Here is a 56,028-nt window from a genome sequence, read left to right as displayed (position 1 = left end):
GTTTTTATATTCTCAGCTGAAAATGGATAGGCTGAAAAATGGTGGAAGAAAGCCTTGGCCATTTGCCTCATTCCAAGAAATGACATCAGGCTCTCCATCCACTTCCAGGGGGTCAGGACTGCCCTGGGCACCCCTGCTTCTCTGAGATCATAGGTTGTTTCCCTGGGACACTGAGTCCAGAATTTCTTGAGCAGATCTGTGGCCCCATTTCCAGAAGGAAGACTCAAGAAAAGCCCATTGAGTACAGATGCCCATTCTTGAAAGCCAGGAGCAAGTTCTACTTATTTAAGCAGAATATATATATATATATATATATATATATATATATATATATATATATATATATATATGAATAATTTATAATTATTTCCTGTCCAAGCCCGGGGCTGCCTAGGTTAGGAAGAGCTGAGCTGAAATCTGTCATTTAGGCTCCACCCAGCCAAGTAGGGGATCGCCTCCCCTGTCACTCAGGCCTCAGGGTGCAGCCCCTGCCTCCCTCCCTAACCGTCAGGGATGCAGTTCCAGGCTGCACAGACTGTCCAATGAAGAGCGCTGGTCTTGGGAGGTGGACGCTCCAGACCCCCTGGATCTCGCTTTCTGAAGCTGCCATATTTGGTCCGCGCAGCAGCCGGGAGAGGCTCCGCACGGCTCGGCCCTGATCGCTCAGTGGTCTCCACCGACTGCAGTAGCCCACGGAGGACACCGGGACACGCCGGAGGCGGAGAGATGGTGAGTGTGTCCTGCCGGGCTTGCACGATCAGGGCGGCAGCACCGGCTCCCAGCGGCTCGCGATCTGATCTGCCGCAGAGTCCGCGGCAGGCGCCGCCCGGCCTGGTCTCTCGGGCCCTGGGGCTGTGGGCCAGCGGCGGGGACGTCCTGACCCGGCCCTGCGAGGCGGCGTGTCCCCACGGCCCCGAGTGCCCCGCCCTGTGCGGCGACGGCGGGAGGGCCACGGGGGGTCTGCGCGAGAGGGGCGGGGTGTGGGGGGTCGCGCCCCACTCCCCAAGTGGGGCCGGGTTTTCCTGGGCATCTTCCAGGTTCAAGGGCAGCATCGTCTCAATTCCGCGAACTGGCCCCTGAAGCGAACACTTCTCAGGGGGCAGTAAACCCGGCCTCTCGGTATCCCCCACATTGCAGGGCCGCGGAAGCGGGTCGGGTGCACGGGGTCGGCCTTGGAGTGGAAGGGGAGACGGCACTATTACTGCACTCAGACTCCCTTCCCCCCTCCCCTCCTCCCCTCCTCTCCCCTCGGATTGAACCCAGGGGCGGGTAACCACTGGGCCACATCCCCAGCCTTTTCTAATGTTTTATTTAGAGTCAGGGTCTTGCTGAGTTGCTGAGGCTGGCTTTGAACTCTGGATCCTCCTGCCTCAGCCTCCCGAGCTGCTGGGATTACAGGCGTGCACACCACGACGGGCTCTCAGACTGTTCCTTGACATTGTTTTAAAAACCGAAATGCTTATTAAGGAAGGGTGTGACTTTATTTGAGAGAAGTATTGCATTGGTGAAATCCCACTGTAAGGTCTGGAAGCACATCAAGGGTTAGGCAGAAAGAGGATTTTCTTTCTAGGGAGGAGCAAAAAGAATAGAAATTAGGTGGGCGGGGGGGGGGGGGGGAGGACGGAGGGTGGCAACGTCAGATCCTAGGCCAGAGAGCATCACCCTTAGGTCTGCCTGTTTTTGTTTTTGTTTTGTTTTGTTTTGGGGTACCCAGAATTGAACTCAGGGGCACTCGACCACTGAGCCACATCCCCAGCCCTGTTTTGTATTTTATTTAGGGTCTCACTGAGTTGTATTAGCTCCTCGCTTTTGCTGAGGCTGGCTTTGAACTCAGGATCCTCCTGTCTCAGCCTCTTGAGCTGCTGGGATTACAGGCGTGCATCACCGCGCCTGGGTCTTTTTGAAAGGTGACAATAGAGGAAGGTTTGTGTACTGGATGAGGCTTTGTGAGGGTGGGTCAAGGATCACACACCTGGAGGAAGGAGAGAAAGATAATGGAAGTTTACTTAATAAGTGTTTTGTTTCTGCTGATCAGTTCAATCATTTTTAAGGCAAAAAGTGGGAATTTGGAAAGTGTCTGTCTGCCCTTGTCTGTGGTTAAGGGTGGGGGGCACCCTCTAAGTGTAATGGGAAGGGTGTTAGTGTGAACTAGGCTGCTTGTCCAAAATAGAAATTGTTGGGGTCCAAGTCAAAAACCTTTATCTACCAGGATTATATTGCTTGTGTAGAAGCAACCTCTTCAGCCTTTTGTTTTTGCACACACAGACTTGGTCTGGTCAGAGTTTAATATGCCATTTGAGAAGGTCTGTGAGAAGAAGTCTGAGAAAAAGACACTGGGTGTGTGACACTGTATGGGGATGTGTAGTATAATAAAATTTAGTCTTTGTCCAAAGTGTAAGGCACAGAGATTGTAAAACCCTTGAAATTTTCTGAGCAATTTGTGTCTTTGGTTGTTTATCATAAGAAACTTCCAGACAGTGTCTCAGTTTATGCTAATGAGGTGATGCAGGGTACCAGTTTATTCACACGCATGCGCACCACAAACACAGCGGAACGCAATCACATGCTTTGTCCTGTCATCTGCGGTGGGGATAATGGTGTCAGAATTAATTTGTGGGACACCCAGTTGGTGTTGCAGAATTGTTTGGTGATCCGCAGACACCACACTTGGTGTCAGAAGAACTGTCAGCAAAAGACACCGCAGGTCTGAACTTTGAGCCGGAGGGAGCCACGCAGGGCTGCCTGAGCACAGCAAGAGTGGGGCCGGGGCACACTGCTTCGTTGAGTGGCTTCCCTTTTGTTTCCTGTATGGAGTGTTGTTTCTGAAAAATACCAGTTGACTTAAGCATTTCAGAATTTTATTTCATCATTCAAATGGAAGGTGGTGATTTTCTGGGTTGGGACCTGAATGGGTGAAATGATGAGGTCTGAAGAAGCAAGAAGTCTTGAAATAAATTATGTGTTTATATTAAGTTCAAATAAGATCATAAAGGCCCATTGAATCAGCACGCAAGGGAATAAATAGGCCATGATCGCTCCTGATATGTCTCCCTGATCTCAGCAAGCCATGCACCAGAGATAACCGTAGGATGGATTTTTTTTTAAGTTTTTTTTTTTTAAGTTGGACACAATATCTTTATTTTATTTATTTATTTATTTTTATGTGGTGCTGAGAATTGAACCCAGTGCCTCTCGCATGCTAGGCGAGCGCGCTACCACTTGAGCCACATCCCCAGCCCCAAGGATGGATTTTTTGATCGTTCCTTATAGCTTTACCATCTCTTATCATTAGGCATAGTTTTGCTTGGTTTGCCTCTTTTGTTTATGAATGAGTTAATCTTGCCACTAACATACTATTACTTTATGCATGTGTGGGGGCCGTAGCTTGTAGCTTTGCCTTCACGGTTTGCATACAGGGTTGGTAAGGTGGCCATTCAGCCAGTTCACTCAGTTATTCCTCTGCTCTTCTGTGGGCCTTGGGTTGTTTCAGACTTATCTATTTATTTATTTTTGACATTGTTAATAATGTTATTTTTATTTTGTCCCCAAATACTAATGCATCATCAGTTATTTTTTGCAGAATGGGATAAAAACTGTTAATTTGTAGACTGGATAAGTTAAAATTTAGTTGGAGATTGTGTTAGTACATGAATTTATCATTTGACCTTTCATAGATTTGTGTGCTCTGCCAATGCTTGCAATGCTTATGTGGGTGCATCACGTATGATTGTATTTTGCTTCCTGCTCATTAACTTTGGCATTGAATTACTTGTAGATGGCCTTCTCTGCCTCCTCCCCCAGTATAATGGCATTGAGATTTTATTTTCCAATCCAGTTGTTTATAGTTGATCTATAGCCAAATGGTGAGTTTTCTATATTAATCTACTATCATACAAACTTGCTGTAAGCCCTTTTTAATTCCAGGAAATACTCTTCTTTTCTTTCCTTTTTTTTTTCCCCTCTAATTCTTTGGGGTTTTCTATATTTACGAAGTTTGTTAATTTTCATTTTAGATGAAATACTTAAATTTTGTTGAGACTTCCCATGGACACATGTTAGTTAAAAGGACACATTAGTGATTTAAGGATGGGACATGGCTCAGTGGCAGAACACTAGCCCAACATGAGCTTGGTCCTGGGTCAGATCCCAGTCATCTCTCACACACGCACACACACACACACACACACACACACACACGCGAGCGCACGCGTGTGTGTGTGTGTGTGTGTGTGTGTGTGTGAGAAAGAGGGAGAGAGAGAGAGAGAGAGAGATTTCATCTCTAATTCCTCTCAGGTTTTATTTTGTTTTGTTTTGATACCAGGGATGGTTGAATCCTGGGGTGCTTAACCACTGCGTCACATCCCAAGCCTTTTTTTAATTTTATTTAGACACAGGGTCTCACTGAGTTGCTTAGGGCCTCAGTAAGTTGCTGAGGCTGGCCTTGATCTTGTGATTTTTCCTGTCTCAGTCTTCCAAGCCTCTGACATTACAGGCGTGTGCCACTTCACCTGGCCCCCAAGTTTTCCATCTGTGTTTCTGTCATCAAGTTCTACTTGAAATCCATTGTGATGCAAGGACATAACCTATATGATTGGTTAAGGTGTGTTTTGTAGTACAAAACATGGTCTTTATTGGTGAATATTCCTCAGGATCTTGAGAAGATGTGAAACTCTGTAGTTGTTGAATGAAGTATGCTGCAATCTCAAATGTCTCCACTTGATGGATGATGCTGTTGATTTCAACTGTGTCATTACTAAACTTTTTATTTTTATTTTATTTATTTATTTATTTATTTATTTTTGGTACCAGGGATTGAATACAGAGCTGCTTTACCACTGAGCTACATCCCCAGCCCTTTTAATTTTTTTGAGACAAGGTCTCCCTAAATTGCTGAGGACCTCATTAAGATACTAAGGCTTTTCTCAAACCTGTGATCCTCCTGCCTCAGTCTCCCAAGTTGCTGGGATTACAGATGTGTACCTTCATGCCTGGCTACATTTTTGCTTTCTTGATCTGTCAATTATTGATGGAGGTGTTTTGAAGTCTACAGATGTAATTTTGGATCTGTGATCTTCCTTTCAGTTCTCTGTTTTTGCCCATGTGGTTTGTTGCTGTGTTTAGGAGAATACCTTGTAAGGAATTTATGTGTTCTTGAAGAACCAACTGCTTAATCGTTAATTAATCCCTTATTATTTCCTTTGAGGTTCAGCTAAATCTACTTGTTTTTTTGTCTTATTTTAATTCACATTTTATTGACATATAAAAGTAAATATATTTCATACAAAAATGCTTTTTGGAAATACATATACATTGCATGGTGAATATATACACTATCTCATACCTATCATCTTTTTGTGGTGAGATCACATAAAATCTAATTCCTTAGTGACTTCCCAGAGCGCAATGATATAATTTGATAGACCCAGCCTGATTTTCTCTTAAAATTGGGAGCCATCTCCACAAAGCCAGGAAAAGATAATTTCGGTTTTACTCTAAATTACTGCAAATTCTGAACCTGCTTGGAATGCCTGCCCGTGCCTTGAACTCACCCATGCCTGGCTCTCTGACCAGATAGCAGCCCTCTCTGAAATTTTAGTGACGCCTCATCAATCTTGGCCTTCCCTGGCCAGATAATGACCCTCTCTGAGGCTCTAATGACCTTCATAAATTCTGATGTCGGGGCCAGCAAAAATGTAAACTACAATTAGTGTGATGCTCCTCAGAGTTTTGTTATCTGTAACCCCCTTTGTGTAACTTTCTGGGCTATGAAGTTGGGCTGCAGGAAAGCTGCTGCGGCTGCTGTCTTGTTCCCACGGTTTTGGGTGGGAGAGGCAGTCCGGCCGGACGAAATAATAAGCTTGCTTTAATTTGATTTTGATTGGAGTCAGTGGTCTTTTCTTGCATCCTGGTCTAACAATTAACTGCAGTCACCATTTTGTGTAATAGGTGTCTTGAATTTATTTCTTCCTATCCAACTGAAATTTTAACTCCTTTGAACAATGTCTCCTTAAGCCACCCCATTACCATGTTTTTATATAGGAAAAGTTTTCTGATAGAAGAGCACAGATTTGGGGCTGGGGATGTGGCTCAAGCAGTAGTGCGCTTGCTTGGCATGCGTGTGGCCCGGGTTCGATCCTCAGCACCACATACACGCAAGGATGTTGTGTCCACCGAAAACTAAAAAATAAATATTAAAAAAAAAAAAAGAGCCAGTTAAAAAAAAAAGAATTAAAAAAAAAAAAAAGAAAAGAAGAACACAGCTTTGGTCTTGTTTTCCAGTCTGTTCTGCTAGTCTGTCATTTAAGACAGGTGCAGGAAAACACATTCCCAATTGTCATTGATATACTTGGATTAATAAGTACCATATTCGCAACTTCTTTTTTAGTTAATATTGGGTTTTTCTTTTAAGCAACTTTTTCTGCCTTTCGTTTAGTTGCATGGTTGATATAATTCTGCCTCTGTCTTCTATAAGGATATCAAGGATGCTTGTTTTGGAAATGTTCAGTGTTTTCCCAGTGTTAACAAAATCCGTTTACAACTACTCTCAACTCAGTTGAGTGGGCGTGAATTCTTACCTCAACTCCCTGTCCACCTCCAGAGAGGAGCCCCCAGGCCGGCTCATTGTCCTGCTCTCTCAAGATACTTGCTTCCTGTTCCAGAGGCCTGGCTGCCCTCCCCGAGCCCTCAGTCTTGGGAGTGATCACCTGTGTGTCACATCCACATCAGGGTCAGCATCAGAGCCACAGCTCTGAAGGTGACTAAGCCAGTTCTTGCTATGACTTGCTAACCTGCTCTCCAGATGCCACCTTGGGTTGGTACCTCTGCTGTTGTGACCTGTGCTGATCTGTTCATTGCTGCCCCATCTGGGAATTGGGGTCTCACACCACGTGTCACCAGGAAACCACAGAAATTAGCATGTCCTCTCCCTTATTTAATTCTTTATTTAAAATTTTCACCCCCACAAAGTATGTTCCCAAATGAAATATAAAGTCTGTGGTAAGATTTGGTGATAAAAATAATATTAACTATGGGGCTGGGGATGTGGCTCAAGCGGTAGCGTGCTCGCCTGGCATGCGTGTGGCCCGGGTTCGATCCTCAGCACCACATACAAACAAAGATGTTGTGTCCGCCAAAAATAAAAAATAAATAAATAAAAAATTTAAAAAAAGAGAAAAGGGCAGAACATCTCCATTCTTAAAAATAATAATAATATAAACTAACTAATTAGAACAATTTTTTTTTAGAGAGAGAGAGAGAATTCTTTAATATTTATTTTTTAGTTTTTTGTGGACACAACATCTTTATTTTATTTTTATGTGGTGCTGAGGATCGAACCCAGCGCCCCGGGCATGCCAGGCTACCGCTTGAGCCACATCCCCAGCAATATAAACATCCTGAGACTCTTCATCAAGGTTATAACTTGGGCACTCACTTGAGTCTCCAAGTGTCCCCATCCAACTCAGCCCTGACCTGCCCTGGAGATGTCCACACTGTCTTAACCCATTGGCTAATTTTCCTTAATTGCATGCATTTTCAGCGAGCATTTCTCTTTTAGGTTTGCCCCAGTGGATCACTGGGTTCACATTATCTAAGACAGTGGTTTTTAGTGTTTTACTCACATAACAAGAAGGTAATTATTTGAGGTGGTACATATGTGGGATTATTTCACAGTTGCACACTTTAAATATATCCAATTTTATCATATTGGGTTCTTTAATGAAGGACTCCTTGGATCCTTTTATAGACTCACTTGCAACTTCATGGGAAGTGTATACAATATAGTTAGTATCTGCTAACATTTTTTTCATTTGCAACATATAAACAAAGTTTGTCATAATCAATATAAAACCTGTGAATGTATTAAAATGTCAGTGCAGTGGAAAAAATGAGCAAAGAATATTAATAGGTAATTCATAGGAAAAGAACTATAGAAAAGCTGACGTATGTGTATGTAAACATTCACCCGTGATGAAATACAAAAACAAAGGCTGCTTTTTTTCTTTTCCTTTAGTAGTATGGGGATTGAACCCCGAGGCACTCAACCACTAAGTCACATCCCCAGCCCTTTTTGTATCTTATTTAGAGACAGGGTCTCACTGAGTTGATGAGTGCCTTGCCATTGCTGAGGCTGGCTTTGAACTTGAGATCCTCCTGCCTCAGCCTCCTGAGTTGCTGGGAGGTCACTTGGTATTTATAGGCGGGGGCCACTGTGCCCGGCTGGATCTTTTCATATATGGTATTTTAACCTAAATATGCTTTGGGCTGTTCTCATGCATGCATTCATTCAGTTTTACTGTGTATACTAACCCCTTTTTTTGTTTGTTTGTTTTTGTGGCGCTGGGGATTGAACCCAGGGCCTGTGCATGCTAGATTTGCACTCCACCACTGAGATACGCTCTATCATTGATCAATTTTCTGTGTATGTGTGGGCCCCTTCAGTACTGATTTCCTTTCCCATGATCTATTTGTTAATTTTTGTGTTAATAACATAGTGTTGTGGATAGTGTGGGTTCAAGGTCTTTTGTGTATGTAGTCAAGTCATCCACTTTTTGTTCCAGAGATTTTAAACACTTATCATGCCTACCAGATTTGGTAAACCAGTTTTTAACTGTCGATGAAAAGGTGTATTTTGGGGCATTATACAATTTTATAGATATATGTGTGGGAGGTGCCAACTTGATAACAGTGAATTTTTTTGTGGGGGAGAGTACAGGGGGTTGAACCCAGGAGTGCTCTACCAATGAACTACATTCCCATCCCCTTTTTTAAAAATATCTATTTTTTTTAGTTGTAGTTGGACACAGTACCTTTGTTTCACTTATTTATTTTTTATGTGGTGCTGAGAATTGAACCCAGGGTCTTGCCTGTGCGAGGCGAGCACTCTACTGCTGAGCCACAACCTTAGCCCTCCCACTCCTTTAAAAAAAACTTTTTTTTTTTTTTGTCGTGGGTAGACATAGTACATTTAATTATTTATTATTATTTTTTGTTGTGGTGCTGAGGATCAAATCCAGTGCCTCGCGAGTATTGGCAAGCGCTCTACCACTGAGCCACAACCCCAGCCCACGTTCCCACCCCTTTTTATTTTGGGACAGATTCATTCTAAATCGATCAGGCTGTCCTTGAACTTTGGATCTTCCTACCTCAGCTGCCCAAGTTAGCCGGAATCACAGACGTCCACCACCATATCTGGTAGACTTTGAACTCATCTGTTATGGTTTAGATATGAAGGGTCCCCCCAACAAGCCTCACATGTGAGACAATTCAAGAAAGTTCAGAGGTGAAACGATGGGTTTATGAGAGCCTTAACCTGATCAGTGCGCTGACCCGCTGAGTGGATGTGCTGAGTGGTGATCTAGGCAGACAGGGCGTGCTGGAGGAGGGAGGTCACAAAGGGGGCATGCCTTTAGTGCTCACAGTGTCCCTGGCGAGCAGAGCCCGCTCTGCTTCCTTTTTGCCATGTCCTGAGCTGCTCACCTCTGCCTCACCTTGTAGATGATGTCTGCTCACCCAGGCACAGAGCAGTGGAGCTGGCCCTCTCAGACAGACCTCGGAAACCATGAGCCCCAAATAAACTTTTCCTCCTCTTGAAATCATTTTTGTCAGGTCTTTTGGTCACAGAGGCGAAAAAGTTGACTAAACACCACCGTTTCACTTGTTTTACTATCCTTTGATATTCTCCAATAAAAACTATAATGTTTTTCTGTTGGTATCCTGAATTGTCCTTCGTGAGTCCTGTTCAGTATTTAATTCCAGTTGATGTATAATAAACCATATATACAAGTTTCCAAATGTTCTTTCAATGTAGTCAAAAAAAAATGCACCGAATTTCCCAAGTAACAAGTTGTGACAACAGACGATAAATATTAACTACAGACCATCTCTAGATTGATCATCCACAGTGTACTAGGGGGAAGATGAGGTAGGCTGCTTTTGATGAACATATTATTACATTTCAAACATTCAGAGGGACAACTGGAGTTAAACAGGTTATATATTTTTGGCATCAACTGGTTTGGAACACCAAGACCTTCTTTGCAATTAGGATGGTGAGGTCCATCCCAATAGTATTTCCCAAATACCAGCAAGGGTCAAAGTTTATTCTTAAGTATCTCCAAGAATAGGCAGTCTCAGGACGCTTGCTGTTAAGTCTCACACACACTAAATAGCAGTACTTTGTTGTGAGAGGGGCTGACCTCTACAGAGAGCAATTGGAGTGGCCCAGTAGCCCAACAGGTGTTCTGTTCTGATGCTGCTTTACCTGCTAGTTCCATCATAATTGCTGTGTGAGAGATCTGGGGGTGATGGAAGTGCCCAAGTGTGACAATCGAGTGGTGGCATATTGAGAGAACATAATATCATGTGAAATTCTTATGAAATGAGTCTAGATCTCTAGTGCCATGAGTCTTACCCTTCCTCCTGGAAATATATGGGGGATGTTTTAGGAGTCAGTGACGTTTGAGGATATGGCTGTCACTTTCACCCTGGAGGAATGGGTTTTACTGGATCCTTCCCAGAAAAATCTCTACAGAGATGTGATGCAGGAAAACTACAGGAACCTGACCTCGATAGGTAAGTGTGACATTCCCTCTCATAGCCAGTCAGATACCAATTGTTACTTGCTTGTCAATACTGTTCCATGATTTGGGAGTGTGGAAAGGGAACATTCTGGTGAATATACCAGCCTGGTCACATTATACCATGAATCTAGCAAGAATCTATTCTTTTTTTTCTACAATATTGTAATTAGTCATAATGGCTTGTTTTGGTCTGCATTTTAAAAAAACAATGGGAAACTCAAGCCACTGATGATTGCTACAAAAATTCCAGGAGAAATATAAGGTTATTTGCACTCACAAGAGAAAGCAAAGTACATCATGAATCTTAGAGTAACATAAAATTTTAAAAACAAGCAGATGGTACAAATGTGCTCAGCTTCAAATTGATTTAATCTCATTTTTCTCCAAAAATGCATACAGATTGAGCATCCATTATTGGAAATTCTGAGATCCAAAATATTCCAATAGAGGCCACATCTGTATCACTGACATGAGACCACAGTGGTACTCTCCCAGTTTTTAATACACAGACTGTGTTCCACACACAAATTATTAAAAAATGTTTTTATGAAATTATGTTCAGGTTTTGGGTATAAAATGTTAATGAAATAAAAATGAATTTTAGATTTAGATTGGGACCCATCTTGATATCTTATTATGCATATGCAAATACTACAAAATCCAAAACACATTGGGTCCCAAGCGTTTTGCATAAGGAATACTCAACTGTATTTAAATGCGCTATAGATATTCAGTGTTAGCAAAATACTTTGAAGCATTAGTAAGGAACCAAATATCCATATCACTGTTTTGATAACCACTGTACTCAAGCCATCCTCTAGTGTATTCAGTCCATTCATGGTCAACAATTTAGTTACAGAACATAAAACTTCCGGGATATTATTAATAAACTCTTAGTGATGTGCTTCTCATTTTTTTGTAGTGGGCAAGTAGTACAGAGACTCTATAAAGATGACAGTTGGTGTGGTGACCACTTCAGCCCGATTCTACATTCTGTTGTGAACAAGAAAACACCTCCGAGAGTCAAACCAAGTGAGAGCTCTGTGTGTGGAGAAGTGGTCGTGGGTGATTCCCCCCTAAATGTGCCCCTGCCAGCTCACACTGGATACAAAGCACATGCATGTCAGGAACACAGAGAGAATTCATATAAAGATAAGGAATATCCAGAAGCCTCCAGGTATCCCCAGTGCTGTCAGAAGAGGGAAAGGATTCACACTGGGAAGAAGCACCATGAATGTAAGCAACATGAGCAAGACTTCAGTCGTCCCAGTTCCCTTCCATTACATGAAAGAACTCACCCTGGAGAGAAACCCTGCGAATGTGAGCAATGTGGGAAAGCCTACCATAATGCCAGCGCCTTCAGAAAACATGAAGTAACTCACACTGAAAGGAAAGCCTGTGTATGCAAGCAATGTGGGAAAGCCTTCAGTAATTCTGGTTACATTCAAATGCACGAGAGAACCCACACTGGAGAGAAACCCTCTGTATGTAAACACTGTGGGAGAGCCTTTACGTTTCTCAATTCCCTTCAAAGACATGAAAGAACTCACACTAGGGACAAACCCTATATATGTAAGTATTGTGGAAGGGGATTCAGTTCTTCCTGTTACGTCAAAATACACGAAAGAACCCACAGTGGAGAGAAACCTTATATATGTAAACAATGTGGGAAAGCCTACTGTGATCCCAGGTCCTTCAGAAAACATGAAGCAACTCACACTTGAGAGAAACCCTATGTATGTAAGCAATGTGGGAAAGCCTTCATTTCTTCCAGCCACATTGAAAAACATGAAAAAATTCACTCTGGAGAGAAGGCCTATGTCTGTAAGCCATGTGGGAGAGCCCTCACTTTTCCCAGTTCCCTCCACAGGCATGAAAGAATACACAACACAGACAAACCCTATACGTGTAAGCAGTGTGGAAAAGGCTTTCATTCTTCATATTACTTTAAAAGACATGAAAGATCACACAGCAGGGTCAAACACTATGTATGTAAGCAATGTGAGAAAGTCTTTTATGATCCCTGCTCCTTCAGAAGACATGAAAAAACTCACATTGAAAGGAAAGCTTACGTGTGTAAGCAGTGTGGAAAGGCCTTTAGTTCTTCCAGTTACATTCATAAACATGAAAAAACTCACACTGGAGAGAACCCCTATGTATGTAAGCAATGTGGGAGAACTTTTAGTCATTCCATTTCCCTTCAAATACACGAAAGAACTCACACCGGAGAGAAGCCTTATGTATGTGAGCAATGTGGGAGAGCCTTCAGCGAATCCAGTACCTTTCACAGTCATAAAAGAACTCACACTTGGGAGAAACCCTGTGCATGTAAGCAGTGTGGGAAAGCCTTCAGTCAATCCAGTTATGTTCTCGTACACAAAAGATCTCACACTGGAGAGAAACCTTATGTATGTAAGCAGGTGGGAAAGCCTTTAGTTCTTCCAGTTACATTCGAATACATGAAAAAACGCACACTGGAGAGAAACCCTATGTATGTAAGCAGTGTGGAAAAGCCTTTAGTTATTTCAGTTCCCGTAAAATACACGAAAGAAGTCACAGTAGAGAGAAGCCCTCTCAAAGTGGAAAGAAGTCCTATGTATGTAAGTATTGTGGAAAAGCCTTCAGTCGATCCAGTCATGTTCTCAGATATCAGAGAACTCAGGCATGTAGGCAACGGATGTGTGAAAACCTTCCCTCAGTGCAGTCACATCCTTGTATAGGAAAGAAGTCAAACTGGAGAGTGACCCTGAATAAAGAATGTGGGAAGACTTCATCGTCACATGAAGACTAGCAAATGTGAGAATGCAGAGACAAGACCTGGATGGATGGATGGAAAGCCTGTGGGAATGCCTGAGGTCATCTTGGTTCATTGTACACCTAGGAGTGAACACAGCACGAAGAGAAACCTGGGATAGAAGAGGAGTGCAGAAACCTTTTGTCCAACACTGGATCAAAAAACTGTGAATGGGAAAAATAGAAGGAATTTGTCAGTTGTAACAAAGAGTTTGAACATCTTCCTCATGTAGTGGGATCCTATAAATGTCATTAATATGAAAAGCTGCATGCCAGTTAAAATTGTTTAAAATGCTGTGACAAATATACTACCTGAAGGAAATGTGCTGAAAGTCTAAATGTACCGGGTTCATCAGTGACTCATTCTGAAAGGAGATTTCCGCACTATGTATTTCTGATTTTTACTCTTGAAAATAAAACTCAGTCACATACCTCTGCAAGTTTTGTTTAGGCACAGTGTGTTGAGTTTCCCAGGTAGTGCCCTTTTCAATTAAATCAAGTGATGAGTATTTTTCCTTTCATTTTGGCCATGTTGGATCCACAGGCAGATTGAAGCACAGTTCGGATATGCCAGGAAGCTTGATTTCTATGTAGTTTTTAAAATACTTGTGGTTAATGGTACACTAAAAAATGTGTTTTTGTGAGTCGGCATTTTCCTACTGGCTTCTTTTGACAGGTTTACCCTTTTACTCATGTTTGTTCTCTCTCTCTCTCTCTCTCTCTCTCACACACACACACACACACATCATTCTTGGGGACAATTTACAGTTTTTACATGGATTTTATATTTTTTACTTTGATGTATAGTTTGTTCAAACAATATTCTTTTTTTTTTTTTTAAATAACCTCAGTAGGTCCTTTTTAAAAAAAAAAATTCTGTTTTATTTATTTATTACTATGTTGTGCTGAGGATTGAACCCAGTGCCTCACATGTGCGAGATGGGCACTCTGCCACTGAGCCACAGCCCCAGTCCCCATGTTCCAACAACATTCTATATGTGTTTTTTCAAAGAGTTTGCTAAGTGTTTTGTTTTTTGGTTTTTTTTTAATTTTTCTATTTTCACAAAGTCTAAAAGTTTTAAATACAATTATAATAATAATTAAGAACTAATTTATGGAATATATTTACTCATTAGAAAAAAGGTAATTCTTTTTCATAGGAATCACAATTTGCTTAACTGTGAGCTCAAACTTATCATTCCTCACCATCAAATTAATTACAAATATTATCTATATAAACCATCCTTAGCTCAAGGGTCATGCAAAATCAGATGGTCAGAGCTGGCCTCAGACCTTAGTTTGATAACTAAGAAATTTTCACTGGAGCCATGGAGAGTAACAGATCAAAAGAAAGCAAAGAACAGGAACAAGAAATATTATAACTTAACATTTTTTTTTCCTGAAATACATGCATGTGCTTCTTTATTTCACATTTCATTTTATTTGACTTTGCCAAATACATTTTCTTGGAGATAGATTAGAATTACTCAGCAAAAATGAAAAGGAAGAGAAAGAATCTGCTTAGTCTTTGACTTCCAAAATAAAACTTTTTCATTTTTAGTTAGACCAGAATATTGATGTCAATCACAAGTAAGAGAGTCAAACCTTTTTATAATTCCTTAATTTCCTATCAAGAACCAAGTTTTTGGGCTGGGGATATAGCTCAGTTGGTAGAGTGCTTTCCTCGCATGCATAAGGCCCTGGGTTCAATCCCCAGAACCGTATACACGCACACACACACACAATAACCAAGTTTTACTGTCTGATATTCTGATACCTACTGGTACACTAAACTAAAGAGTTTGGCATATTTTTTTCCCCTTGCTTTCAAAAGTTATGTTTTGCTTTCTGCTTTTTTTTAATTGTTTTTTTTTTAGTTGTAGATGGACACAATATCTTTATTTTTTTTTTTTATGTGGTGCTGAGGATCGAACCCAGTGCCTCACACGTGCAAGGCGTGCACTCTACCACTGAGCCCCAACCCCAGCCCCTCTGCTTTTATTTTTAATGGATGCACAGAAACACAAGTGGACATATTAATGGGAAAATATAATATTCCTTACATGTATAGATTGTGTGACGCTTAAGTGAGGTTAAACATGTTTCCTTTCTTTGTGGTGAGACCTTTCAAAATCCTTCCTTCTAACTTTGAACGGTGCAGTGTATAATTGTGATCCATTTCTCTGCAACAGTAAGTACTTCAGTGCTTCTTGTTCTATCTTGAACAACTTTCTCCACACCCCACTCTCCACCCGTGGGTAATCATCATTCTAGTGTCAACCCCTGCTAGGTGAACTTGTTTAGATTCCATGTGAGAGTGAGATCAAGTCACATTTGTCCATCTGCACCTGAGTTTTTTCACTTAACATAATCTCCATTTCCATCCATGTTGTTGCAAATGACAGGATATGTATTCCCCTTCCTCCTCTTTATGGTACTGGAATTCAAATTCAGGATTTGGTAAATGCTCTACCACTGAGCTACATTCTCAGCCCTGATTTTGTTCTTTTTAATGGTTGCATAGTATTCTATCACATATATTTACCACGTTTTCTTTATCCATTCATTAGTTGAAAGACACAAATTGTTTCTGTTTCTCAGTTATTGTGAATGGTACTGTGATGAACATGGGGTACAGATGTTTCATCAAATTCTAATTTCATTTCCTTTGGACATATACCCAGTAATGGAATTACTGGTTCATGTGGTGCAGAGGATCGAAGTTATATATTTTAGTTTAGGAAGTTATATATTTTAGTTTAGGTGTAATCTCCATACTGTTTTCCATAATAGCTGTACTAATTAACTTTTCCACCAAAAGTGACCCTTTCCTCCCCATTCTCACTATTGTTATCTTTATTCTTTTTTATGTCAGTCATTCTTACTGATATATCACTGTGGTTTGGATTAGCATTTCCCTGGTAAATAATAATGTATCTGTCGACCATTGCATCTCATTTTTTGAAAAAGTGAATTTAGATCTATTGTCCATTTTTTGGATTGGGTTATTTGTTTTTTAACTATTAAGTCTTCGAGTCCCTTATATATCCCACCTACCAACCCCTCGACAGATTTGTATGTCGCAGATATTTCCCACTATTCTGTAGGTTGTCGTGTGTCTTGCTGTACAAAGCTTCTTAGTTTTACGTTATCCCATTTGTCTGTATTTGCTTTTGTTTCCTGTGCGTTTGTGGTCTTTCCAAAAACATCCTGGTCCATTCCAGACTTCTGAAGCATTTCCTATATGCTTTCTTCTAGTAATTTCATAGTTTCAGGTCTTACATTTAAGTCTTTTAAACTCACAGGAGTGAGACAGGGTCTGATTTCATTCTTCTGCATATGGCTGTCCAATTTTCCCAGGACCAATTATTGAAAAGAGTATCCTTTATTCACTCTGTGTTCTTAGCCTCTTTGTCACAGTCAGGTGGCTGTAGGTAAGTGGGTTTCACTTCTTGGCTTTCTGGTTTTTTCCATTGATATTTGTGGCTGTTTTTTTTTTTTTTGTGTGTGTGTGTGTGTGTGTGTGGTTCTCTGACCATTTTAAAATTGCTTTATAGCTCTGTGAAGAACGCCGTTGTCATTTTGCTAGGGATTGCATTGAATTTGTAAGTTGCTTTGGGCAGTATGGGTATTGTTAACAATATTTATTCTTCTAATCTAGGAACACAAGATGTCTTCCCACTTTTTTGTGTCTTCCTCAGTTTCTTTCATCTATGTTTTGTAATTCTTATCTTAGAGATCATTCAATTTTTTATTAAATTTATTCCTACATATTTTTTTTCTTGTAGCTATTGTATATGGGATTGCTTTCTTCTGTTTCAGACCATTCACTATTGGCATGTCACAATTCTATACTTTTGCTGTAGATATTGCTGTGTCATGTCTCCATTTCCACTTGTCTCAAAACAACTCTTAATTCTATTTATTTATTTACGTGTTTATTTTTGGGTCAGTACTGAGTATGGAACCCACAGCCGTCACATGACAGACTTTATGACTGCTGCTGAGCTGCCTCCCAGTCTTTAAATTTTTATTTTGAGACCGGGTCCCGTTAAATTGCCCGTGCCAGCCTCAACCTTGCTATCCTCTTGCCTTAGCCTCCTGCTTGCTGAGATTACAGGTAGATGTCACCACATCTGACTTAAATTCCTTCTTGATTTTTTTTTTCTTGATCCACTGGTTATTCAAAAGTAAGTTATTTTCCGTGTATTTGTATAGTGTCCAAAGCTTTCCTTGTTATTGATTTCTAGCATGATTGTGCTCTGAAGAGATGCTCAGTATGATTTCAGCTTTTGATATTCCGTTGGGACTTATTTTGTCATCTGTCACGATCTTTCGGGAGAATGTTCCGGGTGGTGATGAAACAAATGGCTACTCAGAGCCTTTGGAAGGAAGGGTCCCCTGTCGTTAGTTCCGTTGATCTCTGGAGCCGGTGACTCTGCTTTTCTTTGTTCATTTTCTGTCTGGACCCTCCTGTCTGCTGCTGAGAGTGGGATGGGATCGTCCGTAGCTATTACTGTATGGGGGTCTCTCTCTGCCTTTAGAGATGGACGAAATTCTGTCTTATTAGTGCTTGTTTTATATGTTGGATATTCTGATATTGGATGCATATGAATTTAGAATTGCTGTTTCTTCTTGGGGGATTGACCCCTTTGTCACATGCAGTGACCTTCCTGGTCTCTTTTTATTTATCAGTATGGCTACTTCTGCTTTCTTAGGTGTCATATTCCATCCCCTTACTTCAATTCAGTCTGTGTATGTCCTGACAGGGGAAGCAGGTTTCTTGCAGGTAACATGTAGTTGGATCTCCTTTTTTTAATCTGTTCAGTCATTCTGCGTCTAAATTGTAGAATTTAATCCATTTATTTAAGGTAATTATATAGCTTGTTTTGTAATTTTGCAGTAGCTCCTTTCCCCCTCTTGTGATCTTACTTAGTGTCTAAATGAATTGGCATAGTACTATTTCCATTTTTTGGTGGGGGAGGGTACTGGGCATTGAACTGAGGGGCACTCGACCACTGAGCCACACCCCCAGCCCTTTTTCCTATTTTGTATTTTATTGAGAGACGGGGTCCCACTGAGTTGCTTAGTGCCTCGCTTTTGCTGAGGCTGCCTTTGAACTCGCGCTCCTCCTGCCTCAGCCTCCCGAGCTGCTGGGATTATAGGCGTGGGCTACCGTGCCTGGGTTACTGTTTTGATTTGTGCTTATTGTTTTTGGTTTGTCTCTTCCAGATTTTTGTTTCATGGTTACCATGGAGCTTACAGAAAACATCATTTTTTTCAACTGAACCATGCATTTAATATTGGTAGAAATGCAATGGCAAACTGAAATTAAAATAAGTGAAGGAAATACTACAGCATTTTAAGATGGGTACACAGAAATATAAAATTGGAACAGAATCAATGTTTTAAACATGCATTGTTTCCTTTCAATTAGTTGTATTCTCATGTAAAATTACTGAACAATAAATTTTTAAATGAGAGCAACTTAACATGATCGTAAGGATGGGAACCGGAATTAACCAAAGAACAGGGCGAAATGCACTCACAAAGCACTGCAGTGTCTTTTGCATTTACTGAGAAGATACAAGCAAATAGCCCATCATAATTATCGAATCCATGTGTAGATCAGTCAGCTTTTCATGACTGTGACCAAAATACCTGACAGGAACGACTTAGAGAAGGAAGCTCTTGGTTCATGATTCCAGAGGACTCGGTCTGCATGGTTGGCTGGCTCCCAGGCAGGAACAGGGTGGAAGGGCCGGCAGAGGGAAGATGCTCAGCTCAGGGCAGCTGGGATGCAGAGCATGGGTGAGGGAAGGGGACAGAGAGAAGGTACATTTTCCAGGGCTTGCCCCCCTGATCCACTTCTTCCAACCAAGTCCCCTCAGCACCTGAGACTGTGGGGAAAGTTGCAGATCCAAACCATAGCAATATGTTTACAATGGAAGGTGTTTTTATCTTCATGTCAGTTTTGCTTTTCTCAGGTAGAGGGCTTATTTTGATCATATTTGTCCTTCACTCATCATTCCAAAAACTTCATCCTGCTGATGTGAGATGCTCTTTGCCAGGACTACAGCTTTTGTCACATGATACATCTGTCCTTACACCATAACTGGATCTGTGGCTTATCGGTATCACCATTCTCCATAGAATTTCCAACAGGACTGGGTGTTCCTGGAGGGGGGGGTGCTGATTGCATTGTGTAGTCAGACGTTGCCCTCTGAGGGATGCACTGGAGGGGGGGAACACCGTTCTGTCTGTGGTGATCACCAGAGTCCTTACCTAGAGGACAGCACTTTACTGTGGAGAGATGCCTAATTCATAAGATGCACCAGTCTGTCTCCGCAGTTCCAGGATGGGCATTTTTCTCCTTCTGTGAACATGATTGTAAGGATGGGAACGGGAGGGGAGTTCCGTCGTGACATAGTGAATACCTTGTACTATCCAGTGAGAATTGTTTACCAGGTCGGCCTGTTTCCTGTCCGTTGCTAGGACCTTCCTGGTTTGGATTTACATAGTTAGAATGGATTGCCATGTAGTGTTCATAATAATAGTTTTTTTTTCTTTATGCACACACAGTACCCCTTCTCTCTGAACATTCTAAAATGGTACCTCTCTCCTTTGTTGGACTTTGCTCACCATCTCCTAATTAATTATTAGTCCAAACTTCTAGCATATGTAATGCCTCTATGAACTTGATTCTATTCACGCATTCTCTGTTTCAAATTTATTCACTTTTTAGTTTGTTCTTTGAAGTCCTACATGGCAATGTCACCGTGGAGTTGAGGGCTTTCAGACATAATAAGGGTTATATGAATGTTCTAAGATGGGCCCTCAGATTATGGTGAGCATCCTAAGATGTATAGAGGGAGATCATTTTCTCTGCCACGGGAGTGTACAGCACAAAGTTTTACACGTGCAAGCCATGAAAATGGCCTTCACTAGAAATTAGAGTAGCCATCACCTAGATCTTGGCCTTCTCAGGCTCCAGAAGGGTGAGAAATACGTGTCTTCCGAGTTGTTCCTACAACAGGGGAAATCCTAAATACTTTTCATACCTGCAGAAAGGAGCAGTGTGGTATTCTGTTGTGTAAACATATTTGTGGATATTTGAGTGAGTTGACTCCCATTTGGGATTCCCGAGGAATTCTAATACACATCCAGTCAACCAGTTGGGTGTGCGGTGTATTCATATATCTACCCAACTGGACTAAATTATCAAGTTCCCACAATCTCCCCCTCCCTACATACTGGAGAAATTGCTAGAATGACTCACTGAACTCAGGGGAACACTTTACTTACTACTATTTGTTTATGATAAAAATACAACTCAGGAACGGCCAAATGCAAAAAGTTTATAAGGCAAGGTTGGGGGAAGGGGACATATGTGGAGCTTTCGTTTCATTTCCATCTGGTGGTCCTGCCCTCTGATATCCCAACCTCTGTGTGGTCAGCGCCCACAGCCCAGATGCTCTACATAACCCATGGCTGAGGGGTTTTCATGAAGGTTTCCCGTATGTTCTCAGGATTGATTAGCTTACTGGGCTTCGTAGTTAACTGGCTTCCAACCCTGCTCCCTGGACGATGGAGCTCGGCATTCCAACCCTGTTGTCAAGTACAAATGAAAAGAGTTGTTTAAAGTGTCAACCCTGTAGGCTTGCCTTGTTCTTTCTGCTACCAGACCATTCCCGATCCTGAGGCCACACAGGAGTCCCCAGCCAACAGTCATCTCATTAGCATAGAAAACACAAGTCTTTTCACCCCGAAAGATTCAAAGGGTTTTAGATCAGAATCCCTTGGATCGGAATCCCTAGACTTAGACCCAATAGTGCAATATTTGATGTACACTATCAGTGAGCAGGTGGTGTGTCAAGTTGTGGAGAAGAGCAGCAAAGCAAATGGCCCAAAATATCACCACATATCCTATAAGACCATTTCAAACGGGTTGTTAAATTGGTAAGCTAGAACCTCAGGGAGACTCAACTAGGGGCTGGATTGTCCTTTTGTGTGGGATGCGTAGGCATTGTTCTAAAAATGACTGGACAGGTCCGTGGTGGTTGGGTTGCATTTGAGAGATAGTTTCAAGTCATGAGACAGAACACGTCAATCCCCTGACACACAGCCCGTGAGGACAGGTGCGCCTGGGACATTCCTCTTTGTCCTTCAAAATCCCAAAGCTTGAATGCCTCCTCTTCCATGAACCTTGTCAGTTTCACACTCCCTTACTCATAGCGTCTTGTCCTCTTTTACATCCTCATGGGGTGAACAAATGGGTGTTTCGTGGTTATTTGATACAGAAATATTCCATGTGCTGAGAATCAGCAGTGACTAAGCTTCTCATGGTGCAGTTTGGGAAGCTCTCCTGTATCCAGGGATGTGAAAAGGAAGGTACAGGTGTCTACAGGAGCTATGCATAGTCAGGGGCTTGGGAAAGCTTGGTTTGAAGCAGGTGATAATCTGCAGTGGGAAACAGGCGTGAGACCCCTGAGTCCAAGCTGAGGACAGTCTTGGCCTGCAAAGGAAGGGTCCTGAAGTTTCCCTGGGACTTCCTGGGCACTTGCCCTCCCCTGTAGGATCCTCCAGCTGGTGAGAACAACTTGAGGAGGGGGGAGATGATGGAAGCTGGAAAGTACTGGAAAGTACATCTGCATGCAGATGGTCTTCAGGGATTTTGTCCCTTCTGGGGTTGTCACTCTGGTTTTCTTGGAGCTGTTTTCTAGACAGGGTTTTTTTTTTTTTTCTTTTTTGGTGGTGCTGGGGCTTGAACCCAGGACCTTGAGCATGTGAGGCAAGCACTCTACCAACTGAGCTATATCCCCAGCCCCTAGATAGGTTTTCCTTATGGCCTCCATAAATTTGCTGGATTCAACCAATAACGCATACATGAAGGAAATGTGTGAGTATCGGGCTTAGAGAAAGGGTGTGTGAAGTTGACAGTTTCTGTAGTTCAGAATGTTAAAGTGACTCCAGGTGAGCTTGTCTGTCTGAAGGTGGGAGAGTTTTCACACTGTGAGGAGAGGACAGCAGGACATGGTGAGTTCTCAGATTTAAATCTGACAGTTTCCCTTCCTCAGTGCCAGGGAGTGATCCGCTCTGGGGCTCTATCTCAGCAGTCACTTTGGGCCTCCACCTTGGGAATATGTTTAACCTTCTGAACGTGTGTTTTTCCGTGTGAGCTTGGTTGAGGCGGGCAGCCTGTCTGAAGGAGTTCAAACGTTTGCTTTCTTCCAACTTGATTTCTTTGTAGAATATTGCTGCCATATAACTTCAGTCTCTCCATGAATAAAGAATTATATTTCCTTGTTGGCATGTTATTCGTTTCTTGGGTGAAAATTAACAGATTGAGAAAGAAAACAAAAAGGTGCAAGAAAAGCTTGACAATTCACAAATTTCTGGCTTCTGGTAACACAAGGCCCTTCCTTCTATTCCATGTGTCCAGGTGTGGGCAGATAGCCTTCTCTCACGTGGGGGGTTGTCTTCATGGGGCTATGCTCTGGAACGTCACACTTGTCACCCCATTTTCAGGGGGAAGGAACAGGAAGAGCCCACTGGGTACAGTGAGAAGAAAGTGTCAGTTTTGAAAAAACAGTATCAGATTCTGCTGAAATGCAATTTTCCCTAAGGACAGGTCAGGTCCAGGCCTGGGCGGGGAAGGGATGTGGCTCCATTCGGGCAGATAATGGATGTTTTTTGCTGTCGCTCAAGACTCAGGGGGCGGGTCCCGGATCACTAGCCAATCAGAGGCATAGGGGTGGTGTATGCACTGTCCAATCAGGAGCGCAGCTGGGCGGGGATGCGGCTTCTCGCCTGTCCCTTTCGCGATCCTGTTTCTGTAGCCTCGGGACTAGGTCCCCTGCTGTGCTGCCTTGCGAGTCTCGGAGTCTCGGCTGCTCTGTGACGTCCACTAACTGCGAGGACAATGGGAGACCCCGGGAGCCGTGACGTGGTGAGGTTTGGAGGTGGGGCACCCCCGACTGGGAGAGGGTCTGCTCGGAGCCCGCGGGGAGCGGCTGTGGGCGGAGCCTTGGCTCTGCAGGGTGGGGGGCCAGTCTGAAGGCCCTTCGGTCGGTCCGCAGGGTGGTGCTGGGCCTGCATCCGGGACTGAGGCGTCCTGTTCTGTCCTGCAAGGCCAGCTTCTCCGGGCAGCTCAGCCCGCAGCCCGGCTCCTCCCCGAGCTGTGGGGTGACTGTGTGCGTCTTGGTTAGAGCTTGGAAGAGCTGGGAGCGCGGGGTCCCCAGTCCTTCCCTTCCCCTCGGGGTGGTCCTGCTTACCCTGAATTTTCTAAATGTTTGGGAACGGGGGTGCTGACCGTGTGCCTGGTTTTATCTCCAAGGGCTAATACATGATAAATTTTCCAACAGAATGGGAAAGATTTTACTAGTGTGTAAATGGTGGACAAATTCATATGTGGTCGGAAATCTTAATAGGTTTATGAATTTATCTTGTGACTTCTTGGATGCGTATTTTATTGTGTGACTTGCCAACACTTAGAAGGGTCTAATTTATTTATTCTTCTTGCCCATCTAGCAATAAACATCTACTCTGTATGGTTCTGTATTGATCGCCCCTGGTAGGAAGCATTTTTCTTATGCAGTTTTTCATGTATGTGAAATAGTTTATCTTTCTCCTTGTGCTGTATAAGTGTATTTTTGAAATTGAAATTGAATTTTTTATAGTTGCTATATAGAAAAATGATGGATTTTTTACATAGTTACCTATTGTACTACCTTGCTATAATCCCCTATTAAATCCATGAAGTTTTTCTTTGTTTCTTTTTTTTTTTTTTTTTAGGGAATAGGGATTGAACTCAGAGGTGCTTTACCAGGAAGCTACACCCTGAGCTGTTTTTGAGACAGGGTCTTGCTAAGCTGCCAAGACTGTCCTTGGATTTGTGATCCTCCTGCCTCACCCTCCCAAGGTTTACAGATGTGGGTCACCACACAGGGGTCTTTGGAATTTTTTTTTTAAAGAAAACAGTAATCTTGTTTGTGAACAAAGACCTTTTTTGTTTCTTTTTAATTTCAATATCTTGTTTACAATACTGGGAATTGAACCATGGCCCTTGTGTATGCACACCCCAGCCATTTTTAAAATTTGTATTCTGAAATAGGGTCTAAGTTACCCAGGCTGGCCTTCAATTTGCCATCCTCTGCCTCAGCCTCCTCAGTAACTGATATTACAGTTCTGTGATACCATGTCTGGCTCAGTATCTTATTCTTTCTTGCCTTGTGTTTCTTTGCATCTCTTGTTTTTATCTTAAGAGTTTGTTGTTAAGCACTTTTAAATGTTTTATCATTGTTTCATACTTAGGATAATTAGTGCTTGATTTTGGTGGATTATTCTGTTTATTCATTGAAATTACTATCATTGAATGTTTTTTCGTCTTCATTCATAAGCAATGTTTGTGTTATTTTTGCTACTCATAATGTCTAATTTTTGTGTTGTGGAATATGTGTGTCATAGCTTGACTTTTAAAATCTGATTTAAAAAAATTTATTCTTATTAGTTATGCATGACAGTAGAATGCATTTTGACACAATGTACACAAATGGAGCACAACTTCTCATTCCTCTGGCTGTAGAGTCTCATCAGTAGTGTAATCATACATGTATATCAGGTAATAATGTCTGTCTCATTCTACTATCCTTCCCATGCCCACAGCCCCACAGCCCTACCCCTCTTCCCATTCTTGATATTCAGTGACACTCTTTAACCCTCAATGCTCCTTCCTTTTGTGCCACCCATCAGGGTAATGTGACCAAAAACCTGGGCTCCCTCCTTTGGAGCTAGCCAGAGACTGAAACCACCCAATCCTCTGCCTATGGAAGTAGGAGTGAATTTTCACCATAGATTGCCTGTTAATCTTTGTATACCCTCGGGCTTGGGTCCTTTTCTTGCTTTCTCAAGATCCCTGATCACAGCTTGAGAGACCTGCTCTTCCCTCTCTGATCTTTATGTGAGTTATTTGTTTTATGTGAGTTATGATCTTTATGTGAGTTATGATTATGTGAGTGATGATTTTTGCATGTCTTCTCAGTTTTTTGTATGCTGTACACTTACCAGTATTCAACATCAGAAACAGTCCTTTGAAGGTGACCAAAGCAGTTTGCACTATATGCAGGATTTTACATGTTGACCATTTTCTGGGTCTGTTTTTATTTGCCATGACTTGCTAACCTGTTCTCCTGCTGATGGCCAGCATGCATGGAGACCACTGCTTACTGGACGTAAGGGGATCTCATTTTGCAACCTATAGGAATTTGTTTATTGTCATCCAACCAGTGAATTGTGACTCAAATTGCTATGTCACAAGGAAGAAAAACAAAACAAATATTAGTATGTTCTTTCCAAAATTTTTTTAAAGTTTTTCATCATGAAGTATATTCTCGAAAGAATAAATTAAAAGTTTGGTAAGAATAATAATAACAATTTAAGTATCTCGGGAACCTCTGTCAAGATTCATAACTTGGGAACTGGGTATGATGGTACATGCCTGTAATCCCAGTGACTCTGGTGGCTAGACAGGAGGGTCTCAAGTTTGACACCAGTCACAGCAATTTAGCAAGACCTGGTCTCAAAAAAAGGAGGGGGGTGACTGGGGATGTTGCTCAGTGGTAGAGTGCCCCTGGGTTTAATCCCAGTACTGCCCCCCAAAAAATATTCATAACTGTGGTGGTCATTAGAATCTCAGGTAGTCATCCCTGTCTTGTCCCACAGGTGACTACTGTCCTGTGAACCTTTGGCTACATTTCCTATCTTTACTCTGTGTGATTTTTCACTAAACAAGTTCCCTTTAGTTTTTCTCCCTTGGAACCTTCAGTGAGTATTAAAGGAATTCCAAACGGAAGCATTTGGGGTGCTCTCCTTGCCCTCCCTTCCCTTGTCTCACACACACTCATTCCTGAGGTGGGGGCAGACCGTTTCCTCCTCAGGTCCCGTGGTCACTGTGTCAGGCTATTTCAAGGTTCCTCTTCAGTGTTGTCATAAATAGCACAAAGGAACTCAAGCATGGCCAGGCGTGGGCAGGACCACTGGTGGCGCTTGGTAAGTGGTTTGGTGAGTGGTTTGGGCTGTCGTGGCCCACCTGGGCCTCTCCCATTGGCCATGGCTCAGGCAAACTCCATTGAGCAGGGCAGGAGGAGGCCCAGACCCCCGGCTTCCACCTGAGTGTGCATAATAGAGCCAACTTCTGAGCTCTTCTTTTTTTTTTTTTTTTTTTAATTTCTGAACATGAATAAGATGCCTCGCTTTGCCAGTTCCCAGGGTTGTGCAGGTCAAATATCTGAGAGTTACCTCCTTTCATTAAGTATTTCTTCTTTAACAGCCACAGAATAGCTATTCCATGAAGACATAGATCCAATAATTGTTTAACAGCAGATGCTGCTTACCGAATGATCCCTAGCCAGCATTCTTCTAAATGCTTCCTATATTAACTCATTTATTCATCACCAGAATCCGATGGACTAGTTAGGGTTATCCTCCTCTCCACGTAACAGTTGAAAAAAAGTGGAGCAATTTGCTTGAATAGTGGAACAGGGCCTCAGACCCCCAGGTTCCTGGCTCCAGGGCTCATGCCAAACTTGTCTTCTACTTCAGTGGAAAAGATGAAGTGAAATCAGCGTTAGGGTAGAAAGTCGTGGAGACATATGTAATATTCTTTGAGAATGTAGAGGAGGTGGTGCTATGAAAAAATCAAGGAGCTGTGGTTCACATTTTTTTTTTAATATGGAACACTTCACGAATTTGCGTGTCATCCTTGTGCAGGGGCCATGCCAATCTTCTCTGTATCTTTCCAATTCTAGTATATGTGCTGCCAAAGTGAGCACTGTGGTTCACATTTAAGCTCAACATCAGGGTGTGATCAGTTTTAAAGTAATTACTTTTTTTCAGTGTTAAATAAGAGGTGATAGTGGATTTGGGATGAACTTTAGAATGGAAACCAGGAGGGCTCAAAAAATAAGAACGATCTTGTTGAGGTGGAAATGCACAATACATCCTCTAGACATTAGGGAAAAATCAGGGGCTCTGTACATTAAGGTGAAGTTCAAATTACAGGAAGTGGCAGTGGAATGTATCCATTAAGCTTCTTCATGTGTAACTCTTTGCTTATTATGGTCTTCAACTCTTAATTTTATTTGGCAATTTCCTCTACTATGTCTGTGGATTTTTATAGTATTTTACCTTGAGATCTGTACATTTGGGTCATTTTTTAAAGACATGTATTCAATCGTGTTTAGTCTGTGCATTAATTGTGTGTGTGTGTGTGTATGTGTGTGTGTGTTTGTGTGTGTGTTACTAGCAATTGAACCCAGGGATACTGTACCACAGAGCTATATCCCCAGCCCTTCTTATTTTCTATCTTGTGGCAGAGTTGCACTAAGATGTCTAGACTGGGCTTGAATTTACAATCCTCCTGCCTCAGCCTCCCAGATAGCCAGGATTACAGGCGTACAATAAAGTTTTGATTTATAGTACTATAGTAAAGGGGGAGCTTTAACTTGCAAGACAATTCCTTGGCATTACGTACAATATATTTTTTTAAGTGGACACATGCCTTTATTTTTATTTTTATTTATTTTTATGTGGTGCTGAGGATCAAACCCAGGGCCTCACCCACCCTAGGTGAGCGCTGTTACCACTGAGCCACAACTCCAGTCCCTACAATATGCTGTTTAAAAAAAATTTTTTTTAGTTGTAGAAGGACACAATACCTTTATTTTATTTATTTAGTGGTGCTGAGGATCGAACCCAGTATTCCACACATGTGAGGCAAGTGCTATACCACTGAACCACAACCCCAGCCCCAATATGCTTTCTTATTTGATTCCACGAATGGAATCAAACACAGACTAAAGATTTCAGAGTATACACCCTTCATGCCCCACCCCCAATTAAATGCCCCCTACCACTCCCTGGTGGCTGCCTCTTCACTGCTGCCATCTCCCATATATACCACAAGTGTCATGTGGCCCTGCAAAACGCTGGCACTGCAGGCTTCCACAGCTGGCTGAGAGGAGGAGGAGTGGGACGAGGCCAAGGAGTTGTAAGTCTGTCCCCATTTTCCTTTTGTATCACAGGCTTCTTCAAGGGTCTGGTCTTTCCTAAAGTATAATAAATAGCTTTTTAGGGAAAAAAAAAAAAAAACTTAGAAAAGAGAAGGGGCTGGGGCTGGGGTTGTGGCTCAGCGGTAGAGCACTGGCCTAGCACGTGCAAGGTGCTGGATACGAGTCTCAGCACCACATAAAAATAAAAAAATAAAGGTATTGTGTCCAACCCTCAACTAAAAATATATATATATATTTAAAAAATAATTTAAGAAATAAAACTAAAAAATATTAATTTTTAAAAAAGAAAAGAAAGGCGAAGGGACAATTTTGAGTACTCCACAAAGCGGAGCAGTTCAGATTCTCAAAGTCTGTCCAGCAGAGGCGGGGGACAGAGAGGAGAGGCTGGACGAGGCAGGCGTCCTCCAGGCATGTGGCCCACCAGGCTGGAGAGCTGCTGGGGTGGGCAGGTCCGTCTGTCCTCCAGGGAAAAGGCTGCCAAGTTGGGTGTTTGGGTTTTAAAAATCCCTGGTGGAGACCGGGAATCCCGAGGGAATACTTGTGTTTAAGGTATAGAGTGGAAATGGGGAAGGGGAAGGGGAAGGGAAGTTGTTTTCCAAGAGCTTCTCCATAAAATTAAGAATTGGAGACTCTGTTTTAAGTGGTTCTAGGAGTCTAAAGCTGGACCCAGGAGGATGGCCCTGGGGAGCTTCTTGATGCTTTGGGGGCTCCACTCACAGCTGCAGAGTCCAAGCCCCCATCCAGCCAAGGCCGCGCGGAAGCTGCCCTTGGCCTCGGTGTAGAGCTGCTGCCTGGGGAGGGGGGTCTGCAGAGGGGCCCGACCTCTCCTCCTCTCCAGTGCTCCTCCTGCTGCTGCCGAGGAGCCTTGTGCCGCCTGAGGTCACGACGTCCCGCTGGTGCGTGTGGTTTCCCTTCATAGGTATATATGTGTCCCCCCGCCGCTTCCTCTAGGATGGGGGCCCGCGATGCCTCCCTCTCCTTGAAGTGAGGACCGAGTCCCGCGGATGGCAAAGCTGTCTGACGTGGTCCCTGCGTTTTCGTTCCAGTGCATTATGATGAACCCCTTTGTCAGCGACGCTGTCCACTTCCCTGTCATGGTCACAGCCCAGGGGTCCTGCTCCCCCTCGCTCCGCCACCTCCGCTCCTCCTTTTATATTACATGATCGAAAGTGTTTGCTTTTTTTTTTTTTTTTTTTCTTTTGCCTTTCTTAATTTTCATATATTAAAATTTCAGTCCATTTTTTGGCTTATTTTTCTTATGAAGAAAGGATCATGTTCCCCATCCCAATTTATAATTTGGCTGACTAGATGGGAATAAGATACTTGTTTCCAAGTAAACAGTTGGTCCCTTCCTAATGAATTGAGGAGTTGTGGTTCCTGCTCTATGGGAGTCACTGTTTCATTCACAGGTGGTCCACTGAAGACTCTTTTCCTTACCCACCATCTATTGTTAATCTCTGTTCTAGTAGGAGAGTGTCCTGCTGGGCATTGGGCATTGTACATGCCTGTAATCTCAGTTCCTCTGGAGGTTGAGGCAAGAGAATCTCAAGTTCAAAGCCACACTGGGCAATTTAGCCAAACTTTGTCCCAATTTTTTTTTTTTAATATTTTGTTTTTTAGTTGTAGTTGGACACAATACCTTTATTTTATTTATTTTTATGTGGTACAAAGGATCGAACCCAGGGTCTCCCACCTGCTGGGAACGCACTCTACCACTGAGCATCATCCCCAGCCCCCCCAGATTTTTAAAAATAATTTTTTAAGGGCTAGGACTGTACTTCAGTGGCATAGTACACCTTAGATTAATACCCAGTGCAGCTAAAAATAAATAAATAAAAATGTATGTATACGTGAGTGTGATCAGTACTGTAATTTAAAAGTCTTATTGAACCTCATGAAAATAGAATGGACAATAGAGTTGAGGAAGAGCATCAGGAAGGGAGAAGGGGTGTGAAATGAGAAATGAAAATTGGGAAATGAAATTGATCAAATTATGGTATATGTATGTACACATATCACAATAAATTCTATTATTATGTATAATTGTAATGCACCAATAAAATATTTTTTAAAAGTCTTTCAGGGGTTAGGGCTATAGCTCAGTGGCAGAGCACTTGCCTAGCATAAGTGAGGCACTGGGTTCGATCCTCAGCACTGCGTGAAAAATAAATAAATAAATAAATAAATAAAGGCATGCTGTACATCTACAAGTATATAAAAAAAGTTTTTAAAAAGTCTTTCAGTAGGCATATGTATTTGGATATTAGGCAAGCTATTACTTTATAGTTGCTAGGATTTTAAGCATTGGTGGGTAGTTATTATACTTACCAGTTTGGGGAAAGTAGTTTCTGTTGATTAGTCACAGGTGTTTTGGGAATTGTAGAGTTTTACTGATATATGTGAAAGGACACATCTTGGTGATATTGAGCCTTTTCTAAGATTATGTGTCTTTGTTCCCCTTATTTCATTGTCCAATAACATCCATAATGTTTTTCCTTTGCTATAGTGAATTGCTCTTTTTAAATTTTTTTTCCTTCTTTTTGGTGCATTATTATTTTTTTAAATATTTACTTTTTAGTTGTAGTTGGACACAATACCTTTATTTATTTTTTTTACTTATTTTTATGTGGTGCCGAGAATCAAACCCAGGGCCTTGAACGTGCTAGGCGAGCGATCTACCGCTGAGCCACAACCCCAGCCCGTTACTGGTGCTTTATAAACATTTATAACAGTGGGATTTGTTATAATATATTCATATGTGCATACAATAAGACAGCATAGTTTGAACAATTTCAATCCCCAGTACCTCCCCTTTCCCTCTCCTCCCTCCTCCTGATCCCCTTATTCTATTCTTCTGGTCTCCCTTCTGGTTTTTTTTTTTAATTTGTTCTAATTGGTTATGCATGACAGTATAATGCATTTTGACACATTGTACACAAATGGAGCACAATTTCTCATTTCTCTGGTTGTACCTGGTGCAGAGTCACACCAGTAGTGTAAATAAGTAAATAAATATATATATTATATATATAAATATATATATATAATGTATATATATATTTAATATATAAATAATAATGGATATTATTACTATATATATGTATATATATTATAAATATATATATATATGTATATATATTATAAATATATATATATATAGTAATAATATCCATCTCATTCTACCATCCTTCCTATTCCCACAGCCCTACCCTTCCCCCTACTCCCCTCTGCACAATCCAGAGTTCCTTCACTCTTGCCCTATGCATCCCCCATATGAATTGCTCTTAATGAATATTATTTAGTATTGAATTAATAGTGATCTATAAAACATCATGTACAAGCTTCAAAATACTGTCTCAGTGCAATCACAGAGCATGCACTGGATTCCCTAAGGAACAAGTTATGACAAGAGTTGTTAAATTGTATGTTTTACAAGCTTCCTCTGGTTAGTGGGTCAGAATATTGCAAACATTCAATGAGACAATAAGACTTGTCTCAGGAATATGGATTCTATAGGCGAGGATGGTATGATTCCTTTTGTCAATCAGACACGTGTTCTTTCTCATCAGGGCTACTCCAATATATGGAATATGGAAAGGGAACATTTGGGTAAAGATGTCAGGCATGATCACGTTTATGCCATGAATTTAGCTACAATATAGTAATTTTTCTATAATGTTGTAATAATTCATATTCATTTTCTGGGTCTACATTTGGGGAAGAAAAAGGAATATCAAAGCATTGAAGATGTGTACAAAAATTCCAAGGAGAACTGGACACGGTGGCACACGCCTGTCATCCTAGCGGCTTGGGAGGCTGAAGCAGGAGGATCACGAGTTCAAAGCCAGCCTCAGCAAAAGTGAGGTGCTAAGCAACTCAGTGAGACCCTGTCTCTAAGTAAAATACAAAATAGGGCTGGGAGTGTGGCTCAGTGGTTGAGTGTCCCTGAGTTCAATCCCCCATACCCCCCGGAAAAAAAAAATTCAAGGAGAAATCTAAGGTAACTTAAAGGAGAAAGCAATGTCCCTCAAGAATCTTGGAGAAGAGAGGGGTGTGGTGGCACATGCCTATAATCCCAGCAATTTGAAAGGCTTAGGCAGGAAGATCACAAGTTTGAAGCCAGCTTCAGTGACTTAGCAAGACTCTGCCTCAAAAGAAAAAAATCAAAAGGACCGGGGATGTAGCACAGTAGTAAAGCATTTTTGGGTTCAATTCCCAGTACCAAAAAATAAAATAAAATGAAGAATCTTGGAGTAACAGGAAATTGGGAGAAAAAAATGAGACAAATAACCCCAGCTTCAAATGGATTTGATCTCAGAAAACTTTCTCCAAACATGCATTCAAGTTAGTACCCACCCATAACTTCTAAGTTGATACAACATCTTGGCCTCTTTTATTTCCCCTGGAGTCAACAAATTCTTGTTTCATGCTCATTTGAAATGGAAACATTCTAGGTGCTAAGAGTCAGTAGTAATTAAGAACCAAGATGCTGGGCACAGTGGCACAGCTATAATCCCAGTGACTTGAGAGGCTGAGAAAGGAGAATCGCAAGTTGGAGGCCAGCCTCAGCAACTTAGCAAGGCCCTAAGCCACTTAGTGAGACCCTGTCTCAAAATAAAATATAAAAAGGCCTGGGTTTGTGGCTCAGTGTAAAGCACCTCTGGGTTCAATCCCCTGGTACTCCCAAAATAGGAAAAAAGGTATTCTCCCCCCAGATTTTCATGTTCATTTGGGAAGCTCTCCTGTACATGGATGACATAATGGCCAGTTATGTGATAAGGGAGGCCCAGGTGACTATAGGAGTAACATGTTGTTCAGAGACCCAGTCAGGGGATTTTAGAGGCATCCGGAGGTGGTGATGTGTAAAGTGAGACCTGCACCATGTTTAATTGCGATTCAGGTGAGGCGGGCAGGTGTGAGGCTTTTCCAGGTATAAGGAATAGCAAGTACAAAAGTATGAGACAGAAGCATGGCACATGGGGCTGGGGATGTGGCTCAAGCGGTAGCACGCTCACCTGGCATGCGTGCGGCCCGGGTTCGATCCTCAGCACCACATACAAAGAAAAGACGTTGTGTCCGCCAAGAACTGAAAAATAAATATTAAAAAAAAGAAGAAGAAGAATGGCACATGTGGAGATGATGATGTGTTTACTGAGCCCAGTTGGAAGGAGCTGAGGGGGTTCTGAGACATCAAGGCAGAGAGGTGGGAGCACAGTATCATGAGACTATGAAAGCCATTTGAAAAGTTTTTTGTTTTTTTTTTTCTCAGCACAGTTGAAAATCTCATTTCTGCATAAGTGGTCTGATATTCTATTGGGGGAACATTCATGAATATTTGAGTTGATTCCCATATGGCATTTTCATTAACATCTAATGCATATCCCTAGCAGATCATCTTTATTAGTTATTTTAGTTCTGCATCAAGGAGGTGATTGCTGGGTTGCAGGGGAGGCCTCCATCGGCTAGAATACACACTGCCAGTTTAACACAGTGTTTCTACCAGTCAGTTGGCTTTAAGCATGAGCAATATGAGAAGATTCCTGTTGGCAGACACTGTGTAGATTTTTCATTTCCAGTCTGGAGGTTCCAGCCTGTCAGCACCTCTGTGTATTAAACAACCTAGGTTTACCCCATGCCCCATTTCAGGGATTTTTACGTATGTTTCTAATTGATTTACATGATTGATTAGCTCATTGGACCTTCATAATTTTCTCCATCTCTAACCCATCTCTAACCCTACACCTTTGCCCAGAGCTCCAGGGGCTAAGTTCAACTTTACCATCATTTTGTCAATTACAAATGAAAGTAATTTTTAAAAAATATTTTTTAGTTGTAGTTGGACACAATACCTTTATTTCACTTATTTATTTTTTATGTGGTGCTGAGGATCAAACCCAGGCTCTTGCATGTGCGAGGAGAGCGTTCTACTGCTGAACCTCAACCCCAGCCCTGAAAATAATTTTTTAAGTCTACCCTTTAAGCATAACTTGGTTTTTCTGGGTACCAGACCATTCCCAATCCTGAAACTACATAGAAGTCTCCAGTACCAGTGATCTTATCAGCACACACACACACAAAAAAAAAACAGTCTTTTCATTCCAGAGATTCCAAGAGACTTAGAAGTCTGTGGGTCAGAATCTCCAGACTAAGACCCAATAGTGTGTGTCTTCAGTGATCATGTGGTGAAAGGTTATGGAGAATAGCAGCAAAGAAAATGTCCCTACTACTCACTCAGAATACCACCATCTATTCTGTAAGACCGTTTCAAAAGAGTCATTTATGAGGAAGCATGTGAGAGAGACCCAGGGGATTCATCTTTGGGTCTCTTTGAGTTTTTGAATGGGAGAAGTATTCTAAAATGCCTAGGATTTATTCTAAAAATGACTGGATGGATCCATAGTGGTAAAGATGAAATAAAGAGACAATTTTGAAAGAGTAAACAGAACATGTTAACACGTAGGCACAGAGTACCTGGGGACAACCATAACTGTGATCATCAGGGGTCCTCTGAAGCAGACGATAAAGGGGAGAGTTTACATCCATTAGCATTTTCCATATAGGATTGTTCACATGAAAACAATCACTTGATAGCATCTTTTCGTTCTCAAAGGAATCATAATTCCTGCTTTTGAAAGCCAGGATGTCTCAGGATTTTTCTAGTCTATAAATAGTCAAGACAGAATGTTTCCTATTCACAAAATTACATTTGGCATCTCTTTCTCATTTAACTCATTAATGTTGAAGTGAAGCTGGTGAATAACCTGCAGTGGGGAGAAGAGGCCAGTGCTTCTAAGCTGAGGCTGGTCTTGAGCCTGGAAAAAGAGGGCAGTGAACTTCCCCAGGGTGCTTAATGGGAAGCAGCCCCTTCCTGTAGGTGATCTCCAGCTGGTGAGAACAACTGCAATGGGAAAGATGACAGTGAGAGGTGGCAGAGCCTGAAAAGCAGAAGACCCACATGCAGATGGAATTTGGGGCTTTTGTTCTTTCTGAGGTTGTTCCTCTGGTTTCCTTGGGGCTGTTTTCTAGACAGTATTTAGGTTTGGGTATGCATACATTTACTGGAATCTATGTATAACTTGTGTACATGAAGGAAATGTGGGAAGGTCAGGTTTAGAGAAAGACACTTTAGTATCCTCCTGGAGAAATTATTTGTGAACTTTAAAGAGATCTGATTTCTTGAGATCTGAATGTTAAGGTGACTCCAGGTAAGGGTGTCCCTCTAGTGAATATTAAGTCTTTGAAGGAAGAAGAGTTTCCCCACGGCGATGAAGGGACAGAAGGATATAGTGAACTCCCAGATAAAATTCTTAGGTGTGCCTCAGCACCAGGGACTGATCCATTCTTGGGCTCCATTTCTGCCTTCATTCTGGACCTCAAGCTTGGGCATATGTTTCACCTTCTGAATGTGCAGTTTCCCTTGTGAGCCTGAATGAGGCGGGCTGCCCTTTTGAACCAATTCAAATATTTGCTTTTCTTCCAGCTTGATTCCTTTGTAAAATACTACCATAGAACTCCAGCTACTTCATGAAATGAATAAAGAATAACTGAATAAATCCTTTGTTAACATGTTTTTATTTTCTTGGATGAAAATGGATGGATTGTCAGAAAAGGCATGACACACCACCTTGGCCACGATGGTAACTGCCTCATCCCAAACTTCTGAGCTCGGACAGTGTGCGTCCTGCATTAGTCTGAGTTGACTTCCTTCTCTGAGGTGACGGTGTCCCCATGGGACACTCTGAAGCTGCCTGAGCGCACGCACTTGTTACCCCATTTCCAGAGGGTAGAGGAAGAGCCCAGAGTAAAGTCAGTGCCACTTCTGAATAGCCAGGATCAAGTTCTGCTTAAATGCAAGACTCCCTTAGGATAGGTAAGGACCAGGCCTTGGGAGAACCGCGGGCTGGGAAGGGCTGTGGCTTGAGTCCATCATTTGGGATTCAGCCAGGTAGTGGATCCTTCTCTTGTCACTCAGGGCTCAGGGGCGGGTCCTCAGGGGCGGATCCACTAGTCGATCAGAGTCGTGTGGGCGGGGTTTTGTGAACTGTCCAGTCAGAAGCACGGTTTGGGAGAGGCGGCGACCCATACTTCTCGCGATCTTACTTTCTGGAGCCGCCATAGTCGGTATCTTGGGTTAGGAGTCGGAGGAGGCCCCGGGTCCTGGAACGGCTGCGGCTCCGTTACGTCCGCAGATTCCTGCCGGGTGGGCTGCTTAGGGAGGACGCGGGAGCCGGCCATCACAAAATGGTGAGTGTTGTAGGGCGGGTATCTGCCGGAGGGGAGCAGGGTCTCCTTGGAAACGACCGGAGGCAGCTGGGGTGACCCAGGCCTCCCAGGCCTCCCGGCCGCCGCCCCGAGTCTGCAGCGGCCTGCTCCGCTCCTTCCCCTCCAGCCAGCGCGGTGGGGCTGGGCCGCTAGGGACGGCGGCGTCTCGTCCCGTCCACTCAGTGCCGCTGAGGCCTGGAGTCTTGTCCGAGCAGCTCGGCGTCCGCAGCCCCGCGTCTCCCCGTACGCTGCCGTGACCGTGGGAAGGTCACGGGGAGACTCCCACTCGTATGTGGGGTTCGAGTTTGGAAGGATTTGTATGTGATGTCCCCAGAACCTCCTTTCTCCTCAAGGTAGTCCTGCTTTCCTCACATCTTCTAAATGCTTGGGAAACAGGGTCTCAAATACGCGACCTGTCCCCTCAGCCCCGTGCTTCTTGGGGCTGACAAAGATTGCCAAACTCATTGGTAAGGAGGATCCACATGCACATTGGTTGGTGGGAGTGAAGGGTGTTGCCCTCTGTGATGTAATCGTTATTTTCCCTGGACTGTCTCTAGACATTCTTTTTTAAAAATAACATGCTGGTTGAGGTAGGACATGCCATCATTTGAAAGGAGTGTTGCAATAGGAGGAAAGCCTCAACTGTTGAGGTCTGGAAGCATCTGAAGGACTAGGCAATGGAGGAGAGGTCGGGGTGTGGAGGGTGGCAACATCAGATCCTAGATGTGAGAGCGTATGCCCCTGAGGTCAGCCCCTTCTTAGGATGACAGTAATGTAGGGATTGTGTTCTGGTTCAGGCTGACTCAAAGTTCAGAGGTCTTGAAGAAGAAGAGAAATATAAGGAAATTTCAGGGAACTGTTTTGTTTCTACTGATCATTTCAATTAATCATTTTTTGAGGCAAAAAGTGGGATTTTTGGAAAGTGTGTTTTGTCCTTGTAGATTCAAAAATGGTAAAGGACATCATTTTGGTGTAATGAGAACAGTGTCTCTTTGCACTGTTTTTCCAACACAACAAGGAAATATGAGATAGGGATTCTTTAATCGCCACCGTTTACCATGATTACAATGTTTGGGTAAAATTTATCATCTTCAGGTGTTTGCTTTTGCATCCAGAGAGTTGGTCTAATCAGAATGTAATTCGTGCTGATTGAGAAAGTCTATGTGGGGCAGTCTGATGGAAAGAAGCCTTGGAGAAAGATATTTATGACTTTGAGAGTTTATTTGGGTGTGTAGAATAAAAAATAATTTTGTTTTTGTCCCACATTCTGATACAGACATCTAAAATCCTTGAAAGTTCCTGGGTAGTAGGAGTGTCTTTCCTTATTTATCATGAGTCCATATTAGGCAATGTCTGAATTCTTTCTAATGACATAACAGAATTGAACCTAGGCCTTGTGTATTCTAGACAGTTGCTTTAGCACTGAGCTGCATCCCCAAACCTTTTTTATTTTGCAGCAAGTTCTCACAGAGTTGCTCAGGCTGGCTTCTTGATCCTCCTGCATCAGCCTCCCAAATAGCTGGGATTTCAGGCGTGCTCCGCCACACCTGACTCCAGCCTTTGTTTTTAAATTTCATTTTGAGACAGGCTTAGTTATTCAGTATGGCCTTGAACTTGCCCCAGCTTCTTGGGTAGCTGTGATTAGAGGCAAGCATGTCCAATCCCAGCTCTAGGCCTTTTATTATTATTTCTTGCCCTTTGTTTCTCTTCATCTATTGATTTTTGGAATTTTGTCGTTTAGGTTTTTGAGGTGGCTGATTACATTAATGGATTTTTAAGTTCTTTTATGTTTATAATAGATCTCACTTAGTTTTGGCATATAATTCTGCTTATGAATTGAAGGATGTAATTGATATTCGGTGAGGATTTTTTCATCTTTATTTATAAGAGATGTTTGTGGGTTTTGTTTTTTTTTTCTAACATCTCTAGTATTGATATGGCAATATGAACATCATGGCATAGATTATAAAGTATTACCTCTGCTTCTATTACTGGGAAAAGATTGTAGATGATTTTCATTAAATATTAGTCAAAACAAAGCAGTGAGACCATGTGAGCCTGGTCCTTCCTATTATTGTTTTAATTTCTTGACTACATATAGTCTTATTTACATTGATGTTTTTTGTTTTTGTTTTGTACTGGGGATTGAATTCAGGGGCACATCCTCATCCCTATTTTGTATTTTATTTAGAGACAGGGTCTCACTGAGTTGCTTAGTGCCTCGGAGATTCCCTTTGAACTCACGATCCTCCTGTGTCAGCCTCCCAAGCTACTGGGATTACAGGCTTGCGCCACTATGCCTGGCTTTCTGTGAGAGTTTTTGTAGATTGCTTCTTTCTAGGAATTGATAGATTTCATACAAGTGATAAAATTGATGAGCATGGGAATTGTTTATAAAATTCCTGAATCTGCCGTTGAATTAGTAACTTTAAACAATGGACTTTCTTGAGAGCTGCACAATGCTCCTAACATTGCACATTTGCAACTGAAGAATGTAACTGAGGAAATAGCTGCATACTGTGGCTAACTCTGTAACTTTCATGAATACAAAGAATAATGCTTGCGTAGTCTTTAATCTAATTTAGAGACATATAATAAAGATTGCTGCTGTAATTCTTTAGACCTGCTTTTCCATCAGAGAACAGTGCTCAGTCTGACCCCAGCTGTTTTATCTTCAAGATCTGCCAGTGTTGACTCTTATTTCTTCCAATCTCCCATTGCTCCTCTCCGGAGTCGCGGCACTTGGGTTTGATCCCTAGCACTGGAAAAAATAATGAAAAGAATGTGTACTTGGCCATTATTAGATAAAGCATTCTGTCATATCCAGTGACTACAGAAATCATGCTGTTGATTTCAAATATACCATTAGTAATTTTCTGTCTTCTTAATTTGTCAATTACTGTTGAACTCTCCAGACATGTTTGTGTTGAATCTCAAGACATGGTTGATCTATGATTTTCCTTTCAGTTCCATGCTTTTGTCTCATGTTGTTTGATGCATTTTTTTTAATATTTATTTTTTAGTTTTCGGCGGACACAACATCTTTGTATGTGGTGCTGAGGATCGAACCCAGGCCGCACACATGCCAGGCGAGCGCACTACCGCTTGAACCACATCCCCAGCCCCTTGATGCATTTTTTAGGGGAATACATATTAAAGATTGTTGTGTTTTCTTGGACAATGGACTGCTTTACATTTAATCCCTTGCTCTTTATTATTTTGTTATCAGATACAGCTTAATTAGTCTCTATATCTTCTAGATGGTTTCTTATATCAATGCTAGAATGGTGTATCATTCTAGATAAATTTATTTAGTCTTCGTCTTTATATTGATCTTATTTTTCAAATATTTACACTTTTTTATTGAAAAAAGATTGCGTACAATTATAATTTGAAACAATGCTTTCAAACATGTATACCTTGTCAAGTGGCTAAATTGAGATCTTTGACAGATATATTACTTTATATATCTAGTGTTTTGTTTTAGAACACTTAATTGTAATTACATTCTGTTGGCTATAGTTAAGATCATTGTATTGTACCCTGAAAAACATTATGCAGTTACATTTTAAGTAAGGAAAACAGTATTTAATGGACACACAAACAAAAAACTGGCTCACTACATAATAAGCCTAGTGTCCTGCTGGGACTGGTTGTGCACGTCTCTAAGCCCAGTTGCTTTGGAGGCTGAGGCAAGGGGATTATAAGTTGGAAGACATCCTCGGTACCTTAGCAAGATCTTGTCCCCCAAAAAAATTTGAAGAAAGGGATGGTGATGTTGGTTAGTGGTAGAGTTCCTGTGTGTTCAGTACATAGTACTACCCCCCTAAACGTTAAAAAGTAGTAAAGGGTGCTGAATAGCATAGTTTAAAAGGCTTTTATCAATATTAGGCAAACTATCACTTTCTAGTTCCAATGATTTTAATCATTATACATTTTAAGCATTTATTACACCTACTAGTGGGGAAAGTAGTTTTTGACATCTTGTCAAAGGTGTGTTTGGGGAATTATTCAATTTTACTGATGTGTGTTGGTGATACATACCCCATTCTAAGATCATTGGCATATACTGTTTGGGTACACTTAAACCCTCTTTACAGTTGCACTGTTGAGATTGATAGTAGTAGCAATTCCTAGATACTGATAAAGGTTGGACTTTGTTCTTAAGCATTTCTAAGAACTTGCAGTCTTGGGAAAGCTTGTGTTAACTCTCTTGTGCACACCAAGTGGTAGGACTTTGTTATGAGAGGTACAGATCAGGTTTACCAAAGAAGTTGGGGTGAGCCGGGAGGCTAATGTGTGTTCCTGTTCTGCTGTTAACACATAGTTGTAGGTCAGCCTCAGAATTGTTGAGTGAGGATGTGACTGTGGATGGAGAAGAGGAGTGTGGTGACCAAACATGGAATGAACTCAGCCTCATGTCAACTCTTTATGAAGTGAACTGCAATCTCCAGTATGAAGTCTTACCCTTCCTCTTGGAAATAATATGGGATGTTTTTTTAGGATTCAGTGACCTTTGAGGATGTTGTTGTGACCTTCACCCTGGGAGAGTGGACTTTGTTGGATCCTTCCCAGAAGCAGCTCTACAGAGATGTGATGTGGGATACCTTCAAGAACCTGGCCTCTATAAGTAAGTGTGACACTGTTCCCTCCTTAGTCATTCACAGAACAAGTGTTTTCTTGCTCATTAGTTCTGCTCCATTATATGGAATATGAAAAAGAACATTTGGGTGAATATATAGGTTTGGTCAAATTATGCTATCAACCTAGCTAGAATCAAATAATTGTACATCAGTGTTTAAAAAATGGATACTGATTTTTCTGGGTCTATATTTTAGAAAAAGAAAGAGGAGATCAGACCACTGAAGATGTGCACCAGAATCCCAGAAGAGAAATAAGGTAATGAGCACCGAAAGGAGAAATCAGTGTCCCTCAGGAATCTGGGAGTGACAAGAAGTTTTAAAAACAAGCAAATGATACTAATAAGCCCAGCTTCAAATTGATTTTGTCTCTCAAAATTTTCTCCCAACATGCATTGAGGTCTGTAATCTGGAAATTTAAAATCCAAAATGTTCCAACATGATGCCTGATGTGACATGTTCTTGGGGGTTCATTGTGCACAAGCTTTATAACATGCCTAAAATTATTTAAACATATCATGTGAAATTACCTTAAGGCTGTTTAGGTGCTGTGATACAAAAGTGAACTTTGTGTTCCATTGTGACCCATCCTCAAGATATCTTACTATGTACATGAAAATATTTGAAGATCCAAACATTTTTGATCCACAGGATTTTCCATAAGGAATACTTGATTGCATTTAAAGGTGATATAGACATTCAGTGTTTGCCAAAACACTTTTCTTGAAAACAGTATTAAGATACTCCATAATAATACAACTACTTTGATAATATCGGTGTTCAAACCATCCAGTAGAGCATTCAGTCCATTCATATTAAAAAATTCTTACAGGGCATAAAAGAGTGCTTCTGGTAAGTCATGAAGAAGGAAAATCTTAGTAATGTGCTTCTCATTTCTTCCAGAAGTCAAGAGGAAGGGAGATGCTGTGAACATAAAGAAAGTAATCAGTGTGGAGAAAGCGTCAGCTGTAAACCTGATTGTCTTGAAAACAAGATAATTCCTCCTGGAGTAAAATCAAGTGAAAGCCCGGTGTGTGGAGAAGTCCTCGTTGGTCATTCATCTATAAATGTGCCCCTCAGAGCTCACATTGAACAGAAACCATATGATTATCCAGAGTATGGGGAGAACCCATATAAATATAATGAATGTGGAAAAGCCTTCAGTTCTCCCCAGTTCTTTGAGGAATTTGAAGGAACTCACATTGAGGGCAGATATCATGAATGTAGACAATGTGGAAGAGTCTTCAGTCTTCCCAGTTCCCTTCAAATACATGAAAGAATTCACACTGGAGAGAAACCCTATGTATGCAAGGATTGTGGGAAAGCCTTTACTCGTTCCAGGTCTGTTCACAGACATGAAAGAACTCACACTGGAGAGAAACCTTACATATGTAAGCAATGTGGGAAAGCCTTAAGTGATTCAAGTTCCCTTACAATACATGAAAGAACTCACACTGGAGAGAAACCCTATGTATGTAAGGATTGTGGGAAGGCTTTCACCCATACTAGGTCCTTTTACAGGCATGAAAGAACTCACAGTGGAGAGAAACCCTATATATGTAGGCAGTGTGGGAAGGCCTTGAGTGATTCAAGTACCCTTAAAATACATGAAAGAACTCACACTGGTGAGAAACCCTATGTATGTAAGGAATGTGGGAAAACCTTTAATTCTTCCAGTTACATTCGAATACATGAAAAAGCTCACACTGGAGAGAAACGGTATATGTGTAAAAAATGTGGAACTGCCTTTGGTTATTACAGTTCCCTTAAAAAGCATGAAAGAATTCACGTTGGAGCAAAACCCTATATGTAAGGAGAGTGGGAAATCGTAGATATTTCATTTCCTTTCACAAACAAAAAGACACCCTGATGAGAAACCCTATGTGTATAAACAACGTAGGGGAAAATACAGTCACTGCAGTCATGTTCTTAGACATAAAGAACACAAAATAGAGATAAACTCTATGTGTATATAAAATGAGTGTGGAAACACTATTAGTTCTTCCATTATCTTGGAATACATGAAAGAATTCACACAGGAGACAAACACTATACATGTAAGCAATGTGGAAAAGGCTTGCATTCTTTCCATTATATTGAAACCCATGAATGAACTCCATGTTTAAGAGAAACCTTGTGTGTGGATGCATTGTGGGAAGGCAGGCAGTCGTTCCATTTCCTTTCACAGACATGGAGGAACTCACGCTGGAGAATAACCCTGAATAAAGTACGTGGGAAGACTTTGTTATTACATAAGCTTTCTAGCAGACTTTAGAATGCACATTGCAGAGAACTTGTATTAATGTAAATCATGTGGGAATGCCTCTAGTTATCTTGATTCTATATATATATATGTATATATGTACATAGATACAGTATGGAGAGAAGCCTAGAATAGAAGAGAAATGCAAAAAGATTAAGTTGGCCTACATATACACAGGATCAAACTCTGTGAAAAATACAAGATCTTTTCAGTTTTAATAATTTCAACGTCCTGTGAAAATTTCTCAGGTAGTGGAACCCTATAAATGTAATTAATATGAAGAGCTTGATATAATTTGTTTAGCATTCTCTAGAGAATTCACTATAGGAAACATACTAAAACTTATAAATATATTGTGTTCATAAGTGGCTCATTCTGAAAGTAGATCTCTACAGTCTAGATTTCTAATTTATATTCTTAAAAATAAATGTTGAGAAACATATCTCTGCAAGTTTCATTTAGGCAATAGCATGAGAGTTTATATATGTAGTTGTCTTTCAGTCAAATGAGTTTTTGTCCTTTGAACTTGAACCATGTTGTGGATCCATAGGTGAATTAAACTGTGTTTCAAATGTGCCATAGGCCTAACTTTTATGCAATTTTTAAATAATTGTGGTTAAAAGGCTACTGAAAAGTAAGGTGGTTTTAGAGTTTTTTTGTTTTTGTTTTTTTGGTACTGGGGTTCTATGTTTTTTTTTAGAAACACTTTCTTATAGATTAACATTTTCTTTTGATTTTGTATTTTCACAAAATTCAAAATGTAGTGATAATATATATTTTGGGATACAGATCTAATAAAAATAAGAAAATTCTTTATAGATGGAATAATAATTCAGTTAACTGGGAATTAAAAGTTAAGAATTTCTGTCACACTAATTACAGATATGTTCTGTAAAAATAATTCTTAGCTGAAAGGCTTTGCAAATTCAGTTTGTTAGATTTGGACTACAAATCATAATTGGTGTGTAAGATATTTTTACCAGTACCAAGAAAGAAACAAAAATCAGAAGAAATCAAAGACCACCAAAAATAGATATTGTTTCTTACCTTTTTTTCTAATATCTGTATGCTGCTTTATTTCACATTTCATTGCATTTGACCTCCTTGTTGACAAAGTCATCTGTTTGCTCAGAGATGGATTAGAATTATTTAGCAGAAAAGAGAAAGAATAAATTTGTAATTATTGACTACCAAAATTAATGTTTTTAGTTCTTTTTTTTTTTTTTGGTACCACAGATTGAACCCAGAGGTGCTTAACTTAACACTGAGTAACATCTCCAGCCCCCACCCCCCTTTTTTTAAATCTAGAGACAGGATCTCACTAAGTTGCTTAGTGCCTCCCCCTAAGTTGCTGAGGCTGACTTTGAACTTGTGATCCTCCAGCCTCAGCCTCTGAACCATTGGAATTACAGGTGTGCACCACCACACCCAACACAAGCTAGTGGTTCTATTTGGAGGTGGCAGTTCTCTTAAGAGGTGGGGCCTCCTTGGAGAAACTGGACATCTGAGATGTGGGAGATGTTGGAACACAAGCCTCTTCCTTACTTTTTGGTTTTGAGCCACCATGAGGTGAGAAACTCCCTGCCATGCTGTGTTCTGTTATCAGGGGCTGAAATGACAGAGCCAAATGTCAGGACTGACTTCCCTGAAACTGAGCCAAACTAAACTTTCCCTCCTTCCAGTTGTTTATTTTAGTTTTTTGTCTTAGAGATGGAAAACTATCAAACCAAGTGACCATTTAATGAGAAAATAAATGTGGATAGAAGGAAACCATGTGCTGCTGTCATTGAGAAAATGGGTGAAAGACTCTGAAGCTCTTTTGGACACCTTTAGTGCTGCCTCTGCCATGACAGACCCAAAGAGCTTGGCCTGGAGCACAAAACAGTGTAATAGGAGGTGCCTGGGTCACTCATGAGAACTGGAACTTCCTCCAACTTGACCAGAAGACACTGAGCACCGACATTTAAGAGAAACCACTCCTTCATAACCAGATCTAAATTGTCCCCTTCTGGAAAGCCTGCCAACTGCCTTTACTGCAAGGCAAAGGCCTGACTTCACACTCTTTTTTTTTTTTTTTTTTTTTTTAAAGAGAGAGGAGAGAGAGAGAGAGAGAATTTTTAATATTTATTTTTTAGTTTTTCGGCAGACACAACATCTTTGTTTTTTTGTATGTGGTGCTGGGGATCGAACCCGGGCCGCACGCATGCCAGGTGAGCGCGCTACCGCTTGAGCCACATCCCCAGCCCCTGACTTCACACTCTTGTCTCCCCCAGCTCCTGTCCTCCCTCCGACCCCACCTTGACCACGGGAGACTGCAGGGAGCTCCTCAAGCCAAGGCCTTTCTGTTCAGAGATGCTGCAGGAAGGCTTTGTTATGGGCTGGGAAAGGGAGTGGAGATTGAAGGCACCCCAATCCAATTTGGCCTCCTGCAGAGGCCCATCAGAATGTCCTGTGGGGAAGGACACAGCAGACACAGGACAGAGCTTTAGTTCAAAGTACCCCTTGGTCTGGTTCCTGCACAGTGTGGGCATGCACCATGAAAGCATCAAGCAGGGAGCCGCCTAGGCCTTTTCTAACTGGCTCTTTCTTGGAAATGCAGTCCAGGTAGAGGGGAACAGGAGCTATTCAGTGTCTGGTGTTGGGGAGCAGCATTGCAGAGAAGGGAGAAAAAGCCAGAATCTTCCAGTGTGGGAGGCTCTCTGAGGAAGTCTTTGGTTTCTTCTCCCCCTACCCCCACCCCTTGTCTTTACCCAGCTTAGGTGCCTGTTTTAGCTTCTAACTTGGTGATTCTTTTCTTGTTCTCATTACATTTGGAGATTAAGGGAATTTATCTAGTGAGTTAATGCCAAGGATGCTGCTAAATGGTGTGCGTGCCCACCTGAAAGGATCATTCAGCTCCATATGTCACTGGTGCTAACCTTCAGAGACCCTGGTCCAGGTGTTTCTCACTTCCGTAATTGCCATATTTGTTTCCCTTATAACCTGGAGAGGCAGATTAGAGCTAGCTGCATTCATGTGCTGTGTAATATTTGCTCAGCACTTGTGCATGAGTCATCTTCAGAGACTGAGTAGGGGACGTGGTCAAAAGACTTTCTGTGCAGCTCATAAATGTGCTCTTCCGAAGGGGGGTCTTTCTTCCTCGTGTCAGCAACAGTCTTCTTCATATTGCAGGTGATTCTGTGCATCAGGTGACCCTTCCTTTGGATTATACTTGGGACAGTACCCTTCTGAGACTACAGGGGTTATGAGTATGGGCAGGCCTTGTTCCAGGGCCAAGGGTTCAGTAGCTCTGCTCAGTTATGTAGCTCAAGTTAGTCATTTAAATGTTTGTGTCTTGTTCTCTGATAGACTTCAGAGTCAGGTTTGATTCCACAAGGTTTCTAACTTGGAGCTTTTGAACCTCATTGGATTATACACAGTTCCTTCCTTATTTATTGCCCTTTTCCTCCCTTCATGACAATGAAAGAACTATTTTGTATGCTTTATAGACGAGGACAGTGACCTAGGAAAGTTCAGCAAGTGGTTTAATAGTACAGAGCTCTTAAATTGCCTTTGAATTTTCACTTCTGTCCGTTCATTTTCTTCCTTATCTCACCAGATACAGCAGCCATTTGGGGTCAGAACTATAGCACCATGTCTGAATTTGTCCTCAGGTTTCCCATCCTTCTTAAAGCAACTACTTCAGCTCTCTTCCTGCTGTACCTACTGGCGTGCTCTGCTGGGGACCGTCTCTCAGATTCTGTTCTGTGTTGTCATCACCCTTGCATGGTGGCCGACCTGTTTTCCATCATTGCTCCATCAGCTTTTTAACCTGGTTAACCAGATAATATTCTTCACATGAGCGCCACTCCTCCTCCTCATGATCATGGGATGTGTGATCACTGTGGGGCTGTCTGCTACCTCTTGTCACAACATGTGCCCGTCTTGTGGCCTGGTTCTAGGAGATGATGATAACATTCGTAGTTTCTCACCTCACCTTTTACTCTAATGTGATGCACCATTTTCTCTCCCATGGGTTTTCCAGGTTGGTATTCACCTACGGGGAGGAGATAGCCCGTCACTGTGGCTGTGATACCAGTGTGTGACTCCTCCTGATAGGCCACTGATTCCTCATGATCTCTCCTGTGTCTTCATTGTACCACCATCTTGAGGATCCCTTCTGCTGGGTTTCCCACCTCACGGTGGTGATCTTGTGTACGACTCTGTCTCTTTCATCTGCCTCAAGCACAGGGGCCCTCATTTTCTGTACAATGACACCCTAATGTCCACCACCTGAACAAGTGTTCTCTAGTACAGTTGGGTGACTGTAGATTATGATATGTATATTTTTTAAAAAATCTAGAAAAGGGGCTTTGAATGTTCTTTCTACAAAGAACAAAAGGTTTGAGGAGATATAGTTACCGCAGATTTAACAGATCTGAAGTCTATATGCATGAAAACATCACATTTTACCTCTTAAATATGGACACTTAATGATCGATCAAACAAGTTTTCATATTACAATTTTTTAGCTGGGCACAGTGGTGCATGTCTAAAATACCTGCTACCCAGGAGGCTGAGGCAAGAAGAGTACAAGTTTGAGTCCTGCCTCAGAAACTGGGTGCAAGACACTGTCTCAAAATAAAAAGGACTAGGGATGTAGCTTAGTGGTAAAGTGCCCCTATTTTCATTTCCCAGTTAAAGAAAAAAGAGATGCAAAATGTGTTTTCAGTTGGTCCACATGTAAAAATATACACTGAACTAAAACCTTATAAATGTCAAAAATACAAGAAAAGTTTTAATTTTACCAAATGGTTGCAAGATCCTGTTAAAATCCCTTACGAATTAGATTATGCCTATTGGCTGTGACCACTATAAGTTCATTTGCCACCACTTGTCTTGTACTGAGCTCATGATCCTGCTTGGTTTTGCCTATCCTCTGGTCTCCTCTTGGGATAGTGACTTGGTCATGGGGATAATGGTGACATAGTTTTCCACCTCAACTTCTGTGACCCACCAATTTAGGATTAAAGGTACAACCCAGGAACAACCAATTGCAAGAGGTGCGTAAGGCGAGGTGTGGGGGCAGGTGACTGCAGCGTTCATCTGTCTGCTGGGTCCAGCCTCAAGCATCTCAACCCCTCTGTTCCAACAGCCCAGATGTTCTCCTTCGTCATCACTGGGAAGTTTCCAGTGTTCCCATGGCTGATTAGCTCTTTGGACCTTCATATTTAACTAGACTGTAACCATCCTCCCTGCCTAGAGCTCTGGTGAGTGGCATTCCACATTCCAACCCTCTTGTCAATCACAAGTAAAAGTGATTATTTTTAAAACTTCCCTCTAAGCTGACTTGTTCTTTCTACTACCACAAGTTCCCAACCCTGAGGCTACCCAGGAGTCCCCAGCCAACTGTCATCTCATTAGCACACAAAACACAAGAGATCCCTGGGTCTTAGAAAACCTCAGAACCCCTGCACTAAGACCCAGTAGTGTAACAGTCTATGTGCACCTTCAGTGAGCAGGCGGGTGACAGTGACTGAGAACAGCAAAGAAAGTGTCGCCATCTATCCTGTGAGGCTGTTTCAAACAGTCACTCGCTCTGAGGGGCTTAATTTGGAGCTGCTCTGAGTTTTTGAAAGAGATCCTGAGTGTCAGATCAGACAAGGCAGGCAGCGACCAAAGGAGGCAGATTTAAAAGGGCCGCTGAACAGGCTTTATTGAGATATCACTCCCGGGCGGAACTCAATCAGACCCACAGAGGGGACAGGGGAAGGGTCTGAGGAGAAACCGCGTGGAAGCTCAACCGGACTGGACTTTTATGGGGCTTACAGCAGGAAGGGAAGGGCTCAGGACAGGAAAAGGTGTCTCTAGGCTCCCTTGCCCCCTTGGAGTTGGTCAGGGGAGTTGGCTGAACTCCAGGATTGGCCAGGGGGTCCTGCTGATTGACAGGTGTTAGTCAGGAGATCTGGCTGATTGACAGGCATTTCCGCCGGCATCTGGCATCTGATTGATGTTCTTTTCCGGCGCTGGCTGTTTTGTTCTAAGTAGCCACTAAGTCGCCACCACCGACCTAACACTGTTTCTGAGATACTTAGGATTTGTCTCAGACTGGATGGGTCAGTGGTGGTTCCATTGCGTTTGAGAGTTTCAGTAATCACAAGACATGTCAGTCCCCGGGCAGAGAACACATGGTGACAAGGAGATTATTCTTTGTCCTTCAAACCTAAAGCTTCAATGCCTCCTTCGTGAACATAGTATCATACTCCATTACTTCTACGTTCTGACAGCGTCTTACCATGTTTTCTTCCCTCACATATTGAAACAATGGGTTTCATGATCATTTTAAAAAAATATTTTTTAGTTGTAGTTGGACACAATACCTTTATCTTATTTATTTATCTTTATGTGGTGCTGAGGATCGAACCCAGGACCTCATGCGTGCTAGGCGAGTGTTCTGCACTGAGCCACAACCCAGCCCCTCAGGATCCTTTGATATGGAATTATTCTAGGTCCTTATTCTAGGTGAGGCAGCCCTACGACACAGGATTCTGACAAATACTGTTAGGTTCTCACTTTCTTGGACCCTCAGGATAATGGTATCACCACAAAAGCCCAGATCGTCTAACAAAAAGGTCAAATAGTTCATATCCTGACCCCCAAAGAAACTCTCACCCCTGAAAAGAAAGAGTCCTTTAAAAAATAGAACCACCATCCCAGACCAAGAGACAATTCAGGGCCTTCCTAGGAATGGCTCGATCTTGTGAAACTGGGATTCCTGGTTTTGGACTCGCAGTCACACCACTCTGTGAGGCTCTTCGGGGTCCTGCCTGTGAACCTCTTGATTGAACAGGGAAACAAGTCTTTTCAAAAGCTCGGGGACTTGCTGCTGTCTGCTCCAGCCTTGGGGATTCCTGACTTACAGGAGCCACTCACCTGACATGTAGCTGAGAGACACGGTGAGTCCTCACTCAAAAGCTGAGGGACATTCCTCAGTCCACGGCTTACCTTTCTCAACAGTAGAATCTGTGTCCTGTCCATGGCCTGGATACCTAGGGGCATGGCAGCCACAGCTCTTCCAGTGGGTGGAGGAGGCCACCAAGTTAATCCTAGGACACATACTGGCCACCATGTTCTGAGAGTCCTTGAAATGAAAAGACATCAACATGAGCCAGCAGAAGATGTCTGGTGGGTTTAGGAGGGAGATCAATGGCTAAGTGGAGGGTGACTGTCCAAGAATGAAGCCAGATTTAAAGATAGGTAGTCAGTGTAGTTAGGTAAATCGGGTCTAATATGGAGTAAAATCGAAGGCGGTGTTGAGAATGGAGTCTGGGAAAGCAGAGCAGCACTTGGGAGATTGAAATGTTAATGTTCCCAAGGCCCAGAGCCCATCCCAAAGAAATGTTAATGAAGCAGCTCCCAGCAATCAGGGAAGTGCTAATTAGAAGCAGCCCCAGGCCCTTCCTGCCCAGATTACTCCTCTGGCCCATCTGCCCCTCACCTTTTTGGGTCTCCCCACCTACATTCTATCACTGCAAGATAACAGAACAAAGGACAGAAAGGCTGTAGGAAAGCTGAATGAAGACCTTAGCTGTAAAAGAGGGAAGACTCCCCCTTCCACGGATTCCACCTCTTGGGTCCCCTTCTTCCTCGGGGAGAAGTCTTTTCTGCTGTCCTTAATAAAACTTCTGCTTTGCACTCTCCACTTGCCTCGGCTGCTTCTCTGGTGTTATACTTCAGCATCGGGGAAGCAAGGACTCTCACCGGTCAACAGCGATAACAGATAGGAGCCCCAGGCCCCTACTGGAATCCCCTGAAGTCACTCCTAACATCTGCCCAACTAAAACCTGACAGCCCTGCTTCCCGCCCCAGAGAAAGAAGATAGCCCCAGAGCAGGGTCACCCTAGTAGGCCTGACCTCCCAGATGGGACCACCTTTGACCAAGCCTGATGTGGACTGGCTGGCCCAGGGAAGCAGTTCCATGGGGAAGGGGCTTGGAGGACAGGCTGTGCTGATAGACCCAACCTGATTTTCTGTTAAAATTGAGAGCCATCTCGCCACAAAGCCATGAAAAGATAATTTTGGCTTTACTATAAATTACTGCAAATTCTGAACCTGCTTGGAATGCCTGCCCGTGCCTTGAACTCACCCATGCCTGGCTCTCTGACCAGATAGCAGCCCTCTCTAAACTTTAGTGACACCTCATCAATCTTGGCCTTCCCTGGCCAGATACCGACCCTCTCTGAGGCTCTAATGGTCCTCATAAATTCTGATGTCGGGGCCAGCAAAAAATGTAAACTACCATTAGTGTGATGCTCCTCAGAGTTTTGTTATCTGTAACCCCCCCTTTGTGTAACTTTCTGGGCTATAAAGCTGGGCTGCAGGAAAGCTGCGGCTGCTGTCATGTTGTAGGGACTGATGAGGCAAGGCACCGAGGACAGCAGGAAACAGTTTTATTTGGCTGCAGCCAGGTTCAGAGGGCACAGCTTTTGCTGTAATCAATCAATCCCCTGAACCCGAGTTCAGGGAGTTTCAGAGTTTTATACCCAGCATGTAAGGGGAGGAGCTCAGAAGTTCACAGTCTGCAGAAGTTCACAGAAAAGCAGCTTTTTCTTTCACTGTTCTGGGCAAGTTAACCCTTCAAGGACCACACCTGAGAAGGGGAGAGCTTCTTGTCCCCTTTCTCTCCTCCCCCTGCCAGCTGTTACCATGGAGCCCATTTGTAACTTATCTTAAAAATGTAGACATCTCTGTGAAGCCCAGCTCAAGGCCAGAGGCCTTGTTTGCACATTTCCACAAAGTACTGTACTGGATACATTTGTGAAAAACTAGTAAGGGGGTGTCCAGCACCTGGAGTGCTGGTATCTTCTCAGCCAGTGGCCAAGTAAACAGGGCAACATGAAAATAGGAAGTTTATCTACACTGGACTCTTTCACAGAGACTCTTTTGCTGAGAGTCCTAAAATCAGCCATGGTGAAGATTTCTGGAGAGGCCCAGTTAAGACTTTTCAGTTGAGAAAGGGGGTGCTACTTCAATTCCTCCCTTTATGATGCTCCCCATAATTTAATCCTTTAAATTTAAGAGCATCATTACTGTCAGATCAGGCGGGGCAGGCAGCGACCAAAGGAGGCAGATTTAAAAGGGCCGCTGAACAGACTTTATTGAGATATCACTCCCGGGCGGAATTCGATCAGACCCACAGAGGGGACAGGGGAAGGGTCTGAGGAGAAACCGCGTGGAAGCTCAACCGGACTGGACTTTTATGGGGCTTACAGCAGGAAGGGAAGGGCTCAGGACAGGAAAAGGTGTTTCTAGGCTCCCTTGCCCCCTTGGAGTTGGTCAGGGAAGTTGGCTGAACTCCAGGATTGGCCAAGGGGTCCTGCTGATTGACAGGTGTTAGGAGATCTGGCTGATTGGCAGGCGTTTCCGCCGGCATCTGATTGATGTTCAAAGCAGCGCGGGCTGCTTTGTTCTAAGTTGCCACTAAGTCGCCGCCAAGTCGCTGCCACCAACCTAACATTCCAGCCTTTTTGGTGATATAGGACGGCATCTGGCTACTTCCACCGACCTAACACTAAGTTGCGAGGCTGGCCTCAAACTTGCCATCCTCCTGCTTCTGCCTCCTGATTGGCTGGGATTACAGGGGTGTGCCACCACACCTGGCTGACTTCCTTCTGTAAAGACTTGGAAAAGCGACTCCCACACCAACCTGTTACTCCCTAAATGGGAGGACTCCTGCCAGGTCCTAAGCACCCGAGGGTTGTCAGATTCCAGGGACAGACATGATGGGCCCACTTTCCAAAGATAAAACCTGCCCCTCCTGGGGTTTTACAGCCCAGGACCACTTGCCACCAGGAAAAGAGAAAAAGGATGCGTGTTCTTGTGAGCTTCCAGGAGATTATGGGTCCTTTTCAGAAGAAGCAGGGTCCCGTTTAAGCTGCTCCTCTATGTACCACTTACCAGGAACCTTGCTCCTTTCTGCCCTAGTGGGACTTGCCCTTTTGGCTGTGGGGATTATTCTGTTCCCTGAGGAACCCACCCCTGGCTGAGGGTTGGCTTTCTCTTGGCCTTTCCTGTCCTCTTACTCCTCCCCTGGGGCTGCCTGCTGGAGCTGCTGTAAAGTAACACATATACCAAGAAGAGCCACTAGAGGGCAGCACATACTCATAAATGCGCTCCTCTGTTCTACTTTCAAACTCTGGGCAGGAGAATTCTCTTCACAGGTCAACTGGAGGGGTGATCAGAGGGAACAGTCTTCCTTCCTAACATTGGGTTTGCCATCATTAGCTCACTCTGGGGGGACACACCAAACCAAGACTAGAGGGTATTTGGGCAAATGACACTAACCTGAATCTAAAGCTACCTTTGATGGCTAATGACACCTATCCAAACCCAAGAATTAAAGCTCACCTCCTCATCATACCACCCCCATGGACTTTTTAGCCTTTGGCTTTGACCTGGTGAACTAATAATGTAGCTGGGTAAAGTTTCAACCACTTTGAATACCCAGATGTGAATCTTCAAAATCTGCCTTCAGGGCTGGGGAATATAGCTCAGGTGGTAGGGTGTTTGCCTCCCATGCACAAGGCCCTGGGTTCAATCCCCAGCACCACCCTCTCCCCGCACCACCCCCCCAAAATCTGCTTTCATTCACATAGTGTTAAATACCACTGGTAGCTTCTTTCCCTGCAGTAAAGTTGTAGATTCCTGTTGTAACAATCAGTGTACTTGTTCAAACTGCACCAACAGTCCTCTAAGCCATCATTATATAATGCAAATTTTTTTTGTGTGTGATGCTAGGAATTAAACCCAGGGCCTTGTGCATGTGAGGCAAGCACCCTACCAACTGAGCTAAAACCCCAGCCCCTGCAACTCGTTTTTCTGCGTGTACCTGGGTCCCACCCACTCAGCTCTAAAAGCACAGGGAGATTTGCCACCATTGGGGAAAATGGGTAAACTGTTTCCATTAGCCAAAGAGTATTAAAGTCTTTCTTACAAAGAGGACCTTGTCTCCATCAAGGAAATGCACTAGTGACACCTCATGAGCTCCCAAAGATAAAATAGAAGTTGGTCTCAGTTTTCTTTGGTTCTTGTGCGGGTAGCTTAGCTAGCGCTTGCCTAGCATGTGTGAGGCACTGGGTTCGATTCTCAGCATCACATATAAATAAATGAATAAAATAAAAGTCCATATACAAAAAAATATATTAAAAAAAAAAGAAAATGTCAGGGGTCAGAGAGATGTGAGCGATGCCAGGCTTAGGTTGACAGGATGTGTTACTTTCCTCAAGGAAGTACCTGTTATCTGCAGGGGAAATGCTCATAAGAATAACACAAGTTACCCTGAAGGGGGTGACTTTTGTGACCCTTACACCAATCAGTCCTGCAACTCTGAGAAAATTCGGATAATTTCCCCCTAACCATAAAATTTGTAAGAACCGGTTCCAATGAGAGCCAATCAGCATGGGCCAAAGTGACCTAGAGTTGTCATGGCAGTGGGGACTTGAAAATCTGATGTCATTCTGCTGTCAGTCAAAAGTCAAGATGTGGACCTTGGGAGAACTCTCAAAACTTTTCTGAGACACACCCACCCCCCACCCCCCACCCCCACCCCCACCCCACCCCCGCCAATAAAACTGGAGTGGGAGAGGCAAGCTGTGTCTCCTCTCTGAGAAGACCGGCTCTCCCTTGAGAGCGGCCTCCTTCCCCCTTCCTGGCCGTTATAATGTACTCCTGTCTGTGACTCTGAGCCACCTGTCTGAAATCTGTCTGACTGGATCACAAAAATCGGGGTTTGAGAAGGTGGTGATACAGACTACAACATCAGCTCCTGGATCTAGAACGTTTTACCCTGAGGTGAGCCTGTTCTTGGGGTGACAATAAAGGGAACTGGAGTGAGGGTGAGTGAAAGTAGAGGGGCCTGGAGGAAGGAGAAAAATGTAAGGAAAGTTTAATCTCTTGAACTAACCATTTTTGAGATTTAAAAAAAAGTGGAATTTAGGCTGGAGATGTTGGTCAGTAGTAGAACACTTGCCTTGGCATGCACAAACCTTGGGTTCTGTCCCCAGCACCCCAGGGAGAAAAGAAAAGTGGGAATTTGGAAGTTGTGTGTTGGAAGCGGGCAGGGTGCCATGGCTCTCACCTGTAATCCCAGCAGCTGGGGAGTGGAGGCAAGAGGATCACAAGTTCAAAGCCAGCCTCAGCAACTGAGCAAGACCCTGTCTCTAAATAAAATATATTTAAAAAGGGCGTATGTGGCTCTGGGTTCAATCCTCAGTACCAAAAAAGTGAGAGAGAAGGGTACATCATCTTAGTAAAATGAGACTGTGTTTCTTTGCCCTGGGATATATCTCCAGAATGTGTTGTGAGATGGTTTTTAAAAAAAAAAATGGTAATTCTGCCATTTACAGAATTACAGTCTTTGGGTAAAATTCGACATTTTCAGTTAT

The 56,028-nt window shown here is 42.6% G+C and overlaps 1 non-coding gene and 1 pseudogene across 1 annotated transcript; one reads left to right on the top strand and one right to left on the bottom strand.

Annotated features, from left to right (window-relative positions):
- The first annotated feature begins 8,990 nt into the window (after window positions 1–8,990).
- Window positions 8,991–44,802, top strand: LOC124087648 (zinc finger protein 878-like; annotated as a pseudogene).
- On the bottom strand, window positions 27,096–27,202 carry LOC124088251 (U6 spliceosomal RNA). Its single transcript, XR_006850318.1, has one exon. It is a non-coding gene; the product is annotated as a U6 spliceosomal RNA (small nuclear RNA).
- Window positions 44,803–56,028: the final 11,226 nt, after the last annotated feature.

This window comes from Marmota monax, unplaced genomic scaffold, assembly GCF_021218885.2.
Source record: "Marmota monax isolate L192 unplaced genomic scaffold, Marmota_monax_Labrador192_F-V1.1 WCK01_AAM20220418_F8-fsc00021, whole genome shotgun sequence".
Taxonomy (NCBI): domain Eukaryota; kingdom Metazoa; phylum Chordata; class Mammalia; order Rodentia; family Sciuridae; genus Marmota; species Marmota monax.
Note: the sequence above shows the minus strand (reverse complement) of the source record. Positions and strands in the feature narration are given on the sequence as shown.